This window comes from Chrysemys picta, chromosome 4, assembly GCF_011386835.1.
Source record: "Chrysemys picta bellii isolate R12L10 chromosome 4, ASM1138683v2, whole genome shotgun sequence".
Lineage (NCBI taxonomy): Eukaryota > Metazoa > Chordata > Testudines > Emydidae > Chrysemys > Chrysemys picta.
Window position 1 is genome coordinate 131,202,289 of NC_088794.1, and position 62,636 is coordinate 131,264,924.

The 62,636-nt window shown below is 45.3% G+C and overlaps 2 protein-coding genes across 9 annotated transcripts; both read left to right on the top strand.

Moving 5' to 3' along the window:
* Positions 1–7,509: 7,509 nt before the first annotated feature.
* On the top strand, positions 7,510–28,422 carry LOC101950833 (cholesterol 24-hydroxylase). 8 transcript variants are annotated; one of them, XM_065593586.1, is made up of 16 exons: positions 7,510–7,606; positions 7,813–7,996; positions 12,708–12,785; positions 13,117–13,198; positions 13,835–13,908; positions 14,739–14,825; positions 16,601–16,739; positions 17,790–17,900; positions 18,741–18,897; positions 19,281–19,346; positions 20,809–20,881; positions 21,365–21,449; positions 22,191–22,301; positions 22,630–22,718; positions 23,247–23,313; positions 24,480–28,422. In XM_065593586.1, the coding sequence occupies exons 2-16, from the start codon at positions 7,869–7,871 to the stop codon at positions 24,639–24,641; spliced, it is 1,509 nt and encodes a 502-aa protein (XP_065449658.1). In that variant the 5' UTR covers positions 7,510–7,606; positions 7,813–7,868; the 3' UTR covers positions 24,642–28,422. The 8 variants fall into 8 exon arrangements, with proteins under 8 accessions (XP_065449658.1, XP_065449659.1, XP_005308847.2 ...); XM_065593587.1 differs by lacking the exon at positions 7,813–7,996 and having other exon boundaries at positions 7,553–7,606; XM_005308790.5 differs by lacking the exon at positions 7,510–7,606 and having other exon boundaries at positions 7,692–7,996.
* A 12,861-nt stretch (positions 28,423–41,283) lies between these two features.
* On the top strand, positions 41,284–52,565 carry LOC101937514 (extracellular tyrosine-protein kinase PKDCC-like). The gene is made up of 7 exons (XM_005308838.4): positions 41,284–42,137; positions 43,092–43,214; positions 45,886–46,157; positions 47,364–47,443; positions 47,546–47,650; positions 49,200–49,376; positions 51,451–52,565. Exons 1-7 carry the CDS (start codon positions 41,607–41,609, stop codon positions 51,552–51,554), a joined length of 1,392 nt encoding a protein of 463 aa, XP_005308895.2. The 5' UTR covers positions 41,284–41,606; the 3' UTR covers positions 51,555–52,565.
* The last annotated feature ends 10,071 nt before the right edge of the window (positions 52,566–62,636 follow it).

A 62,636-nucleotide genomic window follows, 5' to 3' on the forward strand; every position in this document is an offset into this window, starting at 1 on the left:
CAGTTACTACTGAGAGCATCTATCATCCTCCCAAGCCCCAGGAGCTATGTGTAAAGGAAGGCTAATGCTTGCACAGATTATGGTAACTATATGCTGCAAAAGACCCTATAGTAGCAATGTGATGTGCTATTGATGCCAATATAAAATACTAATATACAAGTGTTTATTTCCATTGGCTATGGCACTCTGCTCAAGCACGTTGCTTGCATAGTCCCTGATTCTGCACTGAGTTCAGGACTCTGCCCGTATAGTGCTCTGGACAGTTTTGAAGATTTAGATGGTAAACTCTTCAGGAGGGACTGTCTAAATTGTCAACTCCAGTGCTGAGCATGCTGATGATACTTAATGAATAGCCACCATGTTCATTTGCATATTTGAGATGGATGCTGTTAAAAAAACAAAACAAAAATCCTCTTATTTGGAAACCTGCTTTTATTGACAAATTCAGAACTGTCCCAAAGACCCACCCCTCTGCATCCCTCAAACTAGTCAAGTATGTGGTGCAGAGATAGTGAATTGTTTTCAAGTGCAAGCTACTGTCTTTACTATGCCCGCTACCTCCTCTCATCACAAAACATGTCACTAGCTATCCTGGGACTGGAATAACAGACCATTACATACAAGAACCCCTCCGTCTCACCAATCTTAGCTTCACAGATCTACAAACACATCAAAACAGTTATCTACAGCTAGGCCCTCAGATACCACAAAATGTGCAGGATATACACCTTAACACACTTAAAACTCCCTTCACCAAACAAGGACACTCCACCAGACATAGATTCATAGATTCTAGGACTTGAAGGACCTCGAGAGGTCATTGAGTCCAGTCCCCTGCCCTCATGGCAGGACCAAATACTGTCTAGACCATCCCTGATAGACATTTATCTAACCTACTCTTAAATATCTCCAGAGATGGAGATTCCACAACCTCCCTAGGCAATTTATTCCAGTGTTTAACCACCTTGTCAGTTAGGAACTTTTTCCTAATGTCCAACCTAAACTTCCCTTGCTGCAGTTTAAGCCCATTGCTTCTTGTTCTATCCTTAGAGGCTAAGATGAACAAGTTTTCTTCCTCCTCCTTATGACACCCTTTTAGATACCTGAAAACTGCTATCATGTCCCCTCTCAGTCTTCTCTTTTCCAAACTAAACAAACCCAGTTCTTTCAGCCTTCCTTCATAGGTCATGTTCTCAAGACCTTTAATCATTCTTGCTGCTCTTCTCTGGACCCTCTCCAATTTCTCCACATCTTTCTTGAAATGCGGTGCCCAGAACTGGACACAATACTCCAGTTGAGGCCTAACCAGCGCAGAGTAGAGTGGAAGAATGACTTCTCGTGTCTTGCTCACAACACACCTGTTAATGCATCCCAGAATTATGTTTGCTTTTTTTTGCAACAGCATCACACTGTTGACTTATATTTAGCTTGTGGTCCACTATAACCCCTAGATCCCTTTCTGCCGTACTCCTTCCTAGACAGTCTCTTCCCATTCTGTATGTGTGAAACTGATTTTTCCTTCCTAAGTGGAGCACTTTGCATTTGTCTTTGTTAAACTTCATCCTGTTTACCTCAGACCATTTCTCCAATTTGTCCAGATCATTTTGAATTATGACCCTGTCCTCCAAAGCAGTATCATCTGCAAACTTAATAAGCGTACTTTCCATGCCAATATCTAAGTCGTTAATGAAGATATTGAACAGAGCCGGTCCCAAAAAAGACGCCTGCAGAACCCCACTGTTATGCCTTTCCAGCAGGATTGGGAACCATTAATACCAACTCTCTGAGTAGGGTTATCCAGCCAGTTATGCACCTACCTTATAGTAGCCTCATCTAAATTTTATTTGCCTAGTTTATCAATAAGAATATCATGCGAGACCATATCAAATGCCTTACTAAAGTCTAGGTATACCACATCCACAGCTTCTCCCTTATTCACAAGACTCGTTATCTTATCAAAGAAAGCTATCAGATTGGTTTGACACAATTTGTTCTTTACAAATCCATGCTGACTATTCCCTATCACCTTACCACCTTCCAAGTGTTTGCAGATGATTTCCTTAATTTCTTGCTCCATTATCTTTCCTGGCACAGAAGTTAAACTAACTGGTCTGTAGTTTCCTGGGTTGCCTTTATTTCCCTTTTTATAGATGGGCACTATATTTACCCTTTTCCAGTCTTCTGGAATCTCTCCCGTCTCCCATGATTTTCCAAAGATAATAGCTAGAGGCTCAGATACCTCCTCTATTAGCTCCTTGAGTATTCTAGGATGCATTTCATCAGGCCCTGGTGACTTGCAGGCATCTAACTTTTCTAAGTGCTTTTTAACTTGTTCTTTTTTTATTTTATCTGCTAAACCTACCCCATTCCCATCAGCATTCACTATGTTAGGCATTCCTTCAGACTTCTCAGTGAAGAGAAGACCGAAACAAAGAAGTCATTAAGCATCTCTGCCATTTCCAAGTTTCCTGTTACTGTTTCTCCCTCTTCACTGAGCAGTGGGCCTACCCTGTCTTTGGTCTTCCTCTTGTTTCTAATGTATTGATAAAAAGTCTTCTTGTTTCCCTTTATTCCTGTAGCTAGTTTGAGCTCATTTTGTGCCTTTGCCTTTCTAATCTTGCCCCTGCAGTCCTGTGTTGTTTGCCTATATTCATCCTTTAAAAAGAACAGGAGTACTTATGGCACCTTAGAGACTAACAAATTTATTAGAGCATAAGCTTTCGTGGGCTACTACCCACTTCTTCGGATGCATATAGAGTGAAACATATATTGAGGAGAAATATATACACACATACAGAGAGCATGAACAGGTGGGAGTTGTCTTACCAACTCTGAGAGGCCAATTAAGTAAGAGAAAAAAACTTTTGAAGTGATAATCAAGGTAGCTCAGTACAGACAGTTTGATAAGAAGCAAGTGTGAGAATACTTACAAGGAGAGATAGATTCAATGTTTGTAATGGCTCAGCCATTCCCAGTCCTTATTTAATCCTGAGTTGATTGTGTCTAGTTTGCATATCAATTCCAGCTCAGCAGTCTCTCGTTGGAGTCTGTTTTTGAAGTTTTTCTGTTTTAAGATAGCCACCCGCAGATCTGTCATAGAATGACCAGACAGGTTAAAGTGTTCTCCCACTGGTTTTTGAGTATTATGATTCCTGATGTCAGATTTGTGTCCATTAATTCTTTTGCGGAGAGACTGTCCAGTTTGGCCAATGTACATGGCAGAGGGGCATTGCTGGCACATGATGGCATATATCACATTAGTAGATGTGCAGGTGAACGAGCCCCTGATGGTATGGCTGATGTGATTAGGCCCTATGATGATGAATAGCTATGTGGACAGAGTTGACATCGGGCTTTGTTACAAGGATAGGTTCCTGGGTCAGTGTTTTTGTTCAGTGATGTGTGGTTACTGGTGAGTATTTGCTTTAGGTTGGGGGGTTGTCTGTAAGCGAGGACAGGTCTGTCTCCCAAGATCTGTGAGAGTAAAGGATCATCTTTCAGGATCGGTTGTAGATCTCTGATGATGCGCTGGAGAGGTTTTAGTTGGGGGCTGAAGGTGACAGCTAGTGGTGTTCTGTTATTTTCTTTGTTGGCCCTGTCTTGTAGGAGGTGACTTCTGGGTACTCGTCTAGCTCTGTCAATCTGTTTTTTCACTTCAGCAGGTGGGTATTGTTAGTCTCTAAGGTGCCACAAGTACTCCTGTTCTTTTTGAGGATACAGACTAACATGGCTGCTACCCTGAAACCTATTCATCCTTTGTAATCTGTCCTAGTTTCCATTTTTTATATGACTCCTTTTTATTTTTTAGATCATGCAAGATCTTGTGGTTAAGCCAAGGTGGTCTTTTGCCACATTTTCTATCTTTCCTAACCAGCGGAATAGCTTGCTTTTGGGCCTTTAATAGTGTCCCTTTGAAAAACTGCCAACTCTCCTCAGTCGTTTTTCCCCTCAGTCTTGATTTCCATGGGACCTTACCTATCAGCTCTCTGAGCTTACCAAAATCCACCTTCCTGAAATCCATTGTCTCTATTTTGCTGTTCTCCCATCTACCCTTTCTTAGAATTGCAAACTCTATGATTTCATGATCACTTTCACCCAAGCTGCCTTCTACTTTCAAATTCTCAACGAGTTCCTCCCTATTTGTTAAAATCAAGTCTAGAACAGCTTCCCCCCTAGTAACTTTTTCAACCTTCTGAAATAAAAAGTTGTCTGCAATGCAGTCCAAGAACTTATTGGATAGTCTGTGCCCCGCTGTGTTATTTTCCCAACATATATCCGGATAGTTGAAGTCCCCCATCACCACTAAATCTTGGGCTCTGGATGATTTTGTTAGTTGTTTAAAAAAAGCCTCATCCACCTCTTCCACCTGGTTAGGTGGCCTGTAGTAGACTCCTAGCATGACATCACCCTTGTTTTTTACCCCTTTTAGCCTAACCCAGAGACTCTCAACACTTCCGTCTCCTATGTCCATCTCCACCTCAGTCCAAGTGTGTACATTTTTAATATATAAGGCAACACCTCCTCCCTTTTTCCCCTGTCTATCCTTCCTGAGCAAGTTGTACTCATCCACACCAACATTCCAATCATGTGTATTATCCCACCAAATTTCAGTGATGCCACAAGTCCTCCTGTTCTTCTTTTAACAATGTCATAGTTGTACTTATTTATTAGCACTTCAAGTTCTTCCTGCGTATTACCCATATTTCTCGCATTTGTATATAGGCATCTAAGATACTGGTTTGATCTTGCCTCCCAGTTTTGCCCTGACCCTCCTTTCTCTCTGCCATTATAGCCCACGCTCCCTCTTGTTTCTGACCCATCTCCCAGGTCTCCATGTTCCCCAATTACTTGTGGGATTTGCTCACCTGTCCCCATCAAACCTAGTTTAAAGCCCTACATGTAGATCGCATCATAGTACTGGCCATCCAAATACCTTGAGAGAACCTGTTTCAATATAGGAAAAAATACCCCTACATCGACACACCCTACTTGTCACCTCCCACTGTACACTGGAACCCATATGGGGAATTGTTAAACTGTTACAACCCATACTTGGTGGGGACCACAGCCTGAAAAAAATCTTTCCCAAACCCCTCTTCTGGCCTTCAAACAGCCCCCCCAACATTCCCATGCTCATCATCAGAAGAAAGCTCCACACAAACCAGGAGGCACCAATACAAACTGGCACCAGACCAACGGATGCAAAACCTGCAGCCATATCTCCACTGCTACAATGATCGATACCCCCCACAACACATGATGATTCACATGGGTCTTATACATGGCGATCACAACATGTGCTGTAGCTCATCCAGTGCACTAAATGCCCCAATAACAACTATGTGGGTGAAACCAGACAATCACTACGCTCTCAAATGAACTCACACAGGAAAATGATAAAAGACACACACACACAAAAAACTATCACTTTTCACAAAACAATCACTCCATATTTGATCTCTTAGTCCTTATCCTAAAGGAAAGCTGCACAACTCCTTCAAAATATGAGATTAAATCCATAACTTTGCTACACTCTAAAAATCATGGTCTAAGCCGATGTCTACACTATCACGTCAGCAAAACTAATGTCATTCAGGGGTGTGGAAAACACCCCCCTGAGCGACACAAGTTTCGCCTGCATATGTGTAGCATGCACAGCACTATGTCCTCAGGAGAGCTTCTCCCCATAGCTACTGCCACTCATTGAGGTGTTTTTATTACATCACCAGGAGAGCTCTCTCCCATCAGCATAAAGCGGCTACATGAGGGATCTTACAGCGGTGCAGCTGCATCAGTACAGTTGTGCCACTATAAATTCACTAGTGTAAACGTGGCCTTAATAAAGACACTAGATTTGTGGCTTATTACAACAATCTATAACCCACAAACACTCCCTTTTTTGTCCTATGACTGTAAGGGTGTTCATTTACCACTTCCCCTTGAATGGTCCCTTAGAATAGGTGTTAACTACTTATGCTAAATCTGTTCCAATTAGTATTTAGCTATGACAGGCTGAGTACCTTTCCCAGACCTGATGAAGAGCTCTGTGTAGCTCAAAAGATTGTCTTTCACTAACAGAAATAAAAGTCCAATAAAAGATATTGCGTCATCCACCTTGTCACTTTATTTTATCTAGCAAATTCTCCAACGCTCCACTAGGTGGCAGTTTAATACTTCTGTGTTTACTGCTGTCACTGTGTTGTGTCTATTAGTCATGCAATATTCATAGCCAAGCAACAAGGCAGCTGAGATTCAGTCCTATGCAGAGAGGAATAATATGAAGAACTTCTATGATGCTCTGAGGACACGGTCATCAGGAACATTTCCAATATTGAGTACCGATGACACCACTTCTCACTGACAAAGAAAAGATACTGACTGCAAAGGTGGGCAGACCACTTTAACAGCATTTAACTTCAGAGTAAAAACATTCCAAGGGTGTTGTAATTATCTAAAACCAAGCATAATAAACTAGGAAACTCAAGGTTTAAGGTTACACTTGAAAGAAATGCAAATATGTTCAGGTAAGAAATGCATAGTTAACAAAACCAGAAAGCCATAGCTCTGCCTTGTAGTGATGTCATGCAATAATCATATGATTCTGATTAAGACATTTTAGTATTTGTGGTCCAAGATTAGTTTACATTTATTTTTAAAGGCACATTCGATTTTTGCCCTTTGATCTTTGCTGTCCAAGATGTGTGAAATGAATGCCCAAAAAGTCAGCCAACATCATAACAATGAAATATCAAGTGACTGTTTCCCGGTTGACCAACTCTCAGGATTTTATCACAAGTTGCATAGTATTGGGTAAAAAGAAGAACAGGAGTACTTGTGGCACCTTAGAGTAACAAATTTATTAGAGCATAAGCTTTCGTGGACTACAGCCCACTTCTTCGGTTATGCATCCGAAGAAGTGGGCTGTAGTCCACGAATAGGGTGACCAGACAGCAAGTGTGAAAAATCGGGACAGGGCGTGGGGGGGTAATAGGAGCCTATCTAAGAAAAAGACCCAAAAATCGGGACTGTCCCTATAAAATCGGAACATCTGGTCACCCTATCCACGAAAGCTTATGCTCTAATAAATTTGTTAGTCTCTAAGGTGCCACAAGTACTCCTGTTCTTCTTTTTGCGGATACAGACTAACACGGCTGCTACTCTGAAACCTGTCATAGTATTGGGTATTTTTTTTCTTAAAGCCCCCGCTCCAGCAGTCTTATGAATTGTGGGAAAATCTCAGATGTTAATTAAAAAGAAAAAATACATTACTGCTCCTATGCTTGTGACGAAAAGCTTGTAAACATGACCCGAATGTGATCTCAAAGTTCACAAATCAGAAGGCAAATACAAAGAACCCAAAATATGTATTTTTAATATGAAGATTAAAAAAAATCTTGATTTTAAAAATTAAAGCTTTTTAGGCCAAGCTCGTGATGGGGAGGAGGGGGTGGTACTCGTGATTTTTGAACCACGCTGTGTAATCTAAGGGGAGGAAAGTCCTGCGTTTCTGTATAACACGAGTTTCACCTCTCTGTGTCCCTTCAGTGGAATTTGCCCTGTGCTGACAGCTCCCTTGGGTGATTATGAACTTTCTGGTTTCCCTCTGGTGAGAAGCCCAGCAAGCCTCGGGGGGTGGACGTGGGCCGGGTTCGGGACAGGCTGTTACAGACTCCGCAGGGCCCAGCCCCGGAGGCAGAAGAGCCGGGGCCGGGTCGGGCCGGGGCGCTGCCGGGGGAGGGCCTGGGAGGCGCGGCAGGGCTGCCCTGTCTCTTTAAGCACAGCCTTGCGGCGCTTTCTGCCTTCCCCCTGAAGGGCAGGCCCCGGCAGGGAGTCGGAAACCCGCCCGGCCGAGCGATCTAGCCCCGGCTATGGAGGTGCTGGGGGCCCTGCTCCTCCTCTTGCTCTCGCTTTGCCTCCTGGCCTTCGGTCTTTACTGCTGCTACGTGAGAGCCATCCACGCGAAGTACGATCATATCCCCGGCGCCCCGAGAGCGAGGTAAGGGGGAGGCCAGCATTATGCCCCTGGGGAGGGACAGGGGAGAGCAAGGATCTGGCTGTTTCAGGCATCTCAACAGCACCCTCCCCCCATTTGCCACCCCAGTGCCTGGTCCCCTGGGGGTGGCAGGTTCTCACTTTGCACCAGCCTGGGTGAATCAGAGCCCATCTGCTGCCCCAATGTCAGCATGGCCCAGTGAGGAAATAGGGGAGGGGGCTGCTGTCCCTCCAGAAGGGCTGTCCGTGACCTTGCTGGTATTGCAGGGCCAGGCGTGCTGGACTGACCCGCTTTGGGTGCAGAATTGGCTCCGTCATAGTCAGTGGGAGCTTTGCTATTGACTCGAATGAGGTCAGGATTTCTCCTTTTATGCTGGGGGAGGTAAGCGCCTGGTTAGAGGCACTTTAATCATAGAATATCAAGGTTGGAAGGGACCTCAGGAGGTCATCTACTCCAACCCCCTGCTCAAAGCAGGACCAATCGTTTACCTGGAGGGTTTGGCTTTGAGTTGTATTTGTAGGATTTGGGCTCTGGCAATCCAAGGGAGGGGGTTGTGATCCATCTCGGGGCTAGCGGACTGGTTATGTTTGAAGCTCTGTTTCTGTTATACACTGTCTTTAAACTGACCCTGTTTGGCACAAACCTCCCTCTCCCTCCTCCTCCTCCTCCCCCCCCCCCCCGTGCCTGAGGTCATATCCGAATTTTTGGACCACATTAGCTGATGATAATTTCACTCGCTTCAGCATATTCTCTCCTTACCATGTAGGTATTCTGTTTTAGCAAAAAACAAATGTCAACAGATATGAACAGTGGTAAAGAGACCTGTAGCACCAAAGTGGCATTGCTGTCACAAGGAGAAACAGCTCATGTAGTGGTATTGAGGCTGCTTATTTAACCTTATCTTTGGCCCCGTATGCCCTAGTAAACTGGGCATATACCAGTATGTGAGCAGATGCAGCAATAGCATTCTATTGCATAAGCAGCCACGCAAGGATATCGAGTGTGGTTGTGTAACTACAGTTATCATGTCTGTTTGTTCAGAGTCTACAGATTAATATTAGGGATATGCCAGCTCTAGTCCTGTTTGTAGTTAGATCAAAATGGCTTTCCAGGCCTGTGGCACCATGTAAGGTAAGTTTTTGGTTGTTTATTTGTCTGTTTCTCCTTAAAGATTTTTGGTTTGATCTTCAGTGATCAGCCTAGATAGGATCCTTCAGAATAAGGCTTGTGATCTCTATATCCCTTTTTAATTTCCAGCACTGCTATATTATGCACTATATTGAGATCTGTGTGGCTCCTAGTATCAGCTTTACTTGGGCTTGATACCCTATTGTATATTTTAGAATAGAAACTGGGTAAGTTGTTTACCCTGCTCAGAGCCTTCATTTATGAGCACTTTTAATTTAAAACATTCCGCGGAATAGGTGTGAAAGTGATCCTTGCATTGGGGTTTTGTGCCATTTTTTCTCACTTGAATAGCTCACATCTTTGGTTATCCCGTCAAAGGTTTATTTCACATAAGAAATCTAAAGGAAAACATGGAAAAATAGATGTCTCTCCAAACTGACATTTTTTGGGATAATTGTCACATGCCGATACATCCCAACCTGAGCAAAAGGTATCATCGTGGTGTACAACAGTGTTAGGAATCCAGTAGTTTGATGAGTATTCTAGTCTCCTTGTAGCCCTTTGTTTTGAATCTTTGTTCATATGATAAAGAAAACCATTTTTAAGAGCCCAATCCTGTGAGATGCTGAACCCCCCACAGCTCAGTTGGAGTCAGGGACTTCTGCAAAGAATCCTCTGCACTCCAAGAATCACTGCAGAACCCTGGAAAACAATGGACTTGAAATGACACAGGTGTGTGAAATGATGCAGATTTGTGACTCAAACATGCTGGTTTAGTCATTTAGGGCCACACAGTGCTCTCTGTGTTAATTAGCATGACAACTGAGGCTTACATACCAACAACCTATAAAAAAAATATTCAAGTGGCCTGTGTGAAGAATATATGTTCTGTATTATCTTAGGCCCTGATCCTGCAAACCCTTCTGCACATGCTTAACTTTATGTGTTAAGTCCATCAAGTGTCCCATTGATCAAAAAAGCATAAGTGGAAAAAATGTGGTGCTGCTCTTTCCATGGGAGGATGGGGGAGGAGTGTTCTAGAGTAGGACCATTGACATGTTCTGTCCCCATCAGCCAGCCATTGGGCTAGAGCATTGTTTCCCCGAACTTGGGACGCCGCTTGTGTAGGGAAAGCCCCTGGCGGGCCGGGCCGGGTTGTTTACCTGCTGCGTCCTCAAGTCCGGCTGATCGCGGCTCCCACTGGCCACAGTTCGCTGCTCCAGGCCAATGGGGCTGCGGGAAGCGGCGGCCAGTATGTCCCTCGGGTTTGGGAAACACTGGGCTAGAGCATACATAGGGGAGGATTCAGACAGAGGCCTTGTCTATACTAGACCTTTCTCCAGCACCAGTGGGAGCACTAGTGTAGACAGGCCACTTTTGCCACCAGTATTCCAACATCTAGAATTGCTCTAAGCAGAGCTGGACAATACTATCTATGGTAAGCTTTACAGGGCTCTTATCACTGTAGTGAGCCCTTCACTCGCTTTTAACATTGTTCTTCTCACAACACTCCTGCGAATTTTACCAATGGGGAGCTGAGACAGAGCAACAAAGTGACTTGTCTAAGGTGACAGAGAAAGTTTTTGACAGAGCAGGGAACTGAAACCAGCTCTCATAAGTACCAGGCTAGTGCACTAACCATTTGGCCATCTTTCCTCTGTCATAGTGAATTAAACCACTGGCAGCCAGTGTACATGAGTATTCCCACCATTGTTACCACCAGTGGCTCCGGCACTGGCGGACTTGCATTGGTGGGAAATTTGAAGAAAAATATTTGTGGCGAGGACAACAACCACAGTCAACAAATGAGACACGCACAAGGGGAGCCAGGGCTACAGCTTTGCTCCTTTATGCTCAAAACACACAGGTTTCTGATACCTCAGCTAAAGGAGAATTTCTTTTGCTAACAGTTAGCAGCAGGGATCCTGTCCTTTTTGGTCCCGTTACTAGAAGGGAACTTCACTGACTCACACTCACAAAGGGTTAAAAGAGTTTGTTATAAATGGTTGGGTAATTTTGTTAAATGCTTGACATTTTTAAGTGACTAAAAGAAGCTAGCATAGAGAAAGGGAACCTGTGCTTTTTACCATAACAACAGCACAGCTATCTGTGTCTCATTTGGAAAACGGATCCCCTTAAGCACAGCTTGTTGGCTTTTTGAGAAATTGCAGTAGGAAGCTTTGCAGAGCCAGATCCTACTTCAGATGTGTACAAAGTCAGCAGGAATTGCCAACTCGCCTCTAAAGGAAGGAATTGCTGCATGGGTTTTAAATAAAGCCGATGCATTTGATGGATTGACACCTTTTATTCATTTATGTAATTTCCATATTAGCCAATACTTTCCCCTTCCAATTTTTCCTCTTTATTTCATAATTTGAATGAACCAGAACATGTAGACAGAGAGGGGCCAATTCTAATCATACTTTCATCAGTGTAACACCAGTGACTGAGTTACCATGTTGTAAAGAAGTTCAGAATTGGGCCTGCATTCTCTCTTCTGTACATACAATTATATAACAACTACAGCATGGATTCAGGAGTATTAGACTGAATGTCCTTTGTCATCGATGCCAAGACAGTTACCACCTGTAATCCCAAACATCTCAGATTCTTACACAGACAAAAGACTGTCTCATTTTACAGAACAGCAGAGTTTTTGTGCTCAGTCTCTGTTCACAGACCTTCCTACACAATGCAGAGAACTCTGCAGAACAATTGAGGGAGTCTTGCCTTGTAAACATCAGGGAAGGGGGTGGTGGGGAATGTGTCTTTTAGGAGGGGCTATGGGTTGTGGGTGTGTTTGCTTAAAAGGAAAGAAAATACAAGCAATGCAGACAGCATATCAACGGAAACCAGAACAATGTGGCTGTGGGCAGGTCTTCACTACAGGGGGGGTCGATTTAAGATACGCAAATTCAGCTACACGAATAGCGTAGCTGAATTCGACCTATCAGAGCCGACTTACCCCGCTGTGAGGACAGCGGCAAAATCGACCTCCGCGGCTCCCCGTCGACGGCGCTTACTCCCACCTCCGCTGACGGAGTAAGAGTGTCGATTCGGGGATCGATTGTCGCGTCCCAACGAGACGCAATAATTCGATCCCCGAGAGATCGATTTCTACCCGCCGAGTAGAAATTTTTCACTTGACCAGAGCTCAAAGAGCCAGGCGGGTAGTGTAGACCTAGCCTAAGTTCTACAAAAGCTTACAAGCCACATGGAGTTGCAATCAATGTATCTAGAAATACACACTCATTAATATGATCTACTCTTGTCCTCAAATGAAGATTTAAAGCACATTTCAAAGGCAAATAAACATTATCTCCATTATTACAAACGGAGAAATTGATACGTAAGGTCTAACTTGTGTCAGTTCGCATAGCAAGTTAATGGCAATGCTCTCTGCCTCATGCAGATCCCCCAAGACCTGCGTGTTCTGGGAGCTGAACCAACACAATCTTCCAAGTCCCTTCCAGCCTTTAAATCTAGCTCCCATATTTCATTCTGTCCATAGACTCTTGAGTCCGATGGACAGAGAGTAGTGTTTCAGCCTTAGGATTAGACTAAGATCTAGTTTTGTTTTCTCCAGCTTTTTACTGGGACACCTGCCAATCATCTGGAGAATGCTAAAGAAAAATGAGCTGGTGCAGGATCTCTTCATACAATGGTAAGTTATTATATCTCAATATTTCTTTTTATTGGACCACACTGCCACCCAGCATTACACAGGAGAGAGGGACATGCTGGCATCATTAACCCTATATCACAAACTGGGAAACTGAGGCACAAATAGATTAAGTGATTTGCCCAGGGTCACTCAGCAAGTCAGTGACAGAGTCAGGAACAGAACATAGGTCTTGCTGTAAGTGCTTTGCCTAGGTGTGAAGGTAGCAGTGCCCATTTTACACTGTATTGTGTTCCTTTGAGGGTGTTTTCATTTCACACATGATCGATGTGTTATTTTGCACCATAATTCTTCTCCTCCCTTTCTCTTGTAGGGCAGAGGAGTACGGTCCCATTATGCGTTTTAATGCCTTTCACAGAGTCTTACTAATGGTTCTAAGTCCTGAAGGAGTAAAGGTACTGCATAAATCATCTGACTGGAATCATCCTATCCATCCACTCAGCCATCTCTCCTCCTATAAACCAAATGGGTGTTGTGCAGTGTTTGGAGTATGAGGTTAAGAGCCAGGATGCCAGGGTTCTAGTTCTTCCTGTACCGTTTGACTTATACTGTTGCCTTGATTTAAGCCACTTGTGACATCTCTTTCCAGGATAGTGGATGCCCACAGCACCTACTGCAGTCAATGAGAGCTGCAGGTGCGCAACACTTCCAAAAACTAGTCCACTAACTGCTAGATGCCTCAGTTTCCCCTTCTGAATCGTAGGAATAATAGTGATGTGAGATTTGAGCAACTTTTGTAAGGCACTTTCAGAACCTGGGAGGAAAGCTGTTCTAGGACTAGGCCTGCAAAGAATCCTTAAGTTCTGTAAGTGTACAAATGAGGGAGCCAAACCCTCTAAAATAACTCTGTCTGGAAGACAAATGTGTTCCTTCCTAATAGTTCACGGGACGAATTTGTGTGATTTGTGGAGCCTGTTGCCTGTGGACTTTTAATAAAACAAAGAAAGAATTGAATGCTTGAATGGCTCTTTACAGTCTACTTGGGAAATGAATTGCACTTTATATTTGCTGACTGTGGGATTTGATTTTAGGAGTTCCTGACGATACCACAGTACCCGAAGGATCAAATAACATATAGCAAACTCTATGCTATATTTGGCATGAGGTAGGCCAGCTCCAATCAAAAGCATCATGTGCTTAAAATAAATTTAGAGATGAATAAAACGGGAGGAAGGGATTAAACTTGCTTTGATCGATTCTGGATTTGACTTTAAATTGGGATCCATGGCTAAACCCCAGTCACAATTGGGCACAAGGCACCCATTCTATTAACTTGATGAGACTCAAACAGAATCAAGTGTCTTCCTAGTGGAACAATGGAGAGTACACATGGAAGTCCTTTATCTTTCACATCCCTCCCCTGTGGGATATGCACCTAGCCTCAAAACAGTTGGGCTGAACCCAAAGCAGATGAAAGTTTGCACAAGACTATTTTAAAAAATAAATCAATCACTGGTTTCCCTTTATATTATTGAATCATTCCATTGTACATGGGGGTATTCAGCTGCTGGTTTTAATCATAGAGGGCAAAATTATCCTGCCCTGCTAGCATGATTTCCTGAAACATATAAAGTGGTACTTCAAATATGATTGATTACGATTTTGTACAGAGTAGTGTCTAGGAACCTCCAGTCATGGATCAAGGCCCAGTTGTGCTAGGCACTGTACAAACACAGCTGTCTTTTAAAGTCATTTCCTCCTCCAGTGGCATGAGTGGAATAATGTGCTTGGACCAACTTGGTGCTTCCTGAGAAAAGAACATATTTATAATTGGAAATTACAAAATATTGCCCTATTATAAAACCGAGTAGGCTAATGAGAGCTCAGGCAGATGGGGAAAGGCTGCTATACATGTGGCTTCAAAAAATTGAAAACTTCATATCAAATCCCTTGCCAGAAACTTTTTCTTTTCCTTAATCCTCATCTTTTTGTTAGATTTTTAGGGAATGGCTTAGTGACTGATCTTAACCATGATCATTGGTACAAGCAACGGAGAATTATGGATCCAGCTTTCAGCCGAATGTAAGGCAAATCTATATCTGAGATTAGCTCCCTATTGTCTATAGAGAGGAGTTATTAAAATGTGTCCGGTATTTCTCCCCCTTCCCCAATTATTTTAAATTTAGAAGTAACTGCGGTCATTCAGTGGATAGTTCTCCTTTTATCCAAAGTTTAATGCATTGTTTTCATGGCAACCATAACTCAGCCGTATTGTACGTACCGTCAGGGCTGGCTCCAGGCACCAGCTGACCAAGCATGTGCTTGGGGTGGCACCTTGGAGCAGGGCGGCGCTCGATTTTTTATTTTTTATTTTTGGTTTCGGCAGCGTGATGCTTGGAAGGGGGCGGGGCTTCGGGCAGCGCGGCGCTCGAAGGGGGGGCTTCGGGCGGTGCTCGGGGGCGGGACTTCGGGAGGCGCGGTGCTCGGAGGGAGGGCGGGGGCTTCGGGCGGTGCTCGGGGGCGGGGCTTAAGGCAGCCTGGTGCTCAGAGGGGGGGCGGGGGCTTTGGGCGGCACTCGGAGGGAGGGCAGGGGCTTCAGACAGCATGGTGCTCGGAGGGGGGGCGGGGCTTCGGGCCGCGTGGTGCTCGGACGAGGGGTGGGGACTTCAGGCGGCATGGTGCTTGAGGGGCGGGGCTTTGGGCAGCGTGGCGCTTGGGGCGGCGGGGTCTTGGGGGGGTAGGGGCTGGCACGGTGCGTCGCTCGGAGGAGGGCGGGGGCTTCGGGCGGTGCGGCGCTTGGAGGGGGCGGGGCTTTGGGTGGCGTGGTGCTGGGGGGGGCGGGGATTTCGGCGGCGCTCGTGGGGGGGGTGTACGGCGGGGCGGCGCTCTTCTTTTTTGCCTGGGGTGGCAAAAAAGTTAGCCAGCCCTGCATACAGTAAATAGAGACTAAATTGGTTCTCCCACTTACATCCATATACACCCAATGATAGTAGTAGCAGCAGCAGTTTTTGCAGAGCTATTTATCTAGACATCTAGTAATGACACCATATGTCATATCTGAGCGCCCCTCAAGTATCTAAAGAGCGACTTTAAATACCACTTGTCTCCTTTGCTTCCAGTCTTTAGGAGAAACATCTTTATTATTGTGTAGGGTTTTTATTTAGTTTCGCTCGTGTGTGTGTGTGTGTGTGTGTGTGTGTGTACTTAAAGGCATAGGCGCCGAGTCCGTGGGTGCTCTGGGGCTCAAGCACCCACGGAAAAGAAATTATGGGTGCTCAGCACCCACCAGCCACAGCTGACTGGTGGCTCTGCTGCTCAGGTGTGTGCGGGAGGGTGGAGAGCAGCAGGTGGGCAGGGGCCTCATGAGGGGGCAGAGCAGGGTGGGAAGAGGCGGAGGAAGGGTGGGCCTTAGAGCAGAGCAGGGGTGGAGCACCCTGAGAAAAATAAAATTCAGCGCCTATGCTTAGAGGGAAAGGTAAGCTAAATCTAGGCATTATGTTTCATTTCGGGTCTGATCCAAGGCCCACTGGAGTCAGTGGGAGTCTTTCCGTTGACCTCAGTGGGCTTTGAATCAGGCCCTTTGCTCTGAAAGTGATTCGTTACATGGCTATTCTTAGCTCTGGTAGGATTGAATTCCACAGAAGTAGTGCAAGCAGAATTTAGCTCGTTCTATCATGCTTAAGCAAGTGATTATTCCAGGTGTTTTTTTTAATTTGGAAAAATGGATGTAACTAGTTTAGGGTTTAAAATATCATTTGAAAAATTTGTATTCTCTAAATTTTCCTTTCTGAAATAAGTGAAGATAATTTTTCTCTAAACAAAGATGCCCCATCACTAATATTTTTTAAATTGTCCAGCTACCTGATTGGTTTGATGGAAACCTTTAATGAAAAAGCAGAGGAGCTGATGAATAAGCTAGAGGAAAAAGCAGATGGAAAAACTGAACTGGACATCATGAGCATGATGAGCCGAGTGACTCTGGATGTTATTGCAAAGGTACAGACTGTCTGACTTCCTTTTTCCACTGTAAGTGACAGAACAGTTGAAGTGCAGCTACCTAGACCAAAATCAGGGGGCTGTAGCTACGAAACAGAAAACTTTCCCCTGAATGCCAGGCTAATTGAGGGTGAGAGTCTACCACCCCTACACGGGTAGAGTAGTAGCATACTCCATAACTAGACCCGCTGAAGTCAGTGTGAAGTAAGAATAAGTTACCACTCAACCTGCCCAAGGGTGGCAGAATCTGATCTGCAGTAAGAGATGGGGGGAAACATTTTCAAAAGTGTTTTATGTCCCACTTTAGAAGCCCCTGTGCTTTTTGGAAATAGGACTTTGGCATGTTTTAAAAATTTTGCTCAGGGGCTGTTACACTCAGGCTATGTGTACTGTGCAATTGGAGGTGTGATTTACACCTCATATAGCCATGCCAGTGCTAGCTTTCATCTAGTTAGCACGCTAAAAGTAGCAGGGATTCAGCGTGGACGCGCAGCATGAGTGCATACCCAGGGTCCCAGATAGGCTTCAGCATGGGCTGTACAAGCCTGTGTTGCCATTTTTGGTGTACTAACTTTGGTGTACCCAAGCTGCAGATCACACCTGCAGTGTAGACATAGCCTGAGAGAGTTCTCCAGGTCTGTGTCTTCTTCTCCTCCCTCTCCTGCAATCTCAAAGGAACATGTCAGTATTAACTGACGTGTGTATAGTGTTTCATTGCCATTATGCATCAACAAAAACTTGCCATGGCTGCACCCTCTCTGCAGGAGCCAGCATGAGGTTGGTAGAAGGGAGCAGTAAATGACTACCCCATTGGGTAAGTAGTGTGACACAGAGGGGTGTCTCTGAGCCACTCTCTCTCCCAGAGGCTGCTTCTGGGCTTTAGATATCACTGTTTGCTCAGGGCTGTGCCTAAAGGTAGAATCTAACCCTTAGGTACTAGCATGATCTAGGAACAGGGCATGGGTCTATTCATGTGTTTTTTAATTATAGATGCAGTAAGGAGAAGGATTTAATCAGCAAATAGCTGCCTCTTTCTCTCAATATCCTCAGGTGGCCTTTGGCCTAGAATTAAACACGCTGCATGATGACCAGACGCCTTTCCCACATGCCGTGTCCATGGTCATGAAAGGAATGAGCGAGATACGTGTTCCTCTTGTGCAGGTCCGTACACATCTCACTTCATGTAGTGCTCTCTTCAGAGTGAAGCTGTAGTCACTGCATGCATATTGACTGGTGAGCACAAGTGGGCTGGGATTGTGTGTTTGGGCCCATTCGCAATAGAAAAAGGATCAACAGATTGAGATGGTTCCTGTGTCTTTCCTTTCCTCTCTCTTTGAAATAAAATTTCAGTAGCAATTTAAGAAACTCACGCACTGAACAAAATATTTTCTTATTTCCTCTCTCTCTCCTGGTCTCTCTCTCTCTCTCTCTCTCTCTCTCTGTGAATAGAAGCATAAATGTGTCTGAAAAAAGGATCATGGTCTTTACTAGAGCTGGTTAGAAAATGGGTTTTCTTTCTGTGAACATTTTGTTTAGCAAAAATGCATATAACAAAACTTTTCTACTGAAAACCGAAATATTTTGATTTGAAAATGCTGCCACAGTGTCTCATGGAAGTTGTAGTTCAGATGCCTTGTGCTCCCATTTGCCTCTATAGGTCAGACACCCTTTTTAGACTACATCTCCCATGATGCAGGAGAGGGTGCATTTTGATGCTTCCTGGGAGTCCTTGGCCATGGCACATGAGGCAGCTGAATTGAATTACAGCTGCTGTGAAGTGCTACAGCAGCATATCCAAACTGAAATATTTCGGTTTTCAAGCATTTGGTCTTTCAACAAAAAAATCTAAATTTTCCATGGAGAGCAAATATTTTTAGCAAAAAATTTCATTTAATCAAACCCAGTTTTTTATTAAAAACAGTTTTGATCAGCCCTAGTCTCTACACCTCTTTGGTTTATTCTGCAAAGCTAGTAAAATGACCAAGTACATTTTATATTCAGTATATGCCAGGAAAACAAAAATTGATAAAGGAGATCCAGGAAAGTGTGAGACTGCTGCGCCGTGTGGGAAAGGAATGCATTGAGCAGAGGCGAGAGGCCATCCAGAATGGGGAGGAAGTCCCACGAGATATTCTTACTCAGATCCTGAAAGGGGATGGTAGGAAACTCAGCATTCTCTGATTTCATTATTCTGTGAGTTGTTTTGCAGAGTTAAACAGTGGATCCAAACACATCCAAAATTTGGGGATTCACTTCTGGATCTGAACTTTGAGGCTCAGTCCTTTCTAACATGTTCAGGAATGTTTCTTTCAAGCTGAAGATCCAAACAAGGGTTTGTTTACAAGTGGGACCTTGTCCTGGAGATTTTGTTCCTTTCTGAGTTTAACATATACTTCTTTGTACATTTGGAATCAGAACTTGGGTTCCAGGTCACCACTGAGCCTCCCCCTCCCTTCTAGCCCCCTCCCCTTCCCATGACCCCAAAATGTTGTTAAAGGGGCAAAGTGAACTTTTATAACTACTTTTTGTTTCCTATCCCAGCAGCTCAGGAGGAGACTAGAGATGATGAAAATATTCTCGATAACTTTGTCACTTTCTTCATTGCTGGTTTGTACAGTAGTTACTTTATTACTCTGACACCTAATGTGGGAAGCTATTGAAAATAGTGTGCATTCCCAAGGGGTCTATAATGAGAGTTACTAAGAGCTTGATTCTCTCTCTGACACAGGTGTAGGTCAGGAGTAACTCCATTGCAAGTTATAGTGGTGTAAAACCAGTTTGAGTGAGATCTAGAGTGAGAAATAGGAAAATGACATTTAAACCTCCCACCCATCAGATAATCATAAGCAAAGAATATCTGGACCAGTGGCTCCCAAACTTGGTTCACAGAGCAGCACTTGATGGTGGTCTGCAAAGAGCTGATTAGTCTCATGATGCTGTCTCCTCCCCTAGATCTCATTGAAAGTAGCTAAAAGACATTAAGGGAAATGTGGTCTAAATGCAATTCCTATAAAGTGGGGGCACAGTGTGTTGAAAAAATGTACTCAAAGAATAGTTATCAGTGGTTTTCTGTCAAACTGGGAGGACACATCTAGTGGGGTCCTTCAGGGGTCTGTTCTTCATCCAAAACTAGTCAATATTTTCATTAATGACTTGGATAATGGAGTGGAGAGTATGCTTATAAACTTATGAATGATGCCAAGCTGGGGGGTATTGCTAGCACTTTTGAGGACAGGATTAGAATTCAAAAAGACCTTGACAAATCGGAGAATTGGTCTGGAGTCAACAAGATGAAAATCAATAAAGACAAGTGCAAAGTACTACACATAGGAAGGCAAAATCAAATGCACAAACACACAATGGGGAGTAACTGGCTAGGAAGTAGTACTGCTGAAAAGGGCTCTGGGGCTTCTAGTAGATCACAAATTAAATATGAGCCAACAATGTGATAAGGCTAATATCATTCTGGGATGTAATAATAGGAGTGCCTTATGTAAGAGACGGAAGGTAATTATTCTGCTGTACTCAGCGTGGATGTGAAGTAGTGTGTCCAGTTCTGGGCACCATACTTCTGGAAAGATGTGGGCAAATTGAAGAGTCCAGAGAAGAGTAACAAATATGATAAAAGATTTGGAAAACTTGAACTATGGGGAAGATTTAAAAAATCTGGTATGTGTATTCTTGAGAAAAAAGATTGAGGGGGGACCTAATACTTTTCAGAAATTTTAAGGGCTGTTATAAAGAAGATGGAGATCTGTTGTTCTCCATATCCATTGAAAGTAGAACAAAAAATAATACGCTTGATCTGCAGCTTAATCTGTTTGTGTTTTTTATTGTTGAAGTCCTCATACATGCATATCTCAACATTTATATGATTTCATTCATTTATTGCCTAGCACAGTATTAAAATTAAGCATTTTGGGCTTTTTTTTTTTTTTTTTTTTTTTTTTTAGAGGCCTCAATCTGGCCTCTGGTTTTTTGTGGTCACAGTTGTATTGGTGCACTTAATTTTGTATAGAATAGTATTATTTTCAGTGTTGCTTTTTAAATAGATTCTCAATATTTTTAGGTCATGAGACAACTTCTAATCAGTTATCATTTACAATAATGGAACTGGGGCGGCAACCTGAAATACTAGAAAGGTATGTACACTCCATGCTTAGTTTGCCAGGCCAGCTCTCTGACTCTGGGGTGAGCATGTTGTGTCCCATAATAATTATAAGGACTATTAAATAACCAGTATTTATGCATAATAAATCCTAACCTGTGTTCCAAAATAAATAATATTTAATGCAATTCACACTGTAAAATAAAAAAACATGGAAATGAGATTTTTCAATTCTATTTAAGTAATTTATTTAGAAGCCTTTATACAAAGCTGGTCTTGTCTGCAGATGGAATTTATCACATTTGATTGTATTGTACTTTATGAATACTGCCGTGGTACTGATTCTGGAATATTTGCTCAGGCAGTCAGCCTTTGGAATCAATAGGCATTTTGTCTGAGGGGGGAAGGCAAGGTCAGGCTCAAATATTAGGACAGTTTAAAAAAAAAAAAACTATTCACTTCACGTAGCAGGAAATGGATGTCAGTAACTACAGCTTCTCCTTCATTACACCTCTAGACTTCATGCTGAAGTGGATGAGGTTATTGGAGCCAAGAGGGACATTGACTATGAAGATCTTGGGAAGCTCGAGTACTTGTCACAGGTACAGTAGGAGAATGAGGCCAAAGGGAAGCTTGCGTTGTTTTGCAGCACTTTTGCCATATCATAGCACAGCCATTAGGGGCTCTGAACTGGTTTTGTTTCATACAAGTAAAAGCGACGATCAATTCTGACAGTGTTTGTCCTAGGTATTCTGAGCCTTCAGGGGTAACATAACCTTGGAAGAAAAGATGTTCTTGGGTTTTCACTCTGAAATCGCACAAAAATCCTTGCCTGCTTAGTTTAATTATCATCGGAGCATAGAACTAAGTTTCTCACTCACTGTATGTTTCAAGTGAATGTCTGCCCTTATTTTGACAACATGGGTTTGTAGCCTGGAACTCTACCCCAGAGAGTCTGACTTGGGGTAACTGACCAGGTTTCAGAGCCTGAGCTCCAACGTGAGTGGTAATAGACTTTACACTGCTATTTTTAGCACTATGGTGCAAGTCCCACAAGCCCAAGGCAGTTGACCTGGGCTCTTAGTCTCGCTGCTGTGGGGTTTTTTGTTGTTGTTTTTTTCCATAGTGTTCTCCTTACACATAAGGCAGTAAGAAGGGCTGAAGTATATGTATTTAGCTGTCCTGCTTTGCTAGCCATCAAATTCTCTAGCTACAGTCTTCCTTATATTGTTCATCTTCCTGATCAATGACTTGATTGGAAAGGCTATGGGGGAAGAATTGGCATCATATCTCTTCTCCCCATGTTGTAATAATTAACTCTTTGTTACTCTGTGCTGGCACAGGTTCTCAAAGAATCCCTCCGATTATACCCTCCCGTTCCAGGGACCATACGTTGGACAGGAAAGGAAAATGTCATTGAAAGCATCAGAATTCCAGCAAATACTTCTCTAATTGTGAGTTTGATGGCTGCATCCAAAACCCATCAGGTTGTAGGTCCACACACAATGGAGTTAGACACTGCAGAGCCAGAATTCCCTGCTGGCATAGTTCATTGACTTCGGGGGAGTTACGGCAGCAGAGTTGGGCACTGAAGACCAAAAGAATAAGGTGTGAATGGAGCTTTTGAACCCAGTTCGTGGCAGTACGTCAGATCCAGTGATGGGGAGGGTGATGCAAAGTGTTTAGTTAGAAACAAACAGAATTATTTTTGTCCTTGTGAGCCATCAGAGAGGCTTTAGCAGTGTGCATCTCATAAATAATGCAAACACATTTTATTGGCAGTTCAGCACATATATCATGGGAAGGCTGGAAAAGTTTTTCAAGGACCCACTGACCTTTAATCCTGACCGATTTAACAAAGATGCACCAAAGTGAGTATATTTTACTACCATGTTACCAAAACATACTGAGTAACCATTATTGTAAGAGCATTAACAGGAAAAATATGTTTATTATTGTAGCTTTATGCTCAGATGCAAATCCAAGCATTATTATTAATAATTTTGTGTTTTATACAGCAGATTTTTATCTGCAGTTCTCAAAGGAGGGTATTATTCTTATTCTTATTAACATTTAGACTTGAGTAGCACTCAAAGGCCAAATCAGATTGAGGCCCATTGCATTGGGCACTATCCAAATATATAATGAATGACCGTCCCTGCCCCCAAGAGTTTACAGTGTCATTTCTCCCATATGACAGGAAATGGGCACAAGGACTTATGATGCTATTCTGCTGTTAGGTTAAGAAGATGGTGCCTTAATGAGTCAGAGGTGTAAAGAAGTTATTCCGAAGCAATTAAAATTACAGTTGTGATGAAATATTTGACTTATAAACCAGCTTCTATCATCCCAGTGCAGCCATCAGAATAAATGTTGTCCTTTTTTTTTTTTTCTCGTAGGCCATATTTTACCTATTTTCCATTTTCTTTGGGACCCCGTTCCTGTATTGGACAGATATTTTCACAGGTAGGCAGGCCTCAGAAGTTTGGGTGTATCCCGCCTTTTTCATAGATTCCAAGGCCAGAAGGGACCATTGTGATCATCTAGTCTGACCTTCTGTATAGCACAGACCATAGAACTTCCCCAAAATAATTCCTGGAGCAGATCTTTTAGAAAAACATCCAGTCTTGATTTAAGAATTGTCAGTGATGGAGAATCCATCATGACCGCTGGTAAATTGTTCCAGTGGTTAATCACGTTCACCATTACAAATGTATGCCTTATTTCCAATCTGAATTTGTCTAGCTTCAACTTCCAGCCATGGGATCATGTCAGACCTTTCTCTAATAGTTTGAAGAGCTCATTATTAAATATTTGTTCCCCGTGCAGTCAGATCGCCCATTAAACTTCTCTTTGTTAAGCTAAACACATTTTAACTGTTGCTTCATTGGTACATGCTGTGCCATGTTGCTGAAGCAATATGAAATCAGACAGGCCCAAAGGCATAGAGGCAAAGCTACTGACCTGGCCTCTTCCCCTTAGAGCTGGGATCCCCAAGGCTGTCCTGATGCACATTTGTGGACAGTGTGGGGAAGCTGGCCTTGCTATTTGTTGCCTGCTCTGTAGCTCTTGTGTGGAATCTTCTGTTTTTCCAGTCTCCCATGGTGCTAATGGAGCTCATCTAAATGCAGTTATACCTGCGCTGGCAATCCTCTTATTAAAGTGGATTGATCCGTACCCTTGTCTCCAAGCCAGACCTAGAACTTAAACCAACAGACATATTTTTGTGCCTGTAATATACACCTCTACCCTGTTATAATGCGACCCAATATAACATGAATTCGGATATAACGCAGTAAAGCAGCACTCCGGGGGGGAGGGTGCGCACTGCGGCAGATCAAAGCAAGTTCGATATAACGCGGTTTCACCTATAACGTGGTAAGATGTTTTGGCTCCTGAGGACAGCGTTCTATCAGGGTAGAGGTGTATCTCCAATTCGGGAACACTGCAGGTGACTGAGGAACACCTCTCCCAGGGGCAGCTTTCTCCCTAATGGAGTTACAATAACACTGTAGCTGGTATCGTTTTAAATCTCCGTATTTTACAGAATTGCCCAGTGTCTTCAATTGAAATCTCTTCAGCCAAAGCAACATTTGCATCTGCTGATTTCGAGTTTTCTTTTCTCCTAACAGATGGAGGCTAAAGTGGTGATGGCAAAACTGCTTCAGAGGTTTGAATTTCAGCTGGTGCCAGGGCAGAGCTTTAAAATTTTGGATACAGGAACCCTTAAACCAAAAGACGGCGTAGTGTGCATATTGAAACCACGGATCATTACAAAAGGGTCCCAAAAATAATGGGAGTGGGGAGCAATGGAGTCAAATGGTGGTGGAGTTTCCCCTCAGATTTTAGAGATTTTTGGAGTCACTTTTGAGGGGTACTATATAGAAAATGTTGTTAACTCACCCCGTAATTACTGTGGAGAAGTTCAGGAGTTTCAGTGTGGCTGTTTATTTGAATCTTGGTGATCTGGAAGCTTTGCAAAAAGCAGACTTTTCATCAGGTACTGCCTGGTTCTCATCAGACTTGGGAAAATCACAAGAATATCATCTCTCACTCTGCTAAGTGTGATAACAAACAAACCTAAAGCCAAATCCCGGTCCAGATTTTTCACTGATTTCAGTGGGACCATTGGACATACGTTCAGAAGCTGAGCACTTAAACAATGAATCAAACACTTGGTTGAATTGTACAGCAGTTTTGGTTTGAATTTGGGGGTAAAAGTTTGGGTCCATTCTTATTGCACCCAGATCATTTCCCCCGTCAATGCTCTAAACTGCAATAGTGCATGTTATTCTTGCTGTGAATATGATTCAACATATGAAAGCTAATGGCAGGGTAGGGGATCAGAGGCTACGTCTATTGTCTATCCTAGAGCTGTGCAAATACTGGATTTTCTGATTCATTGGTAATTCCAAAATAGATTTAAAACATTGTTTCAGAATGATCAAAAAATGAATTAAAAATTTTTTTTTTGGCAACTCAAAAAAGTTAAAAAAAAAATTGGATTGAACAAAATGTTTTGATTTCAAGCCTTTTTTAATGTTTTTAATTGTTTGGTTTTTAATAAAATTAAGGTCAATTTCTAAATGAAAAGTTGTTTTGAATCAAAACATTGAAATATTTTGTTTTGAAAATTTCAATGAAGCGTTTCAGTTTTTTGCAAACTTTCTTTTTAGGGTTTTTACAGTCAACGTAATTGGATAAAACCACCATGAATTTGTAAAACATTTTAAATTTTGCCCATATATAGTTTTTCCTCCTTTCTTATCTGTCTCTCACTCTGTCTTTCACACTGTCCTTCTCTCCAATCCCAGTCCATGTTGCTCAGTGAACACACACTGGAAGCAAAAGTTGTGCTGTGTCTTCGCATTTACCCTGTACTACTTTTACCGCTGACGTTAACTGGATCCTAATATGACAGTGCTCCACGCTTGACGAAGCACTCAGCTGGATTAGCCTATCTCAATTAAGGGAAGAACTACTTGGGAAAACGCTACTGTTTAGAAATAGATGGTAATTAATAGATGATGGGGAACATGACCCTGTCTTGGATAAAAGGGAGTTCAGGATAATTGGAGCTGAACTGTGTTTCTTATCACTTCCAATTAAGATGGGCAGAAGACAGGCTGTGACATGGTACAGCATCCATCTGTTCCTGTAGGGCCAGATTGTAATGCCCTTACACTGAATTCCCATTGACTTCAGTGGTACTGCTCATGGGCTAAGGTACTATTGAGCATAAATAAGGGCATGATAATCTGGCCTATCACATTGATGCTATCACTTTGACAGCATTACTGTCTTTGGTAATGTCCTACGGTACACATGCTGTCAGGTATAAGGCCCTGCAGCTGCACTTGCTCAGTCTCCTGCCAGCCTAATGAGCACAGCTGGGATGCATCAACTAGACCGCCTGACGGATTGTCTCACCTGGTTGGCTGAGGAAGCTAGCAGTCTTGCTCTTAAGCCCAACAGCAGCAATTCACTGGCTGCTCAATGCATATGCCTGTGGTTACACTCTGTTTCTGTGCTCAACTTGCTCCAAGCCCTGCTTCTGCATTGCTCCTCCCTGACTATCCTGTTACACCCAAATAAAGGGACTCTATCTTTCTCTCCAAGTACGTTGCTGGAGGTTAATATGGGACTGAGCCAGATGCCTTTTTGCTTGAAGGCCAGCTGGGGACATTGCAGAGGTCTGGATGCCCTATCCGGGGTGAGGGCTGTTGTGATAACTGGGCCTACAAAGATACCCTAATGGTGACCTCAACTGTGAAAAGTGAATAACAGTTCATAGAAGTGACGCAATAGCCTATAATAACAAGTGTTGATGGGAAAAGGTGAAAAAGATGGAATTAGTCCGAACAAAAAGGCCTAGTAATATACTTCAAGAACTGCGTTAAGATCATGCCTGGTAAATAAGGACAGTGTGAGACTGGAAGTCAATGAACCAAAATTGGTGTGTTGGAAATTAGGCCTAATTTGTGGACAAAATATGAGGGGATGGGCTATTCTGCATAGTGCTCCCCTTTTCAGATCCTCAAAAAGAGACTTTGAGCAGGAACGTCTGCTGGCTGACTGAAAGACAAGAGAAGGAACGAGCTTCACCTTCACAGTTGCCACCTCAACCAACTCCTGGGCCAGGAACTGTCTCTATTCTAATCCTGAAAGATGTCTTGAGCAGACTGGGCCAGAGAGAGTGAACCAGTGGACATCACAAGTTTCAGTTAAATCCCATATGCCACCTAGGAAGTGAGACTTTGACTGACAAATATACACCTATGTGTGTTTCTTACCCACCTTCAACAACAGCTGGAGCCAATTTCAAATAACTTCTTCTCTTTCCCCAAAAAGGACATTTTTTACCATCTTTGATACCATCTAAGACTGTGGTTTTTCAACCTTTTTTCTTTTGCAGACCTCTAAAAAATTTTGAATGGAGGTGCGGACCAATTTGGAAATCTTAGACATGGTCTGCAGACCCACCAGGGGATCCACAGGTTGAAAACCACTGTTTTATGGTAACAACAACCTTTCCCAGCCGCTTAGACATAGTTTGTGGACCCCAGATTGAAACCACTGATCTAAGAGACTGTCAAACAAGGGAGGGGGTTCCTTTGAAAAGGAAACAAGGGATGTTATTAAAATGAAAGCCTTACTTAATACTTTTCAAATGCTTTAACTGTTTTTCCTTCTTTTCTGTATGTTTAATTAAAGACTAAAATTATGTTTAATGATGATGTGTTTTCCATGGTACTTGTAGTCCATAGGGCTAGCTTGCTATATTATATAACCTGTCTTTATTGACTGGTTTGATTAGATTATTTTGGCTTATATTTTTGTATTGAATAATTTTAGTAAATATTACATCATTATATTTGGCTTTAATGCAGGAACCTACAGGCCTGTATCCTGTATTATTAGCTAGAGCAAATTTGCATGAGTGTTTGTAACGTGTGGCATAGATAAATGGCCTACCGGTTATCCTTTTAGACTTTGGGGAACTGAATGTGTTTACCAATTCTGGGACATACTAATAACCATACGGTTCACAAGAACATGGAAGTAACGGTTCAGGCCAAAGGTAACAGGGTATCCGATAATTGGCATTAATATGTAAGAATATGCTAGCCTATAGAATAAGTGTACCCTAAGATTGTGTGGGTGAAGAAATGAGATTTGGGCATGGAAGATTGGCTACTGACATGAATATTCAGATAGTGCCAAGACTTTGTAAGAGGGCAAACCACCATGTGGAGATTATTCTTTTAGATTTTTAGTTCCCCTTTGTTTAGCTACCAGCTTATCTTTTGCAGTATAACTTAGTTACTCAACACTGACCCTGCTCTCCACGATCGGCATTGACGAAACTGGACCGTCGGACTCTTCTAGCATGTCAGAGGCGAGGCTGGTCCTGTGTCTCATCACCAGGTCCACAAGAAGGGTATGAATATACCAGTTTAATTAGCTTTTGTGAGGAATGTTACCACAGGTACTCTTAAACCTTAATATTTCTTTTTAATTCTGTGGTCTGGAGCTTTGATGACATTTTCTTTCAATAAAAATCTCTGCTTTGTGCTCAGCGTGAATGTTCTTGCCACACACTCTGAGGTTCCTTACAAAATATTGAACTCTCTGCATTGAATTCTGTAGCCTGTTTTCAGGACAAGAACTTGATTATCTTCTGGTCAGATCATTGGAGAGCCTATAATAAATCAGCCCTCTAAAAATCAAGTTAGCATACTAAGCAGGTTGAAGTTTCTGTATACCAAACCTTGTCCAACACTGTTTAATGTTGGACATTTTCAGGGTCGCATTAATACCTTTGGCTTTTTGGGCCTCTTTATTCCATCTAAATCAATAGCACAGGGATCTGTTGCTGAGAACCTCTTGAAGGGTCAGAAAGTCTCAGAGGTAGAGGAGTTAGGGGACCATCAAGGAGGCCATGGAAGGAGCTGGCAGAGCTGTGGATACCTTGCCAAACAACAGCACAAACATTTCCAGAGTATTAGCTGTCCTTACAACCATGCTAAACCCCAGAGGATGCTAGTCCTGAGCTGGTTAGCACCTGTCCAATTTTTCACACGCAGCTCAAAATGAAAGAAAAAGCAAGAAAAGTGTCCCACTGTCTCTGGATTGTGCCAGATTTGTGCTTATTACCCATTGCTTCCACCAGGTGGCAGGCTTTCATTTCCAACTGTCAAACCCAGGCCAGCCCTGCAGACCTGACAGCATCTTAGGAACCAACACCACAGGGGGAAGAGTAGATGCTTCCCAGGCTGGCGGATTGAGATTGTGCTAAATCTCCGCAGCGTTCTTCTGTCAGTCCTATTTCCATTGCGTTGCAGGGGGCCTCCATCCCTCTGCGAAAAGCCGTGTTGGATCAAGCAGGGGCTTGAGCAAGCTGTTGCATGGGGCCTTTCGTGCTGGCTGGAGCCCTGAAGCATGAGATTTGTTTATAGTCTTTGCCCTAATACAGAGCTGCAGATATTAAAAGTAACGGGTGTGTGCAATGTAGAGCTTCCTGTTCTCTCCATGGCCTAGGTGGGAGGGATGGGGTTTATTGTATGTCACTGGCCTGGAAAGCATGGTAGCAGGCTGGTGTGGCAGGGGGCGAGCGTAAATCATGGGGATAGTGCCTTGAGCGTGCTGTGCACTTACACCACACAAATCCCAGCCCAGCCCTGCCCCAGAGACCTCCCAGACTCAATAACTGAGAGAAAAGTAGAACATTCTCCTCTCTCTCTGTTGTGTGACAGCAAACCCCACTCACTGCAGTGAGAGCACAGTGGGATGTGTTGGTCTTTGCTGATGGGCTCCAATTCTCACTTGTTCACTCCTTCCTCTCTTTTGCTCTCTCTCTGTGGATGGACTGTGGCTGCTTGTTCACTGTTAGACCTATGGGCAGAAATGACATTGTTAAAACAAGAAAGCTAAACTCCTATGGGGTAGGGACTGTCCCTTCCTCATTCTGACACCAGTGACAGGAGAGTCAGCAATGGAATGCTGGTGCCATCTCCAATGGTATATCCCAGTACTGCCTTCACAATGGTAGCACCCTCTTAGAATTGCTCCTAACCAAGGGCAGTGATGCATTTCAGCTGATCGGTCTGTCCACTCAGCTACTTTGCTTTGTCAGATGTCAATGATAGACAACTCTATGTCAAAATGAACAACATCAATGTTCCCTCTAATTTTTTTCCATCCATGTGTGGAATAAATTTAGTGATGTCCACCGAGGTAATGTGCAGATGTGCACCACCAGTAGAAACAAACAACCTAGATAATTAGATATAATATATATATATTTTTAAAATTACTATAGGGTTAATTACTCCAGTCAGGACAGGTTAGGCATTTTAGAACTCACTACTCAAACAATTTAAGAGTAAGAGAGAAATGAAAATTATGAAATGCATAGACCAGTCAAAAAACTAAAATAACACACTTTGGGTATGTCTACACTACAGGATTAATCCGAATTTATATAATTCGAATTTGGGAAACAGATTGTATAAAGTCAAATGTATGCGGCCACACTAAGCACATTAATTCGGCGGTGTGCGTCCATGTATCGGGGCTAGCATCGATTTCTGGAGCGTTGCACTGTGGGTAGCTATCCCATAGCTATCCCATAGTTCCCACAGTCTCCCCCCCCCTGCCCATTGGAATTCTGGGTTGAGATCCCAGTGCCTGATGGGACAAAAAACATTGTCGCAGGTGGTTCTGGGTACAGCCTCACCCCTCCCTCCCTCCCTGCATGAAAGCAAAGGACGGCAGACAACCATTTCGCGCCTTTTTTCCTGGGTGAACACTGCAGACTCCATACCACGGCAAGCATGGAGCCCGCTCAGCTCAAGACAGCAGTCATGAACATTGTAAATACCTCGCGCGTTCTCGTGGAGTTTATGCTGAGCCAGGACCAGAAAAACGAGGCGAGGAGGCGGCGGCAGCGCAGCGACAAGCGTGATGAGGACATGGACATGGACACAGAATTCTCTCAAACCGCGGGCCCCGGTGCTTTGGAGATCATGTTGTTAATGGGGCAGGTTCTATCCATGGAACGCCGATTCTGGGCAAGGGAAACAAGCACAGACTGGTGGGACCGCATAGTGTTGCAGGTGTGGGATGATTCCCAGTGGCTGCGGAACTTTCGCATGCATAAGGGCACTTTCATGGAACTTCATGACTTGCTGTCCCCTGCCCTGAAACGCCAGAATACCAAGATGAGAGCAGCCCTCACAGTTGAGAAGCGAGTGGCGATAGCCCTGTGGAAGCTTGCAACGCAAGACAGCTACTGGTCAGTCGGGAATCAATTTGGAGTGGGCAAATCTACTGTGGGGGCTGCTGTGATGCAAGTAGCCAAAGCAATCACTCAGGTGCTGCTACGAAAGGTAGTGACTCTGGGAAATGTGCAGGTCGTAGTGGATGGCTTTGCTGCAATGGGATTCCCTAACTGTGGTGGGGCGATAGATGGAACCCATATCCCTATCTTGGCACCAGAGCACCAGGGTACCCAGTACATAAACCGCAAGGGGTACTTTTCAATGGTGCTGCAAGCACTTGTGGATCACAAGGGACGTTTCACCAACATCAACGTGGGCTGGCCGGGAAGGGTTCATGACACTCGCGTCTTCAGGAACACTACTCTGTTTAAAGGGCTGCAGCAAGGGACTTACTTTCCGGACCAGAAAATAACAGTTGGGGATGTTGAAATGCCAATAGTTATTCTTGGGGACCCAGCCTACCCCTTAATGCCATGGCTCATGAAGCCATACACAGGCAGCCTGGACAGGAGTCAGGAGCTGTTCAACTACAGGCTGAGCAAGTGCAGAATGGTGGTAGAATGTGCATTTGGATGTTTAAAGGTCGCTGGCGATCGTTACTGACTCGCTCAGACCTCAGCCAAACCAATCTCCCCATTGTTATTTCTGCTTGTGTGCTCCACAATCTCTGTGAAAGTAAGGGGGAGACCTTTATGGCGGGGTGGGAGGCTGAGGCAAATCGCCTGGCTGCTGATTACGCGCAGCCAGACACCAGGGCGATTAGAAGAGCACACCAGGAAGCGCTGTGCATCAGAGAAGCTTTGAAAACCAGTTTCATGACTGGCCAGGCTACAGTGTGAAATATCTGTTTGTTTCTCCTTCATGAAAACCCGCCCCCTTTATTGACTCATTCTCTGTAAGGAACCCACCCTCCCCCTTCACCCAGCTTGCTTTCAAACCAAATAAAGTCACTATCATTTAAAAATCATTTATTCTTTATTAATAGATTATAAAAAGAGGGAGGGAACCCAGGAGGGATTTGGGAGGAGGATCGGCGGGAAGGAAAAGGCCACTAAAAAAAGGTTTAAAAAATGACAGCCTTTTGCTTGGGCTGTCCACTCGGGTGGAATGGGAAGGTGTACGGAGTCCCGTGTCTCCCCCCCCCCCGCGTTCTTACACGTCTGGGTGAGGAGGCTATGGAACATGGGGAGGCGGGAGGAGGGTTATACAGGGGCTGTAGTGGCACTCTGTTATCCTGCAGCCGTTCCTGAAGCTCCACCAAACGCCGGAGCATGTTTGTTTGTTCACGCAGCAGCCCCAGCATTGCATCCTGCCTCCTCTGATCTTCCTGACGCCACCTCTCATCTCGAGCGTCCCTCCTGTCCTCACATTGGTCCCTCCTGTCCTCACATTGGTCCCTCCTGTCCTCACGTTCACTGGCTTCTTTCCTATACTTTGAAACCATGTCCTTCCACTCATTCAGATGAGCTCTGTCACTGCGGGTGGATTCCATGATTTCTGTGAACATATCGTCTCGCGTCTTCTTTTTCCGACGCCTTATCTGTGATAGCCTTAGGGACGGAGGAGGGAGGCTTGAAGAATTTGCAGCTGCTGGAGGGAGTGAAAAAAGGAGAGAATTTTTTTAAAAGATACATTTTGCAGAACAATGCTTATACTCTTTCACGGTGACCAACACTATTCACATTATATAGCACATGTGATTTCTGTGCAAGGTTGCATTTTGCCTCTTAATATTGAGTGCCTGTGGCTTTGCTGCTAGAGATCACAGACGCAGGTCCGGGCAACAGAATTCGGCTTGCATGCGGCCATGGTAAGCCATTGTCTTTCGGCTTCTGCGCCCTCCTTTCCCACATACCAAGCAAAGCTCGTTGAGTGCTGCGGTTTTCCTGTTAACCTTCAGCAGCAGAAAACAAACTAACCACCACCTCCCATCCAATTCTCTGGATGATCGCTTTATCCCTCCCCCCACCGCGTGGTTGGTATCAGGGAAGATCCCTGCTAGCCAAACGTGAAAAGCTCTGGGCCAATTTCCCCCCACCCCCCGCTTGGCTAACTGCAGGGAAGGATTTCTTTTCAGCCACAGGCAAACAGCCCAGTAGGAACGGCCACCTCTGTCCCCTTAATTAAATTCCCGTATTTCAACCAGGGTACCATGAGCGATATCACTCTCCTGAGGATTACACAGCAAGATAAAGAACGGATGTTGCTTGAATGCCAGCAAACACCGGGACCATACGCTGCCAGGCTTTGTCAGGCAATGATACCAGATTACTTGCTGCAAGCATGGCGCGGTCAAGTGTCCTACCATGGAGGAGGGAATAAGGCTGCACTGCCCAGAAACCTTGTGGCAAGGCTTTTGGAGTACCTCCAGGAGAGCTTCATGGAGATGTCCCTGGAGGATTTCCGTTCCATCCCCAGACACGTTAACAGACTTTTCCAGTAGCTGTACTGGCTGCGAATGCATCCCAAGTCCTCAGGGCAAAGTAATCATTAAAAACCCTTGCTTTTAAACCAAGTTTTATATTTTAAAAGGTAAACTCACCTGAGGTCCCTTCCATGGGGTCGTGGTCTTGGATACTGGGTTGGGAGGGTACTTCAGTCAGGCTGAGAAAAAGATCCTGGCTGTTGGGGAGAACGGAGTGCTGGGTGCTCTCTGCAAGCTCGTCCTCCTCCTCCTCCTCTTCCCCGTCTGCAGAATCCTCAGGTGTAGCTGATGAAATTATCCCCGCCTCGGAATCCACGGTCAGAGGTGGGGTAGTGGTGGCGGCCCCCCCTAGAACTGCATGCAGCTCGGCGTAGAAGCGACATGTCCGCGGCTCTGACCCAGAGCGACCGTTTGCCTCCTTTGTTTTTTGATAGGCTTGTCTGAGCTCCTTGACTTTCACGCGGCACTGATCTGAGTCCCTATTGTGGCCTCTCTCCATCATGCCCTTGGAGATTTTTTCAAAAGTTTTGGCATTTCATCTTTTTGAACGAAGTTCTGCTAGCACTGAATCCTCTCCCCATATAGCGATCAGATCCAGTACCTCCCGTACGGTCCATGCTGGTGCTCTTTTTCAATTATCGGCCTGCATGGTTACCTGTGCTGATGAGCTATCTGTGGTCACCTGTGCTCTCCACGCTGGGCAAACAGGAAATTAAATTCAAATGTTCGCAGGGCTTTTCCTGTCTACCTGGCCAGTGCATCCGAGTTCAGATTGCTGTCCAGAGCGGTCACAATGGTGCACTGTGGGATAGCTCCCGGAGGCCAATACCATCGAATTGCGGCCACACTAATCCTAATTCGAAATAACAAAATCGATTTTGGCACTACTCCGCTCGTTGGGGTGGAGTACAGAAATCGATTTTAAGAGCCCTTTATTTCGAAATAAATGGCTTCGTTGTGTGGACGGGTGCAGGGTTAATTCGATTTAACGCTGCTAAATCCGAATTAAAGTCATAGTGTAGACCAGGCCTTTGAAAGAATAAAATTACAGAGCATATAGGTGCATTGCAGGAAGTACCAAAAAGTAACAACCACAATAATGCAAGTATGTGTTGGGAGGGGAGTGTGAAAAATTGTGTGTGTGTGAGAGAGAGACACAGACACACACACAAAGACAGTGTGTGTGTGAGAGACAGACTGTGTGTATGAGACAGACAGTATGTGTGTTTGTGAGAGTGTGTGTGTATGTGAGAGAGAGAGAGACACACACACAGAGAGAGAGACAGTGTGTGTGTGGGGGGGAGGGGTGTCCTAAAGACAGTGTGAGTGTGACACAGAGACAGTGTGTATGCTGGCTGCTGGGGAAGTTTCTGAAAGATGCCATGTGCTGTCTCTTTAAGACACTCACTTAAAGATCTCCTGCTTCTGAGCCCTGTCCCCCTCCCTCACTCTGCGGAGATGGGGTACATGGGGAGGGGGAGAGACTCTGTGTGTGTGTGTGTGTGTGTGTGTGTGTGTGTGTGTGTGTGTGTGTGTGTGTGTGTGTGTGTGTGTGTGTGACAGAGAGGGAGACAGAGATTGTTGAGTTGGCTGCTGGGGAAGTCTCTGAGAGACCGTGCGCTGTCTCTTTAAGGCACACACTGTCCAGAGGGCTTGTTCACACCTCAGACCACAGCGGCTCTCCTGTTCCGAGTCCTGAGCCCTGTCCCCTCTCCTCCTGCTCTGTGGAGATGGGATACAGGGGCAGGGGGGAGGGGGACACCCTGACATCAGCACCCTTCCCTTCTCCGCTCTGCACAGCCAGCAGGAGGGTCCCAGGAGCAGCTGCAGGAGCAATGTGGCTTCAAAGCAGCGGGGGCAGGGGGCACCTGAACACACGCTGATGAATGTGCGCAGCTCTGCTAATCAAGTGTGTGGCACTTGAATCACTTCTGGGCAGCCGCCCAACCATGCAGCTTAGAGGGAACACAGGACAACATCCGTCCCATTTTGGAACACAGGAAGCACTCTTCACTCCAAGTTCTCCAAGTCATTCATGATGCAGAGCTGAAGGACACTTTTCCTAATGTGTGGATAGCTTTGAGGATTCTGTTTATGTTGCCGGTCACAGTCGCGAATGGTGAGCACAGCTTTTTGAAACTCAGGCTCATTAAAACATATCTTTGATCAGCGCTAGCCAATGAGAGACTGACATCGCTTGCTATTTTATCGCTTGAAAATGCCATTGGCCAGTCTTTGGATCTCTCTGATGCTGTGCTTCAGTTCACGAGGGCAAAGGCAAGAAACGTAAGCTTTTGAACTAAAGGACTAGGGTTAACATTCTAAGGCTGTCACCAACTGTAACACTATTTAATGTTGGTCCTCACAATGTTGGTGCACAGTTCCATTTTTTGATGTTAGTACATTTCAGTTATTCTTAAAATTGAAAACTTGGAGGAAACAAATTTTTTTTATTGCTTCTATATGGCATGAATAAATACAGCTTTACAGATGCAAATGTATCTTATATGACATAAATCATGCACGAAAGTCATAAAATGGGCTACACATGCAATAAAAAATAAAGTATTCAAAAGTTTAACAAATGGAGGAGGGAAAACCAAAGATGCTGAGTTCAATCCTTGTGGGGGCCATTTAGGGAACTGGGGTAAAAATCTGTCTGGAGATCGGTCCTGCTTTGAGCAGGAGATTGGACTAGATGACCTCCTGAGGTCCCTTCCAACCCTGATATTCTATGAGATAATATGCTCCTTGCTTGGGGCACCATTTGGTCTAGGGCTGACCCTGCCCAAGAGGCACGGGCTGGTCCTGCAGAACTGACTGGAGAGCGGAGGCCATCGGTACTATGATGTCCATTGATCAGCCCAACTGCCCTGAAGAGCTGCTGCCCAAGGAAACTGCTACAGTCTAACTGACTTCACAATCATAGTCCCTGCTCCCAACCAGCTCCAATCCCCACTAGACTCAGTCTGACACTATTAACAGTTATGATTTCATTACTATTCTTCTTGCAGTAACTCTAAAGGCTGTAGCCAGGCAGGACCCTTGATGCTGTGCCCTATATTCCAGGTTATTTCCAGGGAACTGAGTTTCTTTCCATGGAATCACAGCCCCCTAAATTTCACCCCTTTCAAGCTCCATCACAATGGGTTCAGGAGGAATTCAACCCTGTTGCTGGCTGGGCCGTTTATTCAATCATCTGTGAAGTACAGTCTGGAGCTGAAGGGTTTGGCCCCGTTTGCATTGACATCTGCCCACCACCCATTTAGGAGGGAATCCATAGCCCACAATGGGAGACACCCAGTAGCAGAAATACTGCCCTGCTTTGTGAGGCGTTCTCGTGTGTCCACGGGAGAATGGGTGTGTGCTTGTGTCTGTATTGGCAAAGACTGGAAGGTTGCATGCCCAACTCTCACCCTGTCATCTGGTCAGCCTCTTGGCTGGATGCACTCTTAGCAATTCATGACAACCTCTCAGCAGCTACTGTAGACCTCATCACCATGGTGAGGGCATCCACCATCTCCATCCAGACACTGTGCCAGTCTGTGCCTCTGGACCTGACACAGACCTCTGCCATTGGTTTCTTTGGACTTTTCGTATCTTTGTACAACCCATCTCTAACTCACACAGATGCTTTGCCTTCCTCCTCCTGGCCTAGTCAGGAATAGGGCTCCAACACTTTCCCCTGAGAGGAGTGGGAAGAGATAAAGGTCCCATGATTCCTGCTCCATTGGTATTGGTCACAGAGTTTCCCCAATTCCCATTTAACCAGTGTCTGTCCCTTTCACCTCAGGCTACTAAGGAGGCCATGTCACAATAGTGCTGCATCTGTGATCACCCCCTCATGGGCATCCTCCTTGAGTTTTGTTGCTGCTCTTTTTCACAGTGCTGCTCCTGCGCCGTCTCCTCTCTCTGGTGTTGGAACTGCTGCTGCACTGACTCATCCTGATCCACCTGTGGTGGCTTTTCTCTCTCCTGCTCCTCTCACCACTGTCCTTCTCTCTCCTTCTCCTCTCTTGATCCCGAACATTCTCTCCTCTCCATAATGCTGCAGCTCTAAAGTTGAGTGTGCCACACAGTCAGGACTCCTGGGTTCTGGCCCCAGCTCTCCCACTAATTTGGTAGGTAACCCGGGAACCAGGGTTAATTGCTCTGCCTGGCTGTGCCTTATTTTATAAATAACTCGCTTCTGAATCTCTCCAAACAGATTTTATTGGACCAAATCAGAGTCAAATATCTTGTCCCCTTTCCAGTCCTCAAGAGGCTAAACTGTTGCAAGCCAGAGGCAGGGAAGAAGAGACCGAGATGCCACCAATGCCTTGAGCCCCATGCAGTGTGTGGCAGAGACTTGATTAGGTGCAGTGTGTCCAGATGATCCCTGTTCCATGCTGCAGAGGAAGGCACTGTGGGATCTGTTGGGCTTTGCTGATGAGTTTTTAATCTTTGGGCCGATCTACACTACAAATTTACATCCCCACAGCTGCACTGCAGCCCATCTGGTGAACACGCTCTAAGCTGAGGGGAGAGAGATCTACTGTCAGCTTAATAACTCCATCTCCGTGACAGGCAATAGCTCTGCCGGCAGGAGAAGCTCTCCCACTGACATAGTGCTGTCTACATGGAGGGTTAAGGTCAGTATAACTACGTGGCTCAGTGGTGTGGATGTAGTGTAAACCAAGCCTTTTTCTCTTCCCCATTCACTCCTCCTCTCTTCCTTTCACCTTCCATTTTATCCCCGTGATTAAATGTCCTCTCATCCTTCTTTTGTCTCCCTATTTAGCTAATTCCCTGCCATCAAAATGCCACTCAAAGAATTAAACAAACATATCTGTCATGGTGCTTCATGATGTATTCAGACCATCCTCCTGCTCTCATGTTAATCCTACAAGTTTGTTACAGATCCGGAACAAGTCTCTTTACTAACTTCCTTAATATAGGACTATGCCCTTGAAATGACATTGGTTAGAGGGCAAATTGTCTCAATAATATTTAAGACATATAGTGTCATATTTTCATTACAGCACGGTTAAGAATCATCCAGTTAGGTCACTGTAGATTGGGGCGGGCAAACTTTTTGGCCTGAGGGCCACATCGAGTTTCCAAAATTGTATGGAGGGCCGGTTAGGGGAGGCTGTGCCTCCCCAGACAGCCAGGCGTGCGTGGCCCTGCCCCCGCCCCCTATCCGACCCCCACACTTCTCCCCCCCTGACAACCCCCCCTGGACTCCTGCCACATCCAACCCCCTCCTGTTCCCTGTCCCCTGACGCCCCCCCCCCCAGGACCCCTGCCCCATCCATCCCTCCCTGTCCCCAAGTGCCCCTGGACCCTCCACCTTGACTGCCCCCCACCACCCCATCCAACCCCTCCTCTCATTCCTGACTGCCCCCCTGGGACCATCTCCCCATTCAACCACCCCTTCTCCCTGACTGCCCCTGGAACCCCTGCCCCTGGCTGCCCCCAGCCGCCCCATCCAACCCCCCCTCTCCTGCCTGACTGCCCTCCTTCAACCCACCAGTTCCCCGCCCTCTGACTGCCCTGACCCCTATCCACACCTCTGCCCCTTGACCACCACCCCCAACTCCCCTGCCCTCTATCCAACCCCCCATGCTCCCTGCCCCCTTACTGCGTTGCCTGGAGCACCAGTGGCTGGCAGCACTACAGCTGCGCCGCCCAGAACACCAGAACAGGCAGCCATGCCACCCAGCTGGAGCCAGCCACGCCATGCCACCGTTGCCAGAGAATTGCAGCAGTGAGCTGAGGCTGCGGGGGAAGGGGAACAGCAGCGGAGGGGCGGAGGGCTAGCCTCCTGCGCCAGGAGCTCAGGGGCCAGGCAGGAGGGTCCCGTGGGCCATAGTTTGCCCACCTCTGCTGTAGATACTCAGGATTTCTATTTTACATTATAGCACTGAACAGTTTCCACAGGCTAAAACAGGCTTTTAGATCAGTTGTTCTTAAATGCAAGTCCAATTTTTAAATTTGTGTTTATGTTTTGAAGCTTCACACCTTAAGTATCTTGAACTGAAGTGTATTTTCATTTGTGCCTGAGAAATATCAAATGCATTGTATAAACAGATTACAATATTTAAGACTTTATTTCTTATTACTGAAGTAATTTAATAGGAAAAGAAAACACATTGCCATTGGAAAACGGTGATAACATTTTTCTACTGGAAATACACTTTCAGGTGTCTTAGATCTGATAGGAAATCCATGTTGGTCAATCTATTCTAATATTTTCTTTCCAATTATCACTTTAAAAGCTTTTTGTCTTTCCTTTTTTTTAAGCTAGAGCAAAATGAATTTGTTCTCTAATTTGTTAGTTATTCCATATTTTAGAGGAATGTTTGAGGGGAAACCCAACGACTTTAGACTTCTTAACTTTTTAATGAGAAATGAGATATACAAATTAAGAGTGCATATATTTGCTTGCTTATAATTTTCCAGATGGTAATAGAAATGAAAATTAAAAAGTATATGGGTGATTTGTGTGATATTGTAAGGACAATGATACTGAGCAAATATTCTGAATTTTATTTATCAATTAAAGTTTTTAGTTCTTGTATTAAGGCTCCAAAACTAATTTCTAAGTTATTATCTGCCAAAAATACCTAGAGTTTTCAAGTGTTTAAGTAGCCCCTGGAATCATGGTTAAAGTTGCCCCCACTACCAAAATCTGAAATGACCCCCCTGCAGAGCTGGCATCTGCTTTTCATTCCCTTGCTGGGCTAGGCAAGGGGGGCAAGAATGTGAAGCACTCGTATGTGAATAGGGATGTTTCTTTTATCCTCCTCAGAGATCTTGACGAAACTTTCATGGAGATACTCTGCAATCCTCTCCCAAAGGCTTCTAGGGATGGCAGCCTTATTTCTTCCTCCACGATACCTTTCTCATGCCACTCTGTGATGAGTTCAGCTGGCACCACCGCAGCAAACAAGTAGTGGGATAGAGGCCTGGGCAGCTTTAGGATGCCCTTAGAGTTAAGGCTCTCGACTACCACTGACTTGTCTAGGGAGACAAGGTGGGTGAGGTAATATTTTATTGGACTGACTTCTGTTGGTGAGGAAAAGAAATTGGTCCAATAAAAGATATTACCTCACCCACCTTGTCTATCTAATATACTGGGACCCACAGAGCTACAGCAACACTGCATACTGACTTCTCTAGTCATTTACGTCCACTGAAATACTAGGGTGCTGTGGCCAGTCACAGTCAGACCCACCATGTTTTCTCGATGTTGTCTCTACGAATTATTGAAAGTAGCGTAGTTAAAGCCAGAGGACCAAATTCACAGCTAGTGTAATTCCTTTAACTGCAGTGCCATAGAGTTGGCTCAGAACCTAAGTACCCCATTACCCTAGTATCTGAGTAACCCACAGTCTCTGATGTGTTTACCCTCACATCACCTTGTAAGGTAGGGAAGTGCTATTAGCCTCATTTTGCAAAGAGACTCGATATTCAAAGGTATGTAGGTACCTAACTCCCATTGATTTTAGGTGCCCGAATACCGCTGAGGATCTACCCTGAGTGACTTGCCCAGGGTCACACGGGGATCGTAGTGGAGCAGGGAACTGAACTGGGGTCTCCTGAGTCTAGCAAGCTAATCAGAGGGACCATCCTTCCTCTCAGCTGCGCCGGTCAGAGCAGCCCAAGTCTAACGAGCCAAATTCGGCGGCGGTGACAGTGCAGTGAAATCAGGGCCGGATTTGACCCTCCCTGTCTCCCAAAGGCAGTTTGCGGCGAACTGCAGGAACAGAAAGGGCCGGTTTAAAACACCGGAGCCTCCCCGGCCCCCACCCACGGGCTGGGTGAGAGGAGGGGCTGGCTGCAGACGCCAGGCTGCCCAAAGGCTCCGTGAGGCGGGCAGGGGGAGAGGGCAGCGAGCGAAGGGGGAACCGTTCGGAGGGAGCGGCCAGCTGCCCCCCAGGGAGCCGAGTCCCGGCGCTGGCAGCGGCGCGGTGCTCCTGGGACAGACGGACGGACACGCCTCCCTGGGCTCGCCCCTTGCACGGGCAGGCAGAGCCGGGGGAGCTGCCGCGCTCAGCCCGTCCCGCATGCGGGCAGCCAGGGGCAAAGAGGGCGCCAGCCTCGCCCGGCCACGGGGGGCGGCGCTGCTCGGCCTCCTGGCCGCCAGCGCCCTACTCGCCCTGGCCCTCCAGAGCTTCCCGGGCGCTGGCCCCTGCTGGGGGGCGAACGGGACGCGGGGCTGCCCCCGGCCTGCCAGGCGGCCTCCCCCGGCTCTGCTGGACGAGCTGAGCCGGAGGCAGCGGGACCTGCTGCGCTTGGCCACGTCTGCCGGGGACACGGAGCTGGGGCTGAGCCGCGGCGGCCGCCTGGGCTGCGGGGACCTGAGCCGCGTAACCGAGCTGGGCGTCGTGGGCTCCGGCTTCACCAAGCTGGTGCTGCGAGCGGCGCTGCCGGGGGCCGGAGCCATCGCCCTCAAGTCCGTGCACCGGGCCGGCAGCGACGTGAGCCGCTGCGTGCAGCGCTACGGGCACCCCGCCGGCTGCCACAGGCTGGCCAGCTACAAGCTGCTCAAGGAGGTGACCCTGCTGCAGCGCCTCGACCACCCCGGCGTCGTCAAGGCAGGTAGAGGGACCGGGGCACAGCGCTTCTGACCCCCGCTGCTTGAATGCCGCGCGGCTGCCCCACTCGCTCCCTCCGCCGCTCCCAGCGCCCCGCGGCTACTGACCCCCCTGCCCGGCCACCTGCGGGGTCCCCAGGCAATTGCTGCGGCAGCGCCCCCATCCCCACGGGAATGGAGGCGTTTGGGGGAGACGGTAGCGGGGCGAGTGCCCGATCGCCTTGGCTCACAGCCATTGCACACAGGCAGCTACGCCCTGCATTAGCCAGGTGTCCGTCCCTGCTGTGCTATAGCGCCCGGTACTTATGTGCATCCGGAGATGGGCGAAGGAAGGAGAGCCCGGTCTTCCAAACAAAGCCAAACTGATGGGGTTGGGCAGAGATGGGAATGGGGGGCGGGAGCTGTTTACTACAGACCCTTTTGCAAGGATGCGCCCAGAGCCACGTGCTTTGTAGAAAGCGAGTTCTTCAAATTCACACCCTGTAAAAACAACAAGGAATCTGGTGGCACCTTAAAGACTAACTATCTGTTATTCTTGTAGATACAGACTAACACGGCTGCCCCCCTGATACTTGACACCCTGTAAACTAATCAGGGTCATTTTCTGGGCTTGGTGACCGCTAATGATGCCATTCGCTGGGGGGCATCACACAAGGCAGTTCACGCTGCTTTCTCGCGCAGCGGAACAACTGCTGTTGGTGGAGGCAGCAAATAGAACTATGCATCAATGTGATGGTATCTGTGACTTCTAAACACAGAGCAATTGAATTGTATTCTCTATTACACAGTGTCTGCCTGCTTTAAACAGAGTATAGGAGAATTGATGCCTTTTACTGTACTTGAATCTATATTCCCCAGAGGCCAAGCTGATCTGTCAATATTTATTCAACCTTTTCCCTTGACATTTGTACTTGAATATGCATCAGTATGACAATCACTCCTTTTCTCTCTACAGTTGCATGGTCAGTGCTATGATAATAGCTTAGATCCTGAAATAAGGGTCATAGCTATGCTGGAGCTGGGATCCCCTCTGGAGATGATTCAGCTTCTGCAGACTCCCTGGGAGGAGAGATTTAAAGTAAGAAAACAAAACAAAGGCAGTTTTATCAGTAGCTTTTAGGTCTCAAACAGAGTAAATGCAAAGAGCCCATGATGTGTGCTGGGGCTCACAGGATTGTCATGCTGACTTTCTGAATGCTCCTGGAAATCTTTAAATAATCTTGTTTTCACCCCTTTTAAATTACAGTAAATAATATCTCCAGTCAGAGAGCAGAAGCTCCACTATTCCTAGCTATTCCTTTATTCCCCCCTCCGAAGCAATGTTACAACAGACCTAAAATTACAAAAAGTCTAAAGAATCCTGCCTAGGGATAGTATTGTGTTTAATACTCTGTGTTAGACTGGATGTCTGGTTCCTTCTGTTCTGCACGCCTTTGCAGAGAGGTCTATTGATTTGTATAGGAAGGCCCATTATTGTAGTGGTATTGTGTTCCAGTGGAGGGGGCAAGGGACAGGGACTGGTTCTATTTCAGGCTCTTCCACTGAGTGACCTCCTGCATGACTTTGGGCAAGTTACTTCACCTCTCTGCGCTTCTATCTTTTCTCTTATCCCTTTTCTGTTTCTTATCCTTTTTCTAGATAAGGGTGGGCAAACTTTTTGGTCTGAGGGCCACATCTGGGTATGGAAATTGTATGGTGGGCCATGAATGCTCATGAAATTGGGGGTTGAGGGTATGGGAGGGGGTGAGGGCTCCGGCTGGGGGTGCGGGCTCTGGGGTGGGGCCAGAAATGAGGAGTTCAGGGTGCAGGAGGGGGCTGTGGGCTGGGGCAGAGAGTTGGGGTGCAGTTTGGGGGGTGAGGGCTCCGGCTGGGGGTGCAGGCTCTGGGGTGTAGGAGGGTGGGACTGAGGGGTTCGGAAGGGGGATCAGGGCTGGGGCAGGGGGTCAGGGGCGCTGGAGGGGGTCAGGAGTGCCGGCCAGTGGGAGCTGCGGGGGCTGCACTTGGAGAGGGGGCAAGTGGGGAGTGGAGTGGGGCAAGCTCCAGACCCTGCTCCCCGGCGGGAGCTCGAGGGCCGGATTTAAATGTCTGAAGGGCCGGATGCGGCCCCCAGGCCATAGTTTGCCCACCCCTGTTCTAGATTATAAACTCTTCAGGACAGGGACCGTCTCTTACAATGTGTTGGTCCAGTAGGGCTCTGATCTTGTTTGGGGCCTGTTGGTGCTACTATCAAACAAATATATAATAATAAATTGTTGTCTCAGTCTGGTAGGTGAGAGGCCAAGTGAGGCTCTTTAGCTCTCCATTAGCATAAATTACGTATGACATGGAAGTTATTTTTATTGTTTGTATTACAGTAGTGCCCTCAGAGGGCTCGGTCAGGGTCTCACTGTAATGGCTGCTGCTTATTTGCTTTATTGGAGGGAGGATGGTGTTGAAGTTAAAGGAAGAACTACACTGCAATCAGTGAGAAATTCTTTGGTTAAAAAACCCACAAACCATAAAACCCCCAGAAGCATGTGACCCACAAGGCTGAACATGGCCACCACAGTCATAGCCAACGACAGACCAAGACATCCAAAACTCATCATAGGGGCTTCAGGGCAGGCTCCAGCAGAAGGAAAGGTCTCCCACACCCCTGCCCCAGCTCGGATCCCCCTCCAGCACCCCAAACCTCTCATTCCCAGCCCCATCCCAGAGCCCACACCCCCAGCCGGAGCCCTCACCCCTTCCCACACCCCTGCCCCAGCCTGGATCCTCCTCCTGCACCCATCACCCCTCATTCCCGGCCCCATCTCAGAGCCTGCACCCCCAGCCAATGCCCTCACCCACTCCCGCACCCCAACCCCCTGCCCCAGCTCAGTGAAAATGAGCGAGCGAGCGAATGAGTGAGGGTGGGGGAGAGTGAGCAACAGAGGGAGGGGGGATGGAGTGAGCAGGGGACAGAGCCTCGGAGAAGGGGCGGGGCAAGGGTGTTCGGTTTTGTGCAATTAAAAAGTTGGCAACCCTACCTGCGCCCTGCCCTAACCTGAATGACTACACCGTAATTAAACAGCCTCTTAGCCCAAGTCAGCTGGCATGGGCCGGCCGCGGGTTTTTAATTGCAGTGTAGACATACCCTTAATGTACAAAATATTTAGTACAACAGTTTTACATAGGGAGTACGTTCTAGAACAGATAATTGGACCATTTACACCTATATCCTGACTCTTGCAGTGGTCTATGCAGGGACTGATGGTCCCTGCCTGCTTTTATCCCATGATGCACCACACTAGGCACTGATCCTGTAAGCTGTTCTGAGTGAACAAACCCCTGAACTCATGCAGACTGAAGTACATGGGATTCCATGTGGGTGCAGGAGTCCAAGCGCATGAAACAGTTGCAGGATCGGGGCCAATTGTGTAATGCTGTACCATGGTGGAAAACACCTTCCTGATTCCAGCCGGCAATCTACATATGGCCTGAAGCATAAAAGGTGATATTGTATCCCTTGTAGCTTTTTACCTTAGTGGTGTGACTGCAAAGGTTTATTTTTGTGCTTAAGCGTATTTAACAAACATTGCTAAACTGCTTATGACAGTAAAATCCTGTGGCAATATTGACAATACAGCTTGTAACATATACATAATTTCCTTTTAAATACTGTACATTTCTTGTCTTTAATTTCACTGAATGCCTTTCCCCTTCTTCTTCCAGCTGAATAGCTTTTTTTGGACTATGTTTCCCATGTATATTCATCTCTTCTTTCTCAGATTTGCCTGAGTCTAGTGAAACTGCTGTTTTACCTGGCACATTCCCCTCTGGGTTCAATAGTCCTCTTGGATTTCCAGCCAAGGCAGTTTGTTATGGTGGATGGAAACCTAAAAGTGACAGATATGGACGATGCCAGCACCGAGGAACTGTCATGCAAGGAAGATAATGACTGCACACTAGTCTTCCCTGGAAAAAGCTTCATTCTCAAATGTACTGCAGCTGGGAAATGTGACGGACTAAATGAAAAGAAGAATCTTTTTAATGCATACCGGTATGTGCAATTATATAGAAAAATGTGGCAGATTTGATCATAAATTGCACAATACCATGTAGTGAGCAGTATCCTGTGCTTATTCTATGTAGCACAGAGAGAGAGAGAGATTTATTAAGAATTTCTTTGTAGCAAATATTATTTTTCTTGTTAGCTAAGAATTGAAAACAGCGTAGTCATCGGTTAGAAAGAGTGCAGACACCCTTCCTGCACTGCTTCCCTCTATGATCACCAATAAACCTGCCCAAAAAGCTTTCCCCCGTGAATTTATTGCTTCCCAGAGGTGCCACAATGACAGCCTTGGAGATGGCAATCCTCTAACTATCCACAGAAGAGGCGGTGCAAGCTTCCCCCACCAATGTGCCTCAGCTTGGTGGTACTGCAGGTGGAGTTGCCTCTGCATGAGGACAGGATAGTTTAGTCTCTGTGTCCCTTTAACTCATGGCCTCTCAGTTGAGATGGGCAACAAAGGAGCGAAGAAGAAATAGAGATGGACATCTATTGGGAATTGAACTGAGACTGTCAAGTCACTTCACGTAGGCCACCAATCAGTCATCAAAAGACAGCAACTTCCTCTCTCCATTGATCTGGGCTAGATTTGAACTGCTGACCTGGAGGTGAAAGTCTTGATAGCCCATTATTAATGTTCAGGGGCTTAAAAGGGAGACACTGTTATTGAGGGATCCTAATTTCACCCTAAAAGAAAATTATAGTCTTGCAATAATTACCCATTCCTTTTAGAGCAGCAGCTTTGTGGAAGGACTGGATGGTTCAAGGAATTAATAATGAGCTACCCTGTCTTTCAGTTAATAATGGGCTACCAAGCCTTGTTAGCACAAGGCCTTCTGGTTGTCCTAGGTGAGAGAGAATACATGTCCTTTGTAGATTGGAAAGTCACTGCTTAAAGGTGAGCAAGGCAATTTCAGGGGAATTTAGTGAAAGCTTCATTGCTTGAATCCTTTTAATTAGACTGAATAAAGCACTTGGCAGCACTATATGCCACAGGGACAAGCTTTAAGAGGGGTTGGCAACATGATCTATGAGAAGCCAGTTAAGATGCTCCAGCCCCACAGTATTGGGCATTGTGTAAGAACCTGAATAGAAAAGAATAGTCCTCCTGAGATGGAAAGTGAAAATTTAGAGAGGACTAATTGTTAACATATTGAGACCTCTCACTTCTAACAAGCCTGTGGGATTTTTTTGCAGGTATTTTTTCATGTATCTTTTGCCACACACTGCACCTTCTGCTTTGCGGCCCCTTCTGGGTGATATTCTGAACGCAACAGGTACAAGCTAATATTTAGACCCCATTGTCTTTTATGAGAAGACATTTTAAATGATATTTCATCGGGTTAGTCACTTCTGTCATATTTTTCTTTTTAATGTAGGTGATTTACGATATGGAATAAATGAAACCCTAGGAGCTTTTGAAAAAGTTTTACATTTGTACAAGTCTGGGCTATATCTACAGAAAAGGCTTCCTCTTTTAAAAGGTACAGGACTTCAGATTCTTTAGATAATAGTTCAATTACTGCAGGTGTGATCGAACTGTAAAAATCTTGTGGTTCCCAAATATGGCCAAATTCTGATCTCAGTTACGCTCATGCAGCCCCAATGGACACAGTGGATGTATGTGTGGGCAGAATTTGGCACACTTAGGCCTAGTCTACACTAGAAAAAGTTTGCCATTAAAATTGTACAGGTATAGCTATACAGTCAAGCCCTCCTAGTGTAGATGCTGTCACACCAGCAAAAAAAGTGAAATAAGCCATACCAGCAAAAGCATTTTTATGCTGGTATAACTGCATCTGCACTGGGGTTTTTGAAAATAGAAGTATCACCAAAACTGTAAAGTAATCACCCAAAATCACTCCCTAGTTGATATTGCTGTACCAGCAAACGTTTCTAGTGTGGAGCTGGCCATAGAATCCCTGTTTCTTTCTCTTTGGAGCAATCTTTGCTGTTTTTCATGAGAGTTGTATGGGATTGCTTGTACTACATTGTACGTACCTTGCAGAACAATCTGACTTACATGTGTGTGTGCATGTGTGCGTGCTGCTTTAAGTACTCTACTCACAATCCTTTCAGCATGTGCATCAGTCTGTGTTTCAAGTGAATATATGTCCTGTTAATATCTTAAGTGGCTCTCCAGCTTTTTACGTCTGTGGACCAGTTGGTAAGGAAGATCCTCAGATGGCCTCCACTCTCTTTACCCACAGAGCCCTGTGATACTTTATTTTTCTCCTGTTTCATTGTGCAACCTATCTGCTGCTTTGAGTCATTGGTGGACCATGGATCATAGTTTGGGGCTTTGTTCCTCTGTACTAAAGAAGGGGACCTTTACATTGTGGGGAAAAGTGGCTAATCATTCTTCCTTATGAAAAGGTTCATTCCTTGCTGCTTTGAGCACAAAAGGTGTTGTGCCCAAGTTTTCCTAAGGGTTCCCGTGCAGGCTTGGGATGGGCATGAATTGCAATATCCGTGGAGTGCCAGATTTACATCTTCTCTGGAAATTGCATGCTTGCAAGCCGAGCATGTGCAAAAATGTAGGTGCACTCTTGCACAGAAGGGCCTGCATTTCTAACATTCACAAATGTATTTGCTAACAATGTCTCTCCCTCAGTTTATCCATCAGTGTTCATTAGCAGTGTATTAAAATTAGCACCTCTGCCCTATTTTACACCTCCACAAAGGGGCAGAAATCTTAACAGTGAGTGAGCGGTAGCCTTAAACATTGCCTGCTCTGTCATATCTGTCTGGAAGGCATTAGACAAATCTAGTGGTTAAAGCGGGGGGGGGGGGGGGAGGCGGGGGGGTTAAGTCAAAATGTACGTGTTCTGTGCTTGGTTCCTCCACTGACTCAGTTTAAGAAGGCTACTTTAACTTCCCTCTGTCTTATTTGAATGAAGGATGTCACGCAAGGGCAAAGTATGAACTTTATGATGTAACCATAACATACTGCAGGGTATCTTCCTCTTGGATTATATTAAAAGTTTCCTAAAAGCTGTGTCCCTATGTACTAGTTTTTATTCTGTTTCTCAGAATACATCACCCTAAAGGGATTCCGAACCATGGAAATGCAGGACTATAAATGCTGGCCCTCCTACAGCCATCTGGGATGTTTGCTCTCCATTTATAATGCAGAGGAAGCTGCAGCAATCTGTAACTCTCAACCACAGTGCCAAAGTTTTATTGTCACTCAACAGAGAACATGGACAGGTGAGATGATTTTATTTTATTGAAAACCCAGTAAAGATCTTTCAGTACAGAGGCCAGAGCTAGTTGTAAGTCGCTGGGACTTGTGACAGAAAGCGTACAGGAAGGAAGTAAAAAAGGTTCCCTTTAGATCTTGTGTTTAAAAAAGCATGACATTCCACTTAGGAACTGGTATCATGTCCCATTGCATAAAGCTGCTGTTCTGTTTGATTTAATAGAAGCTGGGTTCTGAGGTGGTTAGATTTCACAAGCTGTATAGGGTCTGGCCTGATCAGTACTGAGATGAGAGGCTGCCCTGCCATGAAAAATCCAGAGTGCCTAGGAAGTGGTGTGAGTGATTCAGGAGGTGGCTCTGTTCTCCGAGTCATTACTTTGCCAGTGCCCCTGCATGGTGCTAGGTGGCACGGTTATCTTGGAAGTACCATCTCAAAGTATTGTCTAGGAGAGGCAGTGTGGCCTAGTGACTAGAGCACTGGCCTGGGACTCAGAAGATTTGGGGTCTATTCCCAGTTCTGCTGCTAACCTGCTGAGCCAGTCACTTCCCTGTCCGTGCCTCAGTTTCCCCATCTGTATAATGGCGATAATGATACTGCCCTTCTTTGAGATTTACGGAGGAAAGGCACTATATAGGAGCTTTATATAAGATAATGATATTGTCTTACTGTTAAGACAGGAAGCTACCTTTTGTGGTCATTAAAGATACCATTTATCTTGCAAGAATAATGGAGATTTTAGTGTCTGTGTCCATGTTTGGTTAATTACATTCTCCTTCTGTGAATTCCATCAGCATCTTCAACAGGATGTGATAATTTTCTTCACTTCCTCTACTACAGTTTTGCATGGTATTGGTTTAAATAGTTGCTAAGATCCACCCCAGAGATAGCTGCATTTAGTATAGTGGGTGAGGCAATTGTTGTGGTATGTACTGTTTGTAAAAAGCCTTTGGGTCCTTTGACGTGAAAGAAAATATATAAAAGTAGGCGTTTACTATCGTTATATTAAAAAAAAACATAGTTTACAATAGTTTTGCTCCTTTTTATATCAAATTAAAGCCCCAGACCAATGAGTTTCACAAATGTCCCTATAATTAGCTCTGATTACAGCCTTTCATTGAAGCCAGCTTGCATGGTTTTAGAATTACACTGTAAATCCCCTCATTTAACTGACACTTCAGCAGCAGTCCAAGCTATTACTTACAATGTGAACACTGAATAAGGTAAATGAACATTAACCAGGCATCGGTACGATGATGCTTATGATCGTGTAGCTTGTCTGCTGACATGATACATGGCTGCCCTTTGGCATTCTTTGCTTTAAAAAAATATTCAAATCGTACTCTATAAGTTTGTATGAAAATTGTACACGGATAACTTTATCGTATAAGAGAGTATTCATCTGCTGACAAAACAATACATCTGGCCTCTGTGCACAGAGCCAGTTTCACAAGGGCAATGGTTTGTGCATGCGTATTGTATTCTGCATCTCTTCTAGGTTTTATAACGTAACAGATGTTAGCACATGAAGCATGTGACTATTAGAAGGAGCTCAGCTACTACCATGATGAGCACGATATAAAAACCTATATTGAATGGAATAAAACATCCTGCCTGTGTCGCTTGATTCTGTTTCTGCAACAGGCTACCCTGTATCAAGGCCATTCTGTAGTCTGTTTTTATTCTCCTAAGCCTTTTCTTCCTCACATTTTGTAATAAGTCTTTGTTTGAGTGGCCGAAAAGGACAATTCTGTTACTTGTGGTCTGTTTTTCTGACATGCCGAGGGCCTGGATCTTGCATTCACATTAACTGGAGCTGCGGGTGTTGGTAACTTGTTAATGTAACTCTGTAATACAGATTGAGACATAAAGTCTATGGTGCCTGATCCTGCATTGTGCACTCCTACGGAAGTTGGTGAGGATCATGGATGCACAGGGAATGTAGGAAGAATGCCTCATATGCACATAGTTGGTGTAAAAGGAACCTGCTTAGAGAGTGCTTTATATATAAATCTGTCTTGAATCTAAAGAACCAAGATGACCCGTCTCCTCTGTTTAAACTTACATTTTTATTTTCTTACCAGGACGCCCACTTGCCTCATTTCGAAGTAGCCTGACTGACTTAATACCAGACGTCAATGCTGTACTCTATATTAAACGATCTGCTCCCTCAAGGGAAAGACTTTAAAAACAGTGAGAGCTCACATAAAGCGATTTGGGGAGGAGTCATTGGGAAGAACATCATCTACCAAAAGGAATGATACTTTTTATTTTGCTTTAGATGCGATCTCCATACTAGCTTGGACTGTGTAAAATGGTGGTGTCTGCTTGATCAAAGCAGAGATTATCCATAGCCAAATGCTCTCCTCTACACAATCCCACCTGGTTATTAACCTGTTCCCAGACTCTGCTGTTCCTTGTAAACATTTGCAGTTTTAGTTCAAATGTTGCAATTTGCAGAACCTCGGCTTGCCGCTTTCGGAACTTGTCAGCGAAGGAATAGAAATGGCCATGAGGGACTTGGCTGTAGTAGTCCTAGTTAGTTCATCTGTCTTTGAAAATCTATGACTAATGCACTGCTGACGAACATACAACTCCCCAATGATGGGGCTGCCAAAAGGGATTTAGTAACATCATAAATGTAAAGAATCCATACATTAGCGATGAGGCCCAAGGTGCACTGTTTGGATCCAGAGCCATGATTTTGGATCTGCCCATGGGGGTGGGAAGCAGGAGGTCGAGGTATGCAGTTCAGAATGCGGGGTTTGGGTTCAGTCCATTGTGCAGGGTAAGGGGGTAGGCGTGTGGTTCAGAATGCAGGGTTTGGGTTCAGCCTATTGCGGGGGAGGAGGTATGCAGTTCAAATCCAGATGCAAAGTTTGGGATGTTTGGATGCAGGGTTTGGGTTTGATGTGTGCGTTTTAAAACACCCGTTCCCTTGTATCAACCTTGAAGGTTGTTCAGTGTTACTTTCAGTGAAAGAAATTCTGCTGAGCAAAATGTTCAAAATATTTGTCTGAAGTTCTATTCTGTATGGTAAAGAACTGCTACTTTCCTCTTGACAATGAGGTGAAGGGGGAGGGTTGTTCTGTTGCTTTGATGAGATAATATATTGCATGGGCTCTCTGGGCTGAGTTCCTCTGAAAAGGCTTCAGGATTTCTATGCATTTTAAACTGCAATAAATGGAGACATACCCAACATTGTGCCTGGACAGGAATGACTGGGAGTACAGCACTGCCTGTTCTTTTTTCCGGACCATTTTGTGGTCCAGTTCAGGAAAGCCAAATCACAATGTGCCTTAACCCCCATCTGCAGAGGAACTTCCCTCAACTGAGAGCCCCAAGCACTGTGCATAGAGCGGGACCACGCAGTCTGTGTGCGCTATGGAGTAGGCCTTCACGGGGGTTCTCTGCACTGCTGTGAAGAAGGTGAGTATGTTTTGGACATGACCAAGGATTTCATGCCATCTAATGGTGAGTGTGCAGGGAGCAGTAAGACCATATTGGCTACTCAATCCCCATACTCTCATTACCCTGCAGTGGCCAGCTGTAGGCCACAAGGGGCCACATCCAGGACTGGCTCACGTCAGCTGATGCGGGCTGCGGGGCTATAAAATTGCACTATGGGTGTTCGGGCTTTCTCCAGCCCAAGCCCAAATGTCTCCAGTGCAATTTTGTAGCTCTGCGAGCCCAAGTCTGTTTACATGGGCCAGCCGCGGGTGTTTTATTGGAGTGTGGACATACCCGATTGGGGTCTGGCTACCCCAGAGTGAGATTCCTGAGCATTTGCCTCAGGCTGTGCTGTGTGCCATGCTATTATGTGTTTCCTAATGTAGCTGCTCACCTGTTAGCTCATTAGTGCTCCTAGGGTTACCATCTGTCCATATTTCCCCGGACATGTCCGGCTTTTGCGTCTCCAAATAGCTGTCCGGGAGGAATTGGTAACAAGGTTAAAATGTCTGGGTTTTTTCTCTCCCTTGTCTCCCTCCCTACCTTCCATGCAGAGTGCAGCTGCTGATTGGGCGGCTGGGCCGATTGAGCCACTCCCATTGGCCTCCAGCAGCCAGAGCCCTCCCCTGCTCCCCCCTCCCTCTGTCTGCAGCCCTGTGTAACACACAAACCGACCCACCAGGCAGCATGTTTTGCCTACACGTGGAGCCAGAATGGTAAGGGGAGTCCGGGAGGCGGGGCAGTCAGGGAGCGGGGGAGTGTTGGATGGGTCCCTGGCCTCCACCTGCCACCCCCCCTCCGCGCGTCCCCCCCCATGGGGCCTCCCCCTCCCTGCCAGCCTCTCCCTTGCCTGCTTGTACTGCCAGAGCCAGCAGCAACTGCTGTCTGCTGCCCCCGGGTCCTAGCGTCCCCCATCCACTAATGGGTAGACAGGCTGCTCTTACCCTGCCCTTCCACCCTAGCCCCGAGCCTCTCCAACGCCCCAAACCCCTCATCCCCAGCCCCAACCCTCATCCCCCCGCACCCTAATCCTCTGCCCCAGCCCTGAGCCCCCTCCTGCATCATGAACCCCTCATCCTCAGCCCCAACCCTCATCCCCCCACACCCTAATCCTCTGCCCCAGCCCTGAGCCCTCATCCCCCCCACACCCAAATCCTCTGCTCCATCCCTGAGCCCCCTCCTGCATCGCGAACCCCTCATCCAACTCTATCCCAGAGCCTGCACCCCTCCTGCACCCTAATCCCCAGCCCAAGACCTGCACCCCAGACCTCCTCCCCCCACCCAACTCCCCTCCCAGAGCCTTAGGCAGGTGGAGGGGGGTTCTGGGCACCACCAAAATTTCTACAACCCTGCCACCCATATGAGTGGATAAGGGTCGGGGCAATCAGGGAACAAGAAGCGGGGGGGGGGGGTTCTGAGGGGGGCAGTCAGGGTAGGAAGCGGGAGGGAGTGGATGGGGGTGGGGCTGGGGCGGGGCTTCCCCCCCCCCCCCCCCAGTGTCCTCTTTTTTGCTTGTGGAAATATGGTAACCCTATCTTGGGGAGGTTAGGCTCAGGTCCTGTGTCTTGCAAAGGACTGTGCACACACAAAGGGCTAACAAATAATAAATATTATTTTAAAAATGGTGTATGAAGGGTTTAAAGGATCCCAATGAGCTGATTTGCACTTGACAAGCGAGACGCCACATGTGAAAAACTTAGCCTACACATTTCAAATTAATGGATACATTTTCATACCCCTAACTTCTAAAGTGCGTATGCAGGTGCCTAACTCTAAGCATGCAAGCAGTCCCACTGCATAAGTACTATGCTGAACTGGGGCCAGTTATGTACCTATATGCGCACTAGTTCATGCATACTTCCAACAGAGTAACACCTCTGCATGTGTTAAAAATTGCACCCACAAAACGTAATGCTCCTAATCAATGTGGTAGGTGCAAATTCTAACACTTATGAATATTCAGGTGTCATCATGCTATTGGAAGTACACACACAGGTGTTTGCACCTACAAATTGAGTGCAGGTATGTATGTGCCCAGTTGTGTTGAGGCGCAAGTGGAGACCTAGTACCCACTTTGAAAATGTGCCACTCCAAGTCTTTGGGCACAATTCTCCCTGTATCCACTGTGCAGCTCCCCAGGGCATATAATATGGACATTGCATTTCAGTGGAGGGTCTGTATGTATGCAGAATGAGCTCATAGGATGCAAGGTTCTGCAGTCAATGGGAGTTTCGGGTGTGCAATGAATGCAGGATCAGGCACCTAGAAGTGAAAGACAGTCCTGCTGAGTTTTCTAAGTTATCCAGGATCAGACTTCTCACTCAATCAACATTTCTGAATTCCTGAATTGTCGGATAGTGAATTTAGTGTCTAGATTCTGATTGTCAATGGTTCCAATTCAGAAATAAACATGATTGTCTTTTTCAGTTTATTACTTTTCTAGCATTTGGATCTACAGATTTGTTGACTAATAGATACCAAAAACTCTCATTGCACTCACTGGGCATTTTGGGTATACAGCAATTGCAGAACCAGACCTTTGAGGGAGAAGCTATGTTCATGCCAAACCCAATGAAGTCAGGCATTCTTCCTTCTGCTCTTTGGCTTAGTGAGTATGTGGAATCCAAGCAAACAACATTGTATCTATTTTTAATTAGTTGCTTTAACAAAATGCTATCCAAACTTGTAGTTGGAGAGTGATCCCTTTGGGAGTCGGTGCCCTGGAATGAGAAAGGACTTTAGACTACACTAAAGCTTCATCAAAGGTCTTTATAAAGTCAACTGCAGTAAAATTTCCCCCTAATATCTGTATTTCAGTAACTAAAGTGCATGCTAAGGTAAATAAATTTGTTGCCCCAAACCAGCTGCTGGAATAAATTTACCTCTGCTATCAGTCACACTGTTGCAGTCACCATTGTGGAAGAAGTAAGGTGGGGGAGTGCTTAGAAGGAAACAGCTTAGAAGGAAACAGCAGCAGGAAACCATGTGGTTGGAGGTACAATATTTACCCAATATGTCTATCACATCTTCCAAAAGGACAATACTATTGGGAGAATATGTTGTCCCCGTAGATAAAAGTAAGGAATGTCATTTAAAAAAAATCACTTTAATATTCTTCATTCATTCCAGATTGCAATAGCAGAGATAAAGCTGTATTCATAAAACAAAATACTATGCACTGCAAAGACATACAGCATAATTTAATAAATAGCAACAGATGAGGGATGACTAACTTCAAGTGTGTGAATGGGGAATTCATACGATTTAGCACTTGATGGGGAGCAGAACTTGATAATGAAAAAACAACACGCTATGTATCTAAAAAAGCACTTATGCTGACAAAAACAATGCTTTGTACTTGTAATACATCTTCCATTTGAGGATCACTTCATATTTTACAAGCATCAATTAATTCTCAATGACTTTAACGTCCCCATTGATGAGTTGGCCGAGCTGGTTCAGGATTCTCATGACAACCATGGGATTATCCCAGGTGCTAGGTTCAACTCCTACAGCTGGTCACACTTTGTGTGGGGTTTGGGTTAAGATTAGTTATCGGAGAGTTGGGGATTGTGTCATGGACCAAATATTGATACCTGTGGTTAGAAGTTAGAATATCACTCTCCTTTTGATGGTCCATTTTCATAAGTGAATGGAACACAAGTGCTTCTAGATGGATCTGAATACAATACTGTATTGCCAACACACTTCTGTGTTGGGAGTTTAATAAGACTTATCTTTTGTCCTGAACTATCAGTAGACTGACCCTTAGATACCATCTTCCCTGGCTCTGCCTCACAAGTCACCATGGTCTACAACTGATCTGTGACAGACGATGAAGCAAAATGGCAGCTTGTTAGAGCTCTGCTGATAGAAACCTCATGCAGAAACTGATTGACTACATCATTAATGTTTTTTAAAGTCTTATGCCATGATTGTGAGGAAGGCAAAGAAATGCTTCTGTTCCTCCTCTGGAGGAACAGCTGCATAGTCTAGGACAGTGGCTTTGTTCTGGATGGTGGATAGTCTGGGTAGCCGTCTTGCTCTGTCAATCTGTGTCCTCACTTCCCCTGGTAGGTATTATATTTTTAAGAATGAAGAATGACAGAGCGAGATGGGTACCCAGAAATACCTACTACAGGACAGGCTCAACAAGGAAAATAACAGAACACTTCTGGGCAACATGTACAGCCCCCAGCGAAAACCTCTCCAGCACATCATCAATCTACAACCTATCCTGGAAAACGATCCCTCACTCTCACAGACCTTGGGAGGCAGGCCAGTACTCGCTTACAGACAGCCTCCAACCCTGAAGCAAATACTCACCAGCAACTACACACCACACCACAGAAACACTAACCCAGGAACCAATTCCTGTAACAAACCCTGTTGCCTACTCTGTCCCCATATCTACTCTAGTGACACCATCAGAGGACCTAACCACATCAGCCACACCATCAGGGGCTCATTCACCTGCACATCTACTAATGTGATATATGCCATCATGTGCCAGCAATGCTCCTCTGCCAGGTACATTGGCCAAACCGGACAGTCTCTACGTAAAAGAATAAATGGACACAAATCAGACATGAGGAATGGTAACATACAAAAGCCAGTAGGAGAACACTTCAATCTCCCTGGACATTCAATAACAGATTTAAAAGTAGCCATCCTTCAACAAAAACACTTCAAAAACAGACTTCAAAGAGAAACTGAAGAGCTACAATTCATTTGCAAACTTAACACTATTAATTTGGGCTTGAATAGGGACTGGGAGTGGCTCACTACAAAAGCAATTTTCCCTCTCTTGGTATTGACACCTCATCAATTATTGGGAGTGGACCACATCCACCCTGACTAAATTGGCCATGTCAACACTGGGTCTCCACTTGTAAGGTAACTCCCTTCTCTTCATGTGCCAGTATATTTATGCCTGTATCTGTAATTTTCACTCCATGCATCTGAAGAAGTGGGTTGAGTTAAAGGCATATTGCCTTGTCTACACACTAGGTGGTTAACACATGTTAACTAACATCTTCCAAATCCTAGTCTACACAAGGCCTACCACAAGGACAAATACACTATAATGCCAGCATTTATATCCAAATCCCATCAAAATCAATGAAATTACTTGGACGACTTCTATAGAATTTGGATCAGACCCATTGTTCTATTTATTGTACTGGAAATACATGAACTGTCCTCAAAATGAATTAAAGGCATTGGGCTATCCCAAAGTTATAAAACTAAATGACCAACCCTCCCAATTCTCATATATGTAGGTTACTCCTATCTAACAAATGCCTTTAGCAAGATAATTCTCTGCTGGGAAAAAACATCCTGTGACACCCTTCATTGCTTCAGATGACAGATTTGAGACTTGTGGCTCAGATTAAAAGCTTGATAATGTACCCTTGGGACACACGTTAATCAGCATGTTGGTATAGCTGGACAGGCATTTTACTATCAGTCTTGAAGACTAAAGCACACAAATGAAATTTCCTAAAACAACAGATGGAAAATACCAAGAAGCATTTCAGATAACTAGCTGCGGTGCTATGTTCAACTCAAACTCCTTGCCAGAGAATGTTGTGAAGGCCAAGACTATAACAGGGTTAAAAAAAGAACTAGATAAATTCATGGAGAATAGGTCCATCAATGGCTATTAGCCAGGAGGGGCAGGGATGATGTCTCTAGCCTGTTTGCCCGAAGCTGGGAATGGGCAACGGGGATGGATCACTTGATGATTACCTGTTCTGTTCATTCCCTCTGGGGCACCTGGCATTGGCCATTGTCAGAGAACAGGATACTGGGCTAGATGGACCTTTGGTCTGATCCAGTATGGCCATTCTTATGTTTTTATATTTGTAAATAGAGTCACAAACTCCCCCTTAATCTTGCTCTTGTTTCTTCTAATTCTTTAAATAGCCGGGAAGTGATTCACTGTCCCATCCAAGTGAAGTTAATGCACTGTAAATAGGAGTGAGTAATCAAGGTAATAGGGTAATCAGGTCCAGTCCCCTGCTATCGCAAGCAACCCCACCACATAAACCCATTCAAAAACTTTGGCCTGGTCTATGCTAGAAAATTAGCTCAGTTTAACTATGTTGGTTAGGGGCGTGAATAATTCACACACCTGAATGGCAGATATAAGCCAACCTAAGTCCTCATGTAGACAGCCCTAGGTGGATGGAAGAATTTTCTGTCAGCCCAGCTACTGCCTCTCAGGGAGTTGGATTAACTACATCAATGGGAGAATCCCTCTCATCGGTGTAGGTAGTGTTTACACTGAAGTGCTGCAACTGTGCCGCTATAGTGTTTTAAGTGTAGACAAACCCTTAGCAAGCTCCATCTTAAAACTAGTTAGATTTCTTGCCTCCCATCCTCCGACAGAAGGCTGTTCCATAGCTTTCAAGAACAGATGGCTGTTTCAGACTGGAAATAAGATGTACGTGTTTAACAGAGAAGGCAATTAACAATTAGAACAATTGGGTCACGGTGGATTCTCCATCACTGACCATTTTAAAATCAAGTTTGGATGTTTTTCTAAAAGCCATGGTTTAGGAATTTTAGTCTGCAGAAGTTCTCTGGCCTGTGTTATACAGGTGGCCATACTAGATAACTACAATGGTCCCTTTTGGCCTTGGAATCTATTAATCTTATTCCTCTGATTGTTAGAAACCTTCTTTTAATTTCCAACCTAAATTTACTCATGACCAGTTTATACTCATTTGTTTTGTGCCATCATTATCCTTTAGTTTAATTAGTGCTTCTCTCTCACAGGTGTTTACCCCCATAGCATGGTGTTATATTTACATAGAAGTTAGGTTGACATAAATTGACACCAGGAGATACATATTCATGTTGTCATGTACTTCTTGTACATGGTAGGTCACAGGTCAGGCTTCTGTATCAGATAAAGATTTACTACAGAGCTTACTTCTCAGACAGAAACACTCACACCACATGTTCACTGTAAGTTCCTTTAATGCCCTGCCAGGTACAGCTGAAGTTAGCTTAAATTATGTGTTTCATGCACAGCGCCACTGTGGTGGCTGAACAGTGCAATGCAGATTAGCATTCCATTACACGTCTATGTTCAAATGTGTCTCCAGTTAGCAAAAGCGCCTTATTGCAGCAACACAGTAAAACCACTGCCCCGAACAGTATAGAGCCATGGTCGACCTACTGAGATTGACACAGTGCGAGTGTAGATACTGCATGACCTTTGTCAACCCTAACAGTTCTCCAGCAGCTGTCCCACAATGCCCCATTCCCTGCAACAGGGATCACTGTGGTCATAATTTTAAATTCCACTGCCCAGAGGTCACAGAGACCAGAAGTCACCCCCGTCCCCATTTGAAACCTCCCACATGTTTTTGAAATGCCTTTTTCTGATAGCCTACCTTGGCAAGACTCCTAGCAGCTGTCCCTTGTTGTGTCCAACTGCCCAGGCTGGCGCCACGCACTTGACACACTCTGCCTGGAATAGACAGGACGCATTGGATCTCTGGGGCCTGTGGGGAGAAGAGGCTGTGCAAGAACAGTTACAGCTCAGCCATAGAAACGTGGACAACTATGAGCAGATTGCACTGGAGATGCAGGCAAAAGGGTACGACAGAGCAGCAGCAGTGCTGCATGGAAGTGAAAGAATTTCACCAGGGATTCCACAGCAGAGAGAGCAGCAATAGTGCTGCCCCATTGACCTGCTGCTTTTACAATGAGCTGTTGGCAGATACCGAACCAACACCGCAGATCATTGTGGATACCTCAGAGGAGGCCAAGACAGATTCCCTGTCAAGGAACAGTGGGGAAGAAGAGGAGGGAGACTCAGCAAGGGACTCCAGCAATGCCACAAGCCAGGACCTGTTGACTCTGCCAGAGTCTAGCCAATCCTCCCAGATGAGCACAGATGAGCCTGATGGAGGGGAACGGAGCTTGAGTAAGTGTGTGCATGCATTTTTTCCTTACAAATGTTTAAATGTAAAGATGGAGGCCAGTCCACCCCAATCTAAAGACAACGGTATCAACCTTTCATTGTTTTACTCATAGGAGAAGAGGTAAAGGTACAACAAACAGAGGATTCAGTTGGTGTCTTCTTTTCATTCCCCTGCCGGGTTAGGCGGTGGGGGTGAGAGGGCATACAGGGCACTTTGTTTATGTACATATGGCTCTCCCTTTGATCCTCCCGAGAGATCTTGATGAAATTTGCATGGAGGTATTCTGCAATTCTCTCCCAAAGTTTTTTAGGATGGCTGCCCTATTTCTTCCTCTAGGATAGGACACTTTCCCACACCACTCTGTGATGAGTTAAGCTGGCACCATTGCAGCTGTGTGGCAAGGTGGGCTGATGCCAAAATATGGATACGTGTGCCATCTATCACCCCACCACAGTCCAAGAACAACATTGCTGCAAATCCATCCACTATGTCCTGCACATTGCCAAGAGTCACAGTCCATCATAGCAGGAGGAAATTAATGACCCTACAAACTTGCATGACAATGGCCCTGCAACTCCAAAATGTTTTCTCATTGACCAGTAGCAATCCACTGTTGCAAGCTTCCATAGTACAAGCCCCACTCGCTTCTCCACTGTCAAAGCACCTCTAATTTTGGTATCCAGGAGCTGGAGGGCTGGGGTGAGTTCGACACACAGATCCAGGAGCATGGTCTTGCGCATCCAAAAGTTCTGCAGCCACTGCTCGTTGTCCCAAGCCTGTCAGCTTCTGTAACTGTTAGTACTAGCTAGGAGACTTTAACTAGTGTGAAATGCTGGTCTCCAACAGAAGGTGTTATGGCCTGCCTGACAAGGAAAGCCCATCAACACCAAATGGACTAGAGTGGAACATTAAAGAGAATGCAAGACTTTGTTGTTACTCTCCCCTCCCCCCAGCCCAGTGAAGATGAGTCTTGCAAATGAATTCCTCCCATCAGCTGAGTTTGCAGCTCAAATCAGAAGGGGGAAAGGGAATAAAACCCCCTAACAAGGAGGAACTACATCTTACTGCTGCTTGGATTCTGGGGGCAAGGTTTCTAGGCATAAGCAAGGGATCCCCAGCTACTTTGCCTGAGTTAGCCCTAAAGGACATATAGATCTTGCTTATTCTAGAAGCTTCTATTACCTTTTGAAATGTAAGACTGTAACTCGTTCATGTGTCTGTTTACCTGCTTTGGCCTTGTAAATAACTCTAATTTCTTTTTCCTATTAATAAATTTGTATATTGTTTATTATAGGATTAACTACAAACATTGTGATTGGTGTGAGAGCTAAGGTACAATTGACCTGGGATAATTGACTGGTCCTTTGTGATTGGAAGTAACCTGAATATTGCTGTGATTCATGGTGTAAGGGACCATCCAACACAAAGGTAGGCTTGCCTAGGTGATAAGATAGATTGGAGTACCCAAGGGGACTGCCGGTGACTCCATGTTAAGGCTGTTATAGTGCCTGAAGAGTTTACACTTGATAATTGGTTGGTGAAATCTAAGCATAGAATCCCCAGTTGGTGTTTGTGCTCTCGTTCTTAACAGTCTGCCCTGAGGTTGGTACTCATGCTCTTGCAGGACAGCTTGACATAGTCAGTTGTTTGATTGCTTTGTGCATGTCACAAGCAATAACCTCTTGACCTCACTGCATCCTGCATTTTAATAGTGATTTATTTTGTCATTCAGTACTAATAGAAAAGTATGCGTTCACATGTCAGTCAGGGCACAATGGCTAGAATGAGAGTGAAAATGAATTGCAAAGTGTCCTATGTGATGTCATGCAAAGTGTCAGAAGCTGTCAGCCACAAGCCAGGGACATGGAGAAAGCATCCTT

Excerpts from the sequence above, each read along its gene's own strand:
- LOC101950833 (XM_065593586.1), top strand. The coding sequence starts at position 7,869 with ATGGAGGTGCTGGGGGCCCTGCTCCTCCTCTTGCTCTCGCTTTGCCTC. Across the intron at positions 20,882-21,364 it reads CAACCTGAAATACTAGAAAG|ACTTCATGCTGAAGTGGATG; the intron begins GTATGTACACTC and ends TTACACCTCTAG. Across the intron at positions 21,450-22,190 it reads AGCTCGAGTACTTGTCACAG|GTTCTCAAAGAATCCCTCCG; the intron begins GTACAGTAGGAG and ends GTGCTGGCACAG.
- LOC101937514 (XM_005308838.4), top strand. The coding sequence starts at position 41,607 with ATGCGGGCAGCCAGGGGCAAAGAGGGCGCCAGCCTCGCCCGGCCACGG. Across the intron at positions 43,215-45,885 it reads CCTGGGAGGAGAGATTTAAA|ATTTGCCTGAGTCTAGTGAA; the intron begins GTAAGAAAACAA and ends CTTCTTTCTCAG. Across the intron at positions 46,158-47,363 it reads AATCTTTTTAATGCATACCG|GTATTTTTTCATGTATCTTT; the intron begins GTATGTGCAATT and ends ATTTTTTTGCAG.